Source organism: Quercus robur, chromosome 8, assembly GCF_932294415.1.
Source record: "Quercus robur chromosome 8, dhQueRobu3.1, whole genome shotgun sequence".
Taxonomy (NCBI): Eukaryota; Viridiplantae; Streptophyta; class Magnoliopsida; order Fagales; family Fagaceae; genus Quercus; species Quercus robur.
The window spans coordinates 17426002-17498090 of NC_065541.1; the positions used below are offsets into that span (position 1 = coordinate 17426002).

The 72089-nt window shown below is 35.2% G+C and overlaps 2 protein-coding genes and 2 long non-coding RNA genes across 5 annotated transcripts; 2 read left to right on the forward strand and 2 right to left on the reverse strand.

The window, feature by feature from the left end:
* Positions 1-2731: 2731 nt before the first annotated feature.
* On the forward strand, positions 2732-14207 carry LOC126694832 (uncharacterized). The gene is made up of 2 exons (XR_007645895.1): positions 2732-3109; positions 13951-14207. It is a non-coding gene; the product is annotated as an uncharacterized LOC126694832 (long non-coding RNA).
* A 27696-nt stretch (positions 14208-41903) lies between these two features.
* Positions 41904-46316, forward strand: LOC126694829 (uncharacterized). The gene is made up of 4 exons (XR_007645889.1): positions 41904-42268; positions 44276-44397; positions 44641-44967; positions 46177-46316. It is a non-coding gene; the product is annotated as an uncharacterized LOC126694829 (long non-coding RNA).
* LOC126694815 (G-type lectin S-receptor-like serine/threonine-protein kinase At4g27290) lies at positions 43218-46870 on the reverse strand. Of its 2 annotated transcripts, XM_050391313.1 has the most exons (7): positions 45574-46870; positions 45165-45290; positions 44876-45003; positions 44567-44777; positions 44154-44391; positions 43778-43928; positions 43218-43662 (listed from the first exon to the last, which is right to left on the reverse strand). In XM_050391313.1, exons 1-7 carry the CDS (start codon positions 46868-46870, stop codon positions 43354-43356), a joined length of 2460 nt encoding a protein of 819 aa, XP_050247270.1. In that variant the 3' UTR covers positions 43218-43353. The 2 variants fall into 2 exon arrangements, with proteins under 2 accessions (XP_050247270.1, XP_050247271.1); XM_050391314.1 differs by lacking the exon at positions 43218-43662 and having other exon boundaries at positions 43796-43938.
* A 4864-nt stretch (positions 46871-51734) lies between these two features.
* LOC126695964 (G-type lectin S-receptor-like serine/threonine-protein kinase SRK) lies at positions 51735-53932 on the reverse strand. Its single transcript, XM_050392755.1, has 3 exons — positions 52657-53932; positions 51980-52107; positions 51735-51881 (listed from the first exon to the last, which is right to left on the reverse strand). Exons 1-3 carry the CDS (start codon positions 53930-53932, stop codon positions 51735-51737), a joined length of 1551 nt encoding a protein of 516 aa, XP_050248712.1.
* Positions 53933-72089: the final 18157 nt, after the last annotated feature.

A 72089-nucleotide genomic window follows, 5' to 3' on the forward strand; every position in this document is an offset into this window, starting at 1 on the left:
AATGTAGGACTTGACAAACATCAACATGGCAATGAGCCAATGACTGATGGTAAATTTTAGTTTCTCAAGTTCAATAATATTATTTTTTATTTAAAACTTGCTTAGGTAATAAGATTAACAATTGAGGTATGATCAACAAAGTCTAAATTGTCACCGAGCTTCCAAAATTGAGACTATCATGTCATTTAGAGAACAAATTTCTGGCTTTCTCTTAGATGAACCCAAATCCTCCATACCTCTGCCAAATGAAAATGCAGGTTTTTTTGTGAAGGTAGAAGTGTAGGTTCCTTGTTGAACATCGAGATCACATTTGATATGGTAGGCCTATCAACTGCATTTTCTTGGACGCAAAGGAGTGCTATGTTTATGTAACTCAAAAGGAAATTCGCAGGACTAGGAGGAGTATCTCCAAGGATTGGATCCATAAACTCCAATGACCTATTGCTTTTCCACAAATCCCACGCCTGAAGAAAATGTAGCACCAAAATTATAAGTATGTGCCATTCATGATGCTTTTAGCATAGTATACATCACAAATAAGAAGAATTGCAAATTGAATTAAAGGAGCATTAGAAATGATCTTGGGTAAAATATCGAAAAGTAGCTACATAAGTTTAGAGGATTGTCACTAATTCTGATCTCTCATCTTCCTATAAATCTCTCTCTCTTCTCTCTTTTCTCCATGTTTCTCTTCTCCTTTGTAACACAATTCTCTGATTAGATTTTTTTTTCCCTCATTGATCGGTCAATAGCTCCGAGTTGCAAAGGAGAACAAATTTGTAGCGATAATTATTTCATTCCTCTCTACCAAAATCCCAATTCTTAGTTTTGAATTTCAAGCTTTATTTTCTTTTTTCTCTAAGAAATTTTAGGTTTGATAGATTCCAAGCATAAGTTACTTCTTTTTGTATATAAAGTGCCAAAAAATAATAATAATAATAATAATAATAATAATAATAGAAAAGAAGAAGAAGAAGAATGAATGAATGAAGTAAAAGATGAAAATTTTAAACATAGTACCTATATTGTTCTAAATTTCTTTTACATGGGACAATCTTTACCGTGGACTAATAATATTGAAAACTTGATACATTATGTAAATACATAATATAGAGTAATATTAAAGACTTGTTGTTGACCATAGTAGACAATTAGTATACTAACAAAAAGAGTAGACAATTAAAAGCTATTGTTATTTATACTTATTGAAAATGTATTCCCGTGTCCAATATATATATATATATATATATATATGTACATACATATGTACGTACGTTACTATCCATATATATGAGCAAGATAAGTGATAGATATCATGAAAATTTAGCAACTAATCAATTTTGATTGTATCTATTGTCAAAATTTTAGAGTGAAAACCAAATTCATTCTTGGTTTTTTTTATTTATAATGATTACATTAGTTGGTTTACATAATGCACATGTTTTAAATTATACAAGAAATATTAAAAAAATTGCATACCAAACACTAAAAAATATTCTCAAACTCATTTTGAAGGTCATTACCAAACACTGAAATATGAGACAATTTTATGAAAAATGCCCATTTTTTTTAGAAATCGTTAGTGCTGGAAAATGAACCATTTTTTACAAGCATTTTCTAAAAATGAACCATTTTCAGTTCTATCTTCTCTAAAATAAAACTAAAATAAGTTTTGCTACTGTCACTCTCTGTCTACTTTTATAGTTGCCTGCTTCTTCTTTGAACCCCCTTTCTAGAATTTTTTTTCTAAATAACAATAAATATTAAAAAATTTAGTTAGTTGTGACGTGTGAGAAGAATGTTGAAAACTAGCATCTCGAGTGTCTAAAACTTGAGTTCCAAGATAAAACTCGAGATTTTAAGTCTCGATTTGTAAGTGGATTAGGTTAAATCAAGCTGAAAATTGAGTTTTAAAGACTCGAAATCCATAAATTGAATAAAAACGCCGCTATAGGGCTATAAAATGTCACTATAGGGATTAAAAACGCCACTATAGGACTTCCTATACTTATAAAATTTTTTGCAGGAAAACGCCACTATAGAGCTTTAAAACGTCATTGTAAAGCTTAAAAACGCCACTATAGATGAATTTTTTTTTGCATAAAACTCGACTCTTTTGGACTCGAGTTCTAAGAAACTCATTCCTCACTAACTATATACAATTCTTTCACACAGCTATTTTGCACATTACCTTCCTCTTTCTATCTTTCTTTCTCTTTCTATTTGAAGGTAGCAGCGATGTCAGACAACTTACCTGAAGTTTCGAAATCCATCACCGAAGAAGCAATGCGGGACTCTCTTCCTCATGAAATCCTAACCCACGTTTTCCTACGCCTACCCATCAAATCCATCATCACTTGCACCTCTATCTCCAAAACATGGAAATCCCTCTTTCATTTCCAGTTTTCCACTCATCTTCTCCACTTCTCCAACAACAACAACCTCCTCCTCTTCAGACTCTGCCCTAAGCCTCTCGCCAAAGCAGTCAAACAACTGAAACGAATCGGAGACGAAAAAGAAGCCTATGCTTTACATTGGGACGACAATACTAATTTCCACCAATACACCAGCTTTGACGACTTCCCTTTCCATGGCGAAAGCGCTACTGGAGAACTCAAGAAATCAGATTTCTCTACTTTGTTTGATTTGGAGGATGAGGTCTTCCGTGAGATACCGCTGACTAAGCATTCCGCTATGTTATATTGGAGGTGGGTATCTATTATGGTATTTGGGAATTCCATTGCACCTAGGTATGCTCTTCTTTGATATATGGGTGTTGAAAAACTATGCAGATGCGTCATCATGGACCAAAATTATAAGTTTGGATGCTCAAGCGCCCCCACAGGACATACCAAGGCCATTTCATGGTTTTTACAGAAAGAAAATACCTTGTGCAAAAGCTTTTAGGAAGATTGGCGAGGTTATATTGGAAACATATAAAAAAAGGCTTGTCTCGCGAAACCTTGAGACCCAAGAGGTTAAAGACCTTGGGATTACTGGATCTAAGTTTAGTTTTGTTGATCCTTATGTTGAGAGTCTAGTTTTGCTAGACAAACCCGACCTTGCAGTTACTTACTAAGGGAAAGTAAGAGGAACAACAACAGGCAAGGTGCATTTTATTTCCATGCTTATTTTTAGGCACAATTGCACTTTTAGTTCCTATATTTTGACGTTTTTCCATTTTAGTCCCTACATTTTATTTTTTCCACTTTTAGTCCCTAAAACCAATTTACGCTTTCCGTTTTCGTCCTTTCCGTCAATCAACCGACGGAAATAGCTGAGGTGGCAGCCGGAGACATTAAAATATTATAAAAAATGCCACATCACCTATGACACATCAGCATTTAAATTTAAAAAATTAATTTATTAATTTTAACTAAATAAAAAAAATAAAAACAGAATTAAAAATCAAAATTCAGCTTAATTAAGATTTAAAGAGTACAAACTCAAAATCTTAATTAAGGTGAATTTCGATTTTTAATTCTGTTTTTATTTTTTTTTATTTAGTTAAAATTAATAAATTAATTTTTTAAATTTAAATGCTGATGTGTCATAGGTGATGTGGCATTTTTTATAATATTTTAATGTCTCCGGCTGCCACCTCAGCTATTTCCATCGGTTGACTGACGGAAAGGACGAAAACGGAAAGTGTAAATTGGTTTTAGGGACTAAAAGTGGAAAAAATAAAATGTAGGGACTAAAATGGAAAAACGTCAAAATGTAGGGACTAAAAGTGCAATTGTGCCTTATTTTTATAGTTTTCCGTTTTGTTCTTCATATATACTTGGCATTCATTATGAGTTAGAGATGAATATATTGCTGATTGATTACCTTAATTGAGTGGATTTCTATTTATGATAGATAGCCTACCAAGGTCGTGCTTGCTGTCAATAGCATGTATACTCAACTATGAAAAAACCAAGTTGTTTGTGTTGATTATCAACTTTTAGCACGTTTATTTATTTAGTGGTTGAAAATTGATGAGTCCAGAAAAATCATTAAGGCCGCCCATTAATGTGGACGACCTTGCATCATTAGTAGACCATCAAAGATAATTGCTCAACACATTCAATAACGACCATCAAAGGTCTTAAACTCTCATCAAGACAAAAAATGTTACAATCAAGGTAATAATCACCCTTATTTATGTACAACAACTACCTAAGTCACCTATAAAAGGGATAATCGGTCTCACTAGCGAAGGTATGTCAAAAACTACTACAAAATACTACAAAACACTATCTATATTACTATATACAAAATATATGGACTGATACTAACTTAAGCATCGGAGGCTCCCCCACCGGGCACAACCCGGTGGTCTTTTCAATCTATCTCTCTTTTATCTTGCAGGTCCTACAAGATCGTCTAATGATCCGAATTGAACAAGTGACCCAACTGACGATTTTGGCATCATCAGTTTGGCGCCGTCTGTGGGGAGATTAGTCATCTAGCTCTTCCTGCAACAAAAGGGTCGCTTAGTCGAAAATTTGCAAGATCTCCTCCATGAAACCCCTTTCATCATTGTCTCTTTCAGGGGATTGTCATTCTTCCCTTATGTGGGAAGAAATCAAGAAATACAGACTACAAAGGATCCTAGAAAGGTCTAGGAAAACTACCATTCCAAGCGGCAGTGGCTGAAATCAGAGAAAAGTGGTGACCAATAATGTCTTCGACGCAAGTTAAACCCAAAGCATGACCATAGTTGCAATATTTGGTGAAACTAATTGATGACAATGAGATCACCCGAAAGCATCTCAAGATCGAGTGACTATAGGCCATCTCCTTGGTCATTGTCAAGTAGCAAGTGCGCCGTCAAAAGGAGCACTGAATGACCTTTGGAAGGAAATATAGAATTTTCATCTCCAAATTTCTAGAAGCAACCTGGACGAATCACAACAGCGTGACCCAATTCTTGGGTCTTCAGGTCAGATGAGTTATTTTTATCTCATTATTTGCAAACAGAATTTAAGTTTATTTCATGCTGCACTACCCTCAAAAGACACCTATGCATCAAGGAGTTAAAGAATTAACGAAAGAAATTACTAGACACTTTTCTTTCCTTGAAAGGAAAAGGCTAGACAATAGAATAGCATTAAGTGTTAATAAAAAATTAGCTCGACATTAAGGCTAGACAATAGAATAGCGTTAAGTTTATGTCATGCTACACTTTTCTTTCCTTAAAGAATTTGCTCCACGTTAAGTGTTGATAAAAAAATCTACGGTAGTCAATAGAATAACGTGAATTAGAATTAATCAATTTGAGGAAAAATAAAAATATAAACCTAGAAATATTTCAAGAAAAAATATACTAGCTTTAAAATAGCCTTGATTGATGAATTTAAGATTCCAATTTTGGGTGTTAAAGTCTGATTTGAACAGCTGTACAATTGTGAGGATTTATAGCTACAGCCTATGCACGTTCAAAGAATACAACATGTATATATATATATATATATATATATATATATATATATATATATATATTATATGGCAAGGGAAAAGAGAATGTAAAGAGGTCAGACACCAAAGAATCTCACCGTTTTCTCTTTAATATACCCCACCATTAAAGCCCAAATATAAGTCAAACATTATGACCTTGATATCATTATTGTGGCCTGTAGAAAGCTTTATTTCCTACTATAACTAAAACAAACCGTTTGTGTCCTTTTAATGGTGTCAAATTAATGGTACACTAAAGAAGGAAAATAAATGGTACACAACATGCTGATAATATCTTGGTTAATATTCACGGGTAGCAAAGCTGTATCGTAGGGTCATCCCCCAAATTTATATTTGTATTTATTGATGACAACAGTAAAAGATAAATATAGAAATAGAAAAGTATACGTTATGTACGAGTTATTAGTTTGTCAATTGACCAATGACACATTCTTTTTCAAAGAACAATCTGAAAAGATTTATAATAAAAAGAGCATTAGGAGTAAAATGCAAAAATGGCCTATTCGGCCCTACACACAAAATAGTTTTCAAAGTGAATGCAAGGTGGGACTAGGATTGAAAGACCCAAAGAATTACAAACTTCAGTTCTTATAGAAATACGGCAATTGTTAAGCAAAAATCATTTTAAAAAATATTATGAGATTTTAAATGTTGAAATGTTCCATAATAGAACATACCAAATTTACTGTTCAAACTTTTCCATGTACAAATACATGTTGCTTTGATTTTGCGAATGGAGAACTTAAATGGTTCCTTCCATCTATACATGACCATGCCTTCTAGCAACGTTCAAAGGGAAAAAAATGTGGGACTCTCAACAGTTTCACACTTTCCACATGTATGATTCAATCAAAGTGGCCATATGATGCGTCCACAAATCCACCACATGGTTTCATGGAAACTTTTGTGGTCTCTATATATTTGAGCATCATACTTTCACAAATTAAGCCATTATTTTAGTGCTCGGAATGAATTAAATTACATTTTCTTTATGTTATGCAAACGTGCTACGGTATATTATGCTAAAGACTATGTTATGGATGTATCAACCGCCCATAAGCCACAACAAATTTTATGTACTTGTGGTTAATAACATTTGTGAATTTTATACTTGACAAGGTTGCTCCAAGTCTAACACTTTGCATAGTAAAAGTACTAAACTATTCACTAGTGTAACTAGGCTAGCTTGATTGTACCTATATTCTTAAGAAATTGTCAAGGAGAACCTGCCAAGAAAAATATCAAAAACCCTTAAGTGGAAAAGGGTAATACAACCAAAGGTTATGAAAATTCCTTTGACATCACAAATGGGGAGTCAAGCCCCAATTGCTTTGAAGCCAATGTCAACCCACCAAAGAAGGGCTCGTTGAAAAGAAATCAGCTTAGAAGGGTACCCAAAGTACTACACACACACATCTAAATCACTTGCCATGTGAACAAAGTGGTTCCAAGCCAAGTATGCCTGTTCTAAGATCCTTGCAAAGGTGGGCTCAGATATTCAATTTCTAGAAAAAGTCCCAAGGCAAACAGGTAATTAAACCTTACTCATTCTCTCTCTTGTTAACTTAATCTTCAAAACTTGATTTTGATGTGTGTAATGTATATATCTTAAATTTAAGGAATTGCATAAGTTACCAACTAAATGCAAAATGAAACTAAGGTAGACAGTCAAAAAAAAAAAAAAAAAAAAAAAAAACAAAGGAAATCCTATACTTTCCTTTAGTCTAGCTCTATAATTACTGAGACTGTAAGAAAGGTGAAGTCAAATTATTTTTAAAATATGCCATGTTGAGACACTAAAAAGTGGAATCAAATATCATTATGGTTTTACCATAATAGTATTGTAGGACGTGATGAATTGCATTATTTAACAATTCAACCCTTTCTATCCTTTAAATATCTGCAACAGTTTGTTATTTTGATAGTTAATTACTTATATAATTTAGTAAGGTCAAAATAGAGAAACTTGAGGTCTAGAATAAAAGATTCGCTACACCATTTAAAAAAAAAAAAAAAATTCATGACCGTTTCTCTAGTTCATATCTTACCAACTTATTACACATGCTATCACAACATCAAACACTTCTTTTTATCTTAAAATCATTTTTGATATACTTTGGACACTTGAGTATCCAAAATAATGGACATATTAGCTTTAACTTTGACACTTTAAAGAAGCATATAGTTAGTAGCTTTAGTCTTCATATATCATAGTATACTTTTCTATGATTCACATTTAGTTCACTTCGTCAAAAGATATCTATTATAGTTCAACATGCAATTTGCCTATTTGGATATTGTCATTCGTAACAAAATGCAGCAAGCATTATTGAGGTGACTCATTTTGAGTACACAATTAAAGCTAAGATTAAGCCCCAAGAAAGAAATATACGGGTTCAAACCATGACAGATTATTCATTTGGTTATCATCAAACAAAGGACTGCACCCTTCATGTTTGAACGAGGACAAACCCTTTGGTCGTCTTCAGATACTATGGACAACAACGATAAAAGAACATAGGATGACCTTCGTCCTTTGATAAATGAAATATAGCCTTGGAATGACCTTGAAGAATTACCACAATGTGGCCTAGTTCTCATCTCTTCAAATGAATGAAGCAAGAGAGATCTAGGCCTTCAACATGAAATATCATGTTAAGCTTAACAAAAAAAAAAAAAAAAAAAAAAAAAATCTCAAAGGAGGAGAACTCGGCAAGGAGACTCCAATGGTAAAAAGAACGATGTACGTGTCAAAATAACTCATCAAGAAGACTACAACAATGAAAAGATCGAGATATGTACACAATAGTATCGTGATTTAAGGTCTCTTGCCGAGGTAACTCATTCATTTCTTTCTTTTTAATTAGCCATGCCATATATTAGCTTATTATAACAAAGTGCAAATCAAACTTGCATGATTATCTACAAATATGTATATATAGAACATGTCGAAAATATTGCTACAAAATTATTACAAATATCACAATTAATATGGCTGTATATATTCTTAGTAGCAAATGTTTCATCGTCATGAGTCTGAGAGGTTCTATTAGGTCTCCTAAACTTAAAATGTTAGATGATCATGTTCACAATATGGTCATGATTTTAAGTCTCGATAAATTTCCTCTATCTCCGTCAACTCACCAAAATCTTTTTAAATTGCTTTGAAAATTATATATGGTGCAAGCAATTAACAAAGACAAGCTTAAAGAAGCATGTAGTCAAATAGCTTCAATTCTTTTTATATCATAGAATACTTCTCTATGATTCATATAGAATTCACTTTGTCAAATGACATCCATAATTGTATAGCATGCAATTGCATATTCGTACATCGTCATTCCTAACAAAATGTAGCTAGCACTTTTGAAGTGACTTAACCGTACAATTAAAGAAAAAAGATGAGGATGGCCATAGTTGTCAAAGCACCCCAAAAAAAAAAAAAAAAAAATTGAAGCAAAAGAGATCTAGGCCTTAGACATGAAGTACCATGTTCAGCTTAAAAAACCTTGAAAAGAGAAGAGCTCGTCATCTTAAAAAAGGAAGAGCTAGTTAGGAAGATCCCAACAATAAAAAGATTGGGGTATGTGACAAAATAATATCGTCATTTAAGGTAACACATTTATCTCTGTATCTTTTATATTCGTCTATAAAAATTTACACCTAGTAAGGTTTCATGCAAAAATATATGCATTGCTAGACAAATCACGAAAGAGGTAAAACTCTAGGATGACAAGGAAATAAGAAAAAGGTCCACCTAGGCTATTGGTAAATTATTTTTTATATATGAATTGTTCTAAAATTCTTGTTTAACCAAGTCTTGGCAAGTGCATGTGCTACTTAATGCAGATATCAACATAGCCTCAAGAAGGTCCAAAACGACATAGCGTAAAGGAATCTTTCCAGCAATAAGTGACAAGATTCCTTAAATGGATATAAGTCATCAAAAAATGGCTAAGTGATAAGATTCTGCCAAGACGAATGTAAATCATTGGCAAAGCCTAAGTGACAAGATTCCTTAAATGGATGTAAGTCACCAAAAAATGGCTAAGTGATAAGATTCCGCCAAGACGGATGTAAATCACTGACGAAGCCTTAAATGGATGTAAGTCACCAAAAAATGGTTAAGTGATAAGATTCCGCCAAGAAGGATGTATATCACTGACGAAGCCTAAGTGACAAGATTCCTTAAACGGATGTAAATCACTGGCAAAGTCTAAGTGACAAGATTCCTTAAATGGATATAAGTCATCAAAAAATGGCTAAGTGATAAGATTCTGCCAAGACGAATGTAAATCATTGGCAAAGCCTAAGTGACAAGATTCCTTAAATGGATGTAAGTCACCAAAAAATGGCTAAGTGATAAGATTCCGCCAAGACGGATGTAAATCACTGACGAAGCCTTAAATGGATGTAAGTCACCAAAAAATGGTTAAGTGATAAGATTCCGCCAAGAAGGATGTATATCACTGACGAAGCCTAAGTGACAAGATTCCTTAAACGGATGTAAATCACTGGCAAAGTCTAAGTGACAAGATTCCTTAAATGGATGTAAGTCACCAAAAAATGGCTAAGTGATAAGATTCTGCCAAGACGGATGTAAATCACTGATGAAGCTTAAGTGACAAGATTCCTTAAATGGATGTAAGTCACCAAAAAATGGCTAAGTGATAAGATTCTGCCAAGACGGATGTAAATCACTGACGAAGCCTAAGTGACAAGATTCCTTAAATGGATGTAAGTCATCAAAAAATGGCTAAGTGATAAGATTCTGCCAAGACGGATGTAAATCACTGACGAAACCTTAAATGGATGTAAGTCACCAAAAAATGGCTAAGTGATAAGATTCCGTCAAGAAGGATGTAAATCACTGACGAAGCCTAAGTGACAAAATTCCTTAAACGGATGTAAGTCACCAAAAAATGGCTAAGTGATAAGATTCCGCCAAGACGGATGTAAATCACTAACAAAGCCTAAGTGACAAGATTTCTTAAATAGATGTAAGTCACCCAAAAAGAAAAAAATGGACAAGATTCCGCTAGACCGATGCAAATCACTAACGAAGTCTAAATGGTGAAGCTCCGTAACTGGATGTAAGTCACCTAAAAGTGGCTAAGTGACTAAAATTCCCTTAGACGAGTGTAAGCAGACAAGGATTCTCACACAAACGTGACAACTAGAAAATGAATGAAAGAAGAAGCATTGAAGTGATAAAAAATGGTCGTCCAAAGAAATTAGCTTACTCTTCAGCAGTAATAAAAAATGATCGTCCAAAGAAATTAGCTCACTTTCAAGATCAAGCTATGATCCCTCGAACATCCAAAAAGACCTTCAAAAGGCATATACTAAGAAGTCATCGCAAAAATACTACCATTCTTAAAGAAGAAAGTAGTTGAAGATAAAGAAGCCTGAATCTAAACAAGTCAAGAATATTCCCTAAGCCTAACTAGCATAAAGCAAAATCAGACTTGGGAATGGGGGGCAACTGATGAGTCCAGAAAAATCATTAAGGCCGCCCATTAATGTGGACGACCTTGCATCATTAGTAGACCATCAAAGATAATTGCTCAACACATTCAATAACGACCATCAAAGGTCTTAAACTCTCATCAAGACAAAAAATGTTACAATCAAGGTAATAATCACCCTTATTTATGTACAACAACTACCTAAGTCACCTATAAAAGGGATAATCGGTCTCACTAGCGAAGGTATGTCAAAAACTACTACAAAATACTACAAAACACTATCTATATTACTATATACAAAATATATGGACTGATACTAACTTAAGCATCGGAGGCTCCCCCACCGGGCACAACCCGGTGGTCTTTTCAATCTATCTCTCTTTTATCTTGCAGGTCCTACAAGATCGTCTAATGATCCGAATTGAACAAGTGACCCAACTGACGATTTTGGCATCATCAAAAATTAATGGGACTGTGAATTTCATGTTTCTTGCCACTATAAATTAGATTATATAATAGATAGATGTACTCAACTTTTTCTTTCTTGATAATGTTCTGGCGACCTCTTTTAACGTCATGTTTTCACAATTGCATTAAATGTTCTTCATGATCTCCCTGGATTATTAAAAATGTATTATTAATACATTTTTCTTAATCTGTCAATTGTGATCATAGTATGCTAAAGATATTGCTAGTACATTTTAAATCTTTAATTGCCTTATATGACATTCTTCTTACTGAAAGGATTCCCATACCACCATATTCATGGGAAAAGTAGCTCATCAATAATTATTTCTTGCTTTGGGTGGTTAAGAATTGAAAATAACTTGTTTACAAACCTCTTTTTGAGCTTATTTTGTTATCACTTTTTCCTTAGCATCGTTTGAATATTTTTATCCCAATAAAGTGGTTATGCTTAGATGTATTTTTTTGTTGACTCCATTTTATTCCATTGTTCATCTTTTTCTCTCTTTTAATATTTTGTGAATGAGTTAGTATAATTTTTTACACAATTGTTTAAAGTAGAAGTTAAAATTAACTAGTATAGACCCTTATGCAAGAATTGGGGTCTCACATTGGCTTTAATGGGATGTAGTTCAATGTCTTTGCAAGTATGGTAGTTTTAATGGGATATTTTTTCTTTGTCAGAATGTCGTCTCAAACTTACAAGATTTGGTTACTACTGTTTCTATAAATGTATAAGCACTCGTGTTTGGTAATTGGTTTTGCCCCTATTGTAGCTCACTAATGAATATATTCATTTATTTGGAATGGAAAATCCTAGAAGTCCATAGATAGTTAGCATCTTTTTAGCCTTTTAATTTTATGTAATTGAAAACGTGTTGGTGGACAAATCAATCCTTGATTCATAAGAGTGATTTATTAATGTAGCAGTGAGGTTGGTGTCAAAAATCAAAAGTTACAAACCCCCCAAAATTTAGGTGTTTTGCCTGTTTGGGTGGTTGTTTCTCTGCTATGTAACTTTTGCTGATTGGATGCAGCAACTGGCTGTAGGCTTTAGAAGCCTTTCCCTATAGTCATACCTCTCAACCCATACCAACCTGGTGAAGGTAAATCTCAATCCATAATCGTAACAAAACTTCCCCCCCCCCCCCCCCCCCCCCCACCCCCCCAAAAAAAAAAAAAAAAAAAAAACCTGCCAAGAAGCTAAGTTGGAAACTTTTCTCAATGATTTATAATACTGAAAATTATTTCATCTTATATAGTTGATGACATATTTTGTTTTTGTGTTGTTTCTTTTACAAAGAATTTTGTATATTTCTACTCTTAGTTTCTTTTGGAACACACGTCTTCTATTTATGATTGACCTTTGTTATTTTGCTAAATTTCTTATTACTACTAAAAAGACACAGAAAGAATTGAAAATGACTATTGCTTGCTTGCTTTGTGTGGTTAAGAATTGAAAATGACAGTTCCTCAAAAAAAAAAAAAAAAAAAAAAAAAAGACTTGTTTATAAACCTCTTTTTGAAAACATGCTGATGGACAAATCAATCCTTGATTCATATCAAAAGAATGCAATGAGATCTGTGATAATTGTGATTGTTTCTTGGCAAGAGATGGTGGTACTATTTGTGTTTTTTGGACATATTTTTCTTATTAAGGAGTATGCTAACATTTGCATCTAGTTTTTTTCATTGTTCCCCCATTTAGCTGGTTGTGCCTCTACTTTGTAACTTCTCCTAGTTTGGAGGCAGTCATAGGCTGTAGTCTTGCGAAACCTTTTTTACTTAGACATCCCTCTCATTCATACCAATTAACTTGGTGATGGTGGAATTCAATCCCGAAATTTTTTTACCAAAAAGCTAAGCTAGCACCTTTTCCTCTGTGATATGTATTGCTGAAATTTATTTTCATCTTAAAACAAGTTAATGTAAGTTTTTTTTTTTTTTTTTCTTCCTATAAACAATTTAATGTTCTTAGTTTTTTCTTTAGGTCAAATTTACGTTTTAGAGGAGGGTTAAATATTTCTCTTAAACAATTTAAGAATGAGGGTGTTATGAATGAAAAGAATATATGGGTGATCAATTATTGTTGAGCAAGGGACAGCAGCCTACACATAAGACACATTCAACACTTAGAGATGTTTTTTTTTAATCGAAAAAAACCCTTAACTAACAATCAGGGATGTAATTATGAATTTGTGTCAAGGGATGATACAAACTTGGACTCAAACTTGTGTTTTGTGGTGGTCTAGTTGGCTTTGGCTTTACTTTGAAATGTTTGTTTTAGTTGTGTGATATTTCTATTCTCTGATTTTCTTTGGGAGCATTGTGTCTTCTGTTTACAATTGTCTTGTGTTAAGTAGAAAAATATCTTCTTATTATATAATTTTTGGCATGGTAACCTGCTTAGAACATTTACCTCTGTCCCTCATTCACCTTGGTGGACATGTTCAGGTAAAGGCTTGGAGTATTTCTTAATTTCATTCTGAAAACCCACAAATCTCGGTGTAGGTTTTTTCTACATTGTTACTAAACTGATTTTAAATTCTTGCAGGACGCTGAGGAATCATGGATGCTAATGAGCTGTACATAAGTAACAAACTTTAACTCAGTGAAAGAAAAGAGTCAACAAAGTTTCTTGGTGTTGTGTAATTAGTATTGGCATTAGTTATTATGTCAAAATGGATTGTAGTTATAAATTTAGAGGAGTTTATTTTGTTAAACTAATTTGGGCTACACCACTCTTATGTTAGTTTTTCCGGATGATGTGAAGTTTTGTTTCAACGTGTTTACAAAAATGATTAAGCACTATATTGTCTGCCATGCTTTTATTGTGTGTGTGTGTGTGTTTAATTTCTCCTTTTTCAGTGAATTAGATAGCAGTTACATCTATTCAATGGGTGTAAAGGTATCTATGGAAAAATTCTATAAATCTGTCTTTTAATTTTAGGATATGTACATCTAAGATAATAGTAAGGATTGATTACATGTTACACCCAAAAGCTGAGCAACTGCTGTCTGAGCTGCCCTGGGTGAATCCAAATACCAAATAGTGAGGTTTCTTTCGTTGAGAAAAATTAAGTGTTTGATTGTTGCTGATGGTGAATACTTCAGATGGATATGTGAGTAGGTTGTTCTGGTTGGCTATTCACACACTTGTCCCTGGGGTCTTCTTGTACCATATGCCCAAATGACTGCTCTTGTTTCCTGAAGAGAAGAAGCCTAGTTTAAAACCTTGGCCTGAGGAAACCAAAGTTTGGACACCTCTAATCGATTGCCTGGGACTATGGTGTCAAGTGTATCTGCAATGCAGAATTTCAAGAAAGTTGAGAAAGCAATGAGACAATAAAAGAGAGTGGGAAGAGCAGGTATCTCCATTAACAATCCCCTTCTTTTTTGGTTGAATGACAGAACCTTATTCAGTCCGAATTATAAAAGTAGTTAAATGCTGCTTCCAGCAGAGAACAAAAGTTTTAGCACTTAGCAACTGCAAGGTAATAGAATTGCGTGAACAAGGACTTAAATTTACAGTCTATCAGCTCTTTCATAACAATTTTAGAAACAAAGACTTGTTATTGGAGGACTTAAATGGGTTGTAAATTCAAGTCTTATGTCGTTGTGAATGGTGATGATATTAGAGTAATGCGGAAGATATTCATCAATAACTTTATATTTCTAACAGCACTTTCTATTTTTTTTTCTAACATTTGCAGTCCGAATTCAAATCTGTAAGTTAACTACTGCCTCTTTTGTTTCTCAAGAGAAAAAATAAAGCTACTACCTCCTTATTTCATTGCATTGTACACCCTTCTTAATAATAAACCTCATCAGCAATTGAATAATTAATTTATAGCGTCAACTTGTTGATAATTAATCTTTATTAAAAATAAATTAAAGACTAATGGCGCATAGGATTGTATGTTGCATCGCATATCACACTAATGTGGACTCCTAATCCAGTAGGAATAGGATTTAAAAGCTAAAAGATAAAAATAAAAATTATGATAGCATATACCAAACCAAAATCGCATTATCGAGTATTAATCATCTTCATTTGTTAGCTCGAATCTTTCCATAGGCACAGAGTTACAATCCCACACGTATCAAAAGGACCATAAAATAAAATGTGGATTTTCTTATTAGGTTCTGTGCGCGCTAATCTTTGATCTTGGAGGGGAAAAAATTTGTATTGGGCTAGTACAAATCCCACAAGCCCAAAGCCTATCTCAGGCTGACTGACCCAATACTGCAAATTTCAGGTAACCTCTGCATACGTTATCGAGCCCAAAGTTGTTGAACCAAGCAAACTGTTGTCACCAATTACAATGAGTAATTCAATTACTTAGTTATTATTTTGTAGTTGTTGAAGTGCGATCAAACACATTCTTTTCCTCATTAGTTTGTAAGTTTTTTGTAGTAGTTTTAGCATTTTTCAAAATAAAAATAAATATGTATGTATATTTATATTAATAGTAATTTAACCAAATCATTATTAAGTGAATGAAAAATGCTGAAGTTACAACAATTATTTAAAAAAAAAAAAAAAAAAAAAAAAAAACTTACAAACTAATGTGGCAAGAATATGATTGGCGACACTTACAAATATATGATGTTTGAATCAATTATTTTTTAATTGGTGATATGTCAATTAGTAAAGACTATGCAGTTGAATTTATAGTGTCTTTAGCATCACTCAAAGTGAATTAGTCATATATCTTTTTAGAAGAATTAGTCATATTAAACCGTGAGAATATGACTAATTTTTCTAACCCTACTCAACACACCTATAATTAATACATACTAACTTGTAACCCCAATGCATATACATAGATATACTTAAAAGATACACATTAAGATACATAGTACAATAATCTTACATATATAATTTAAATATTATTGATAATCATTGTTTTTTTTTAATTCTTTAAAAAGTCTTCTAAGAATGTTATTAGGTAGAAAATGTAAATTGTCCATTTTTAAATATTTTTATGTTCATTAATTCTAGACTCTTTGGTTTTTGTACACAATAACTCACTTGAATGGATATTTATGATATGGTCCGACATTTGATTCCAAAATTAAGAAATAAAACTCTCTCTAAAAATAAATAATTAAGACACATGGTGCAAAATTGGACTTCAATTGTAGAATCTAATTGGATTTTTTCTAAACTTTACCTATTAATATATGTTATTTTTGTGCCAATTGAATTGTTTTTAGTTATATAAAAAAAGGCTCATTAATATAAAATCATTCAAACTCTCTCTCTTCCTCTAATTGTATATATAGTGTTAGATATAAGATTATTTTTTTATGATTTATTTATATTGGACTGCTCGTTTTTTACTCTAAATTAACTCATTTGGCACAAAAATTAAAAAACTTTGATTAAATGAAACACGTGCCATAAAATTAAACTCTAATTGAAATCCAATTTTTATACTGAACTAACTAACTTGGTTCAAAATTTTAAAATTTTTGATTAGATGGGACACGTGGTACAATATTAGACTTTAATTGAATTCCAATTTAAAATCTATTTGAATTTTCTCTCAACTTTACTTATTAATATATATATATATATATATATATATATATATAATCTTAAATTGTTTTTAGTTCTACAAAAAAAAAAAAAAAAAAAAAGGCTCATAAATATAAAATCATTCAAAAATTATGTTTTTTATGGTTTACTTATATTGGACTCCTCGTTTTTTACACTAAATTAACTCATTTGGTACATGTGGTGGGCTTTTTTGTGATTTTTGAGCTGGACTGCCTCCTGCTGTACTAAGGACAAAGTATTCTAGATAAGGGAGTTGAGACCGGTCTAGTTGTAACTCACTTTGATCCGGCTTGTGCACAAACTATGCCCCATTTGCCAAAAGTTTTGTTCACATGTCCATGGCAGGCGGAGCTGCTTTGGATGAGTTATGGCAAGCAGATGTGATAATAATAATAAAAGAAAGCACTTTTTCCATTAGATAGAGTAAATAAATGATCCCTCAAATAAAATGATAATCACAACGATAAGAAACACCTTGTAAAGAAAATGATGGAAGTAAATAGGGAAGACATGAGTTATCAAAGAAAGAAAAGATCAATCCATCATGCCAAGTCATGTTGCAAGACCAAGACCAAGGAGGTAACCATTTTTTCTCAATCTGAATAATCTTTTGGGAAGATCCTACCGTAGAAATTAATCACTTTGAGGGATACGGGCCTGAATGGCTTGTGCCCAAAAGAATCATTTGCCTCTGGCAGAGAGTATGTCTTTAGAGGGAGAGAAGGGATTAACCTATTAGTGCATGCCTGTTATTCTACACTCTCTGTTTCCTCTTACTGATTCCCTCTTTTCTCACTTTTTTTATTATTTCTAATTCTTTTCTTTTCGTCTTTCAACGCTTACCCATCTAACAAGTTGTGATTCTCTCTTAGTAGTTGCTCTTATTGTTCTGCCAATCTCCCATTTTTCATGTGCACGGCAAGGGTCTTTTATATACTGCCTGTCGTGACTGGCTTTTTACCATTTTAGCCTTTACCTTTGTCTGGTCTAGGTGTCCTTACCGACCATCACTGGTTTGTGAGCTGACCAGCTACCATCACTTACTTGTGCTAGCTGCACCACTCCCCATTACTAGACAAAGAAGATTATTTTGTTTGCTTACTCATTGTGGCATTCCTACCTGCTATGGTGTGGGTGCTCTCTCTCTCCTTATCCCTCATGGCATGCACCAAGTAGCTCCAGCTCATCCTTGCTTCTTTTGGGTAGTATGTCATCCTAGTAGGACATTTCCCCCCAAAAGAACTTAAGCGGAAACCCCAGAATAGGTTTTCCACTCTCCCTTCCGTCAGACCATACCCTCTTACCTCTGACCCATGACCCACCATTTCTTATATTGGCTAGGTACAAGTTGGTGATATCTAGGTCTTGCACGTGCTCAATTTCTGCATATGTCTAAAACTTGCCCGCTGCTCATGCGTTTGCCGTGATCTGGAGGCTCGTTTGCACATTCTACCGTCCATCCTTAACTTCTTATGGCGTGAGCTTTTTTCTGATTTCCCATTCTTTATGGCCTGCTCCCTTTAGAGGCTGGACTTTACTTGATTGTGGGCTTTTCTTTTTTCAGCCAACTCTTTTTACTCCTTTCGCAATCTTGCTACCATTTCCTGCCATACCATTCTGTCATTCTTGCTGTGATGTTATTTAACCCAAGCTTGCTAGGCCTCTTTGGGTCTGCTTATTCTTCTCTCAATGACTCAATATGGTCATTGGGCTTTTTATTACATTACTTGTGGGCTCTTTTGTCCCATTTATTTTCTCTCGAGAATCCTTAGCCCATTTACTTTCCTTAGACTTCTTTGGTCATTTTTCTAATTCTATGTTCCCATGAGCATTTACTAACTCCGTTCAGCTTCCCTAGTCCAGTTACCTTATCCTTCATCCTTGGGGCTCATGGCCTTTTCATTAGCCCCATACTTTCTTTACTTGCATTACTTCGGGCTTGCTGTGACCTATTCTCGCTTTTCTACATCACATACTGCCCATGGGTTTGTTACTTCTTTCTAGGCTCCTTTAGGCCCGTTTGCTTCTTCAAGGCCCATTTGTTTATTTTATGGGCCTATGATCCATTATTCCTGTCACTTGGGCTTAATGGTTTTTCTATTCACTCCCTAACTCTTCTCTGCCCATATTGTTGGGCTTCTTCCCTCTACCAGGCTTCCTAAAATGAGCATCAATAGTACAAAAATTAAAAGACTTAGATTAGATGGGAGACATGTTGCAAAATTAAACTCTAATTGAAATCTAATTTTTACATGGAATTAATTCACTTGGCGCAAAAATTTAAAAACTTAGATTAGATGGGACATGTGGCACAAAATTCGACTATAATTGAATTCCAATTTGAAATCTAATTGGATTTTCTCTTAGCTTTACCTATCATATATATATATATATAGAGAGAGAGAGAGAGAGAGAGAGAGAGAGAGAGATTATATGATTTTGTTAATTGCTCTTTTGAACCTCTCCTTGTATAAAAAAATAAAAATAAATATCTAACTTATTTTCTCATTTCATTTCAATATCAAATTAAACTTTTGTTTTTTGTTTTTTTGTTTTTGTTTTGGTTTTTGTTTTTTTTGTTTGTTTGAAGCAATAATCAAATAGTTTGTATTGATTTGACACAATGCTTAAGTTTGTGAGGTTATAAATTTTCTTAGGTTTGATTAGTGCATCAAACCAACAAAAATAATATTATAAATATGTTGCTATTTGTATTGATAATCTTATAAATTTAATTTACTATTATAATGTTTTTTTTTGGAAATACTATCCAACCTGTGGGTTTAGCCTCATTCAACTTGATCTACATGGGTAGGGTTAGACCCCTATGATGGGTTGTGATTTTTCCAACTCAACCTTAGTGGGTTGGATTAAAAAAGTCCATCAACCTGACATCACTCGACCCATGCACACCCCTAATTATTAGTTATAGACATGACAAGTTACAAAATTATACAGCTTCCTTTGTTCTGTGTGAATAACTTTTACTGCGGAGTGTTTTCATATGTTTGACTCAGACCTTGAGTCGTCGTCACACTGTTTCTAGCCAAAGACATTAACTCTAGGAATATTTTTCTTTGTTTAGTTTTTAGGTGGCTATCAGAAGTTTAGGTGAGGGACAAGTCCACTTAATGCAGTACACAACTAGAGCCAATCTGGTCTATTACTACGTTTTCTTGATTTCCAACAAATAACCGTTTGAAAATGTATAAATTTAAGGAGGCAAAGTATCGTTATCTTTTTATACACCATTTTCAATAGCGTTGTAGAGAACTCTCCTCAGAAAACATCTCTCTTATTGTCTCTCTACCATCAATTTATATTAGTGCATTTAGATTAATTTTAGATTGTGCAAAGTATACTTTTTAAAAATTCGAAAGCCTTACTAAGTTTTGATTAGGGTCCATTTTGCCTTGCGCGGTAATCAAGGACAGCCCTAGGCCTAAGCCATTATCTAGGATCCCCTAAAAGAGGAAGGCTCTCAGAGGGTTGAACAAGTGATATATATACATATATATATATATATATATATATATATATATATATAAAGGGGGAAGGGGACACGCTGCTGAAGAGAAGGAGATGGAAGCACAGTAATATTGTAAATGGAAATAATGTAAAGTACTTGAAAGTAAATAGCTTGAAAATAAATAACTTGAATGAAAGAACAATAATAAGGCGGTAGAACCAGCCAAGCAGTATAATTCAAAGTAAATAAAAGCAATAGTTCAAAATAAATGAAAGCAATTTAAAACCATCCGGTATGGCGGTAATCCGTCCAAGGTGGTGGTAACAACAAGTAAAGTAATGAACATAGAACTGAAAATACTTGTTATTGAAAGTAGGATAAACACTTACAGTAGTAGTAGTCAATACAAGATCTCAACAATTATAGGTTAACAATTACAAAGCTTGAACTAGTCCTAGTTACAAGGTTTGTAGGATTACAAAGTTTGTAGTGAACAAGGATGAACAAGGTAGTAGTAGTAGAAGTAGGGTGAGTTCTCTCTCTAAGAAGGCTAGTTCTAAGGGAAGAGAAATCAGAAGTAAAACTTGACTTGAAGCCCCCTCAAACTTAAGGGACAACCCCCCTTAAATAGGCAAAATTTCGGAGTGAACAGTGTCATGAACAGTAAAAGTGAACAGTGATCTGTGAACAGTAATCCGTGAACAGTAATCAGTGAACAGTAATTAGTGAACAGTAATCAGTGAACAGTGTTTTTTCCACTTTTTGAAATAAAAACTTCTGAACTTTTGTCTTTCATTTGGTCCAACATGTCAGGAGAAGCATGGCAAAAGGCAAAAGGCAAAAGGAAAGCATGCTAAAGGGAAAGCATGCATGTCTCCACCAAGTACCAAGATGCACTTTCTTTTTCTAAAAAGACTTCAAAGGTGACATTGTTGGTCAAAAGGAAGCATCATATCTTCACAACCATCATGGCTTGTGTCTTTCAATTCTGAATATTGTAATAGATCTGGCCGTTGTGTAGGCTAGACAAATAGTGGCCGTTGTGCAGGCTAGACAAATAGGAGAATCAAAATCTTCCGCAAAATCCGAAATATCATGAGTTAGTTCCGGATTTTCCGCAACATATTTGTGAATGAGAATAAAATATTTTGGCTGTTGTGCAAGCCAGACAAATAAAGTAACACCAGTCTAGAAATAGTAGTGACCTCATCAATCAGTAGAGGGAGCATCGGAGGGATAACCATCAAAAGGATCAAAAGGTCCTTGTGGAGAATCACATACATGCTCATGGTAAATAGCATACTTATTACAGAATCCACAATATAAAATTGGCTCAAACCTTGGAGTTTTTCCTGGGATGAGGAGACTGTTTAGATTAGGATGATCTTTTGTTTGTAGGTGAACAAAGGCATCAGCATAGGGTTTGGGGCCAAAAACAGCAATTCTTCCTGTGCTTCCTATGAAATGATAATTTTTCCATAGATCATGAGCAACTTCTCGAATTTGATTATTAAAATAATTTCTCCAGCATTTTGCAAGAACAAAAGGATCTTTAGAGGACAGTTGAGAATTTCCCTTAAACCATGGCCCTTGGTGAGTATAGCCGTTAATGAGAATGAGATGCTTTGAGGGTTTAACATTCATCCAGTTATCTCTCTCCCATTTTGGTAGAGTGCTCCAGCATCTAATAGTAACAAAAGGTCTTGTGGAAGAGTTTTCAAACCCTTTAATAGCATTCTGAATGATCTGTGGAAGTTGACTGGCCTGTTTGTGACTTGTCAACTTTACAAACCGAACAAAGCCATATTCAAACATTTGAGAAAGCCAGCTAGAATTAGGATCATCATCATCATCATCTGAATCTTCATCAGTGAAATACGAACCATCATCAAAATTAATAAGGAGACCAGGAAATGGGTGTTTCTTTTCATATACTCTGAGACTGCTCCCAAAGTGGTCTTCCCATTCGAGAAGAATAAAAACATTATCACCTTCGTCTATTTCATCAGGGTGAGGAATAGTAGCAGTAACAAGTTTTCGGAAATACTTGGACCATAGGTCAAAAGACCTAGACATAGCCTTGCTATCCAGAATACGAGATTGTAAATCTGAAGGCAAGTTGGCAACAGCACTTCTTATCATGGATTGGGTCTTAAGACTCAATCTAGCATAATCAGTGCCCATTATAGTCTTTTTATCCATCGAATGGATTTCCTCTTTGCCAAAGAGTTGACTAATGTAGGCTTTAAGACGGCTCACAAGAGCCTCATTTTCTGAAACAGGGTTATTTTCTAGAACAAAGTCAATATTTGAAGCAAGGCCATTTTCTGGAATAGGGTTACCAAAATGGCTCATATAAATCTCATTTTGGACAGTAAGGTTAACAAGGTGGATTTCAAGGGCTCTAAGGGTTTTGTGAAAAACATTACTATGGTTTTTGGTAAAAGCAAACAGGAGGTTATCAAGAATGAATTTAATAGAATCTGGTAATTCTGAATAGGTTCCATTGTGGAATTGTAGATTTTTTGATAGAACTTCCTGTAAAGCAATTAGTATATCACCATTAGAGTATGTCACCTCTGCCGGGACATCTCCTTGAAGGGATGTTGATCCACTGGGTTTTACACCAGAAGATGTGCCTTCATGCATTTTAAAAGGTCGTCCCGCTGGGAACCTTTTGTTTTGAGAATAGTCCTGTGCAGGAGCTTTTCCCTTTTTCTTTTCCATAATAATCCACTTACTAGTGGTATAAATATGAGTATTATTATTCCACTTATTATTTATCCACGCATCATCAACCGATTCCTGCAAAGAAGCATTAATATTGTTAGGATAATGGATAGTTTTTAACATTTTGGTGTTATGAAAATTACCATTAACATCATCAGAATTCATTATTAGTTCTTGAACAAGTTCATTCATGGGAGAGTCTTTCTTATAAGACAGATTATCAATATCAACTTCAAACTTTGAAGCAAATTTGAATTTTACTTTCTGTCCAAATGGATCAGTAGTAATTCCATCATGTTCAACAAGAAAGGGATACAAAGCGTTAATAAATAGCAGACCAAGAATCACTTTATCAGTCATATTTTTGACAAGAACAGAAGGAATCTTGAAACAAGCATCATCACGGCACACCTGGGCATTATTCAATTCATACTTAATTTTCATTTGAGAACCATTAGCAGAAACCAATCTTTCAGTAGATTTCTCAAAATATTTTAAGGGAATTAATCCTTCTTGGATACAGTTCATATCTGCACCAGAATCAATCATAGCAATAACAGTGAAATGATAATAAGGAGAAACAACAATTTTAACTTTTGTAAACCATTTTGGAGGAAATAATTTATTAACAAAAGCAAGTTGGGGATTAGTGAAAGTATCAGGAGTACCTTTATCAGAAAGAAGAGCCTGTTGACTGGAATCATTTCCATCACTGTGCTCATTTTGTTCGTTACTGGATTTATTAAGATCTTTACCAAGTTTTAGCATTGTCAATTCTTGTTTAAGATTATGATTATCACTTTTCATGCTTTTAAATTCATGTTTTAGTTCATTTATCTCTTGTTTAACAATATGGATTTCATTTTGGACATCATTAACAGTTAAGTCTTTAGATTTCTTTTTATTAAATCTTTCCAAAGTTTCTTCAAAACTTATGGTTGATTTTGGTTTTTTACCAATTTCATCTCTTATCAAGTTTTTCTTAAACCTATCCAAATAATCTTTCTGGAGTTCAGGGTTTTGAATTTGATTTATTAGCTGAATTATCAGTTTTTCATCTTCTTCACTTTTGGTGAGAGCATTAATAACATTGCAACAGGAATCTCTACAACCAATTTTAATATTAGGAGAATCAGAAGAATCATCAGCAGATTGATAGCAAGAATCAGATGAAGAAGAAAAATCATCTTCCAAAGAATCAGACGGAGTGTTTGATTCAAGGATTCTGAATAATTCTTCTTGCACATTATCATCAATGTTTAACATGTTGAACTTGTTTTTTAACTTACCAGGTTTTTCTTTACAATCTTTACTAAAGTGTCCAGGTTTACCACAGTTAAAGCATTTACCTTTACTTGGTTTTTGTTTAACATGTTTTTTAGAAACATTTTTCCTCTTAGCATAGAAATCATTAGGTTTAATAAAGGTATTTCTGTATTTTTTATGGCTTTTATCATGTTTTTTACTTTTCTGCCTAGAAGGAGCAATAGGAGGCAGACCATATTGTTCACAAAAATTTCCCATTTCATATTTAGCTTTTCTTTTATTCTTTAATTGGTGTTTTAACAATTTTTCATCATTGCACATATTAATACCAAGTTTTTTAATAGTGCTAAACATATCACCATCAGTTAAATTATCATAATCAATAGAATCATTTTTACCCATTAATTCTTGTTTTACCTTATGAGCAAAGATAGGAGGCAGATCGTCAATAAACTTTTCTTTCCAATAAGGCTTATGGCAATCTTTCCGGAGCATCACCCTGGAAGTAAAAACATCTTGATACCATCTGTAATCAGACATAGTTGGACAACTCAAATTATTTAGATAATCAGAAACACGGGATGAAATATTGGATGGAGTACCAACAAAATGTTTGAGAATGGTATAAATCAAGGTATTAACACCATCAGGAATACCACGACCAATACTTTCATCAAAAATAGGCAAACCTTCTTCATTCTTTTTAACAGCATGTTTAATAGACTCTTTGGATTCTTCAGTGATGTATGAATCCCACCATCCACGAAGAGTACCAGAAAAACCAGTAAGAAGCAAGTTAACAATTTCAGGTTGATCAAGATTGTGGTTGTTTTGATAAGCAATGCCAACCATAGACATGTGGCTCATTTTATTAATGATTTCCTGTTCAAACAAACCATCAATATTCCATTCATAGAGTTTATCAGCAGAGACAGAAAACTGTGTTTGAAAAGATCTCTCTTCAAACTGCATATCAGGAGGAGTAGGTTTTGGATACCAATTTTTTGTAAAAGACATGGGTTTGGAGTTCCCAACAAATCTTTTAATTTCTGGGAAATCATTATCAAAGATTCTTTTTGCAGGAACAGAAGAAACAGTATCAGAATCTGTATTTTCATCAGAAATAGTTTCTTTTTGGGAAATAGTGAGAGCAGTTGGAGTTCTTGTAGAAGTACTAGTACCTTCAGATTTAATCTTTAGATTAGAAAGCATTTTGTCAACAATTTCAAGAGTCTTGGACTAAGAGGTTTTAAACATAACTTTTTCTCTTTGACTGGGTAAATCAATCAAAGGCTTCTCAGTTTTAACAGGAATAGGTTTTTCAGAAACAGAAACAGATTTTTCAACAAATTTTTCTTCAATACGGTCAAGCTGTTGACCAATAATATGCAAAGATTGATTAGTAAAATTGTTTTGTTCAATAATGCTAACAATAGGAGTTTGATCATCAGCAATTTTGAAAGGAGAGGCTTTCACTTCCTCTTTCGTCACTTCATCTTTTTTTGTAGTTATCAAAATTGAATCAAGAGGAGGATGACTAGACCTAACAATGGTTTTATCAATCTTAACAAAATTTGATTTCTTTATCACATTCAAATGTTGTTTTGAAACCTCATTATTTGGAACATAATGGTTTTCGAGAAAATCAAAAAACAAAATATGTTTTTTCAATTGATTCATCATTTCCAACCATTTTCTTTTAACACGGTCTTTATCAGACTGAGCAAAATTATCTTGGAAATATTTTCTCTTGGTTTTGTTTGAAGCAAGCATAAACTCATTGTACAAAGAATCCCAATCAATTTCAAAATCATCATTTAAAACAGTCAAAACTCTTAATTGATTTTGGTAAACAGGAGGAGTTTCAATAGGAGATTCAAAATCAGATGGGGTAAGAGAAACAGTATCTTCCTCATCTTCATTAGCAGTTTTACTAAATGGAGTGGAAGTCTCAGGTTTAGTTGAATAGTAAACAGAGCTAAATTGGGATTTATCACTTGAAATACCTTTTAGCTTTAAATCAGAGGACGTTTCCAAATTCTTTTTCAAAAATTCATTGATCTCGCGATCTCTTTTTGAAATACTTTCAAATCCAGCAAAGGAATGTCTTCCTTCGTTGATCCTCAAAGGTGGATTGTTTTGAAAACTTATTTTAACAGTACCATCAAGATATTGTTGAATATGGGTGAGATCAAGCTCATCAAAAATGGGTCTAGTAGGAGGGGTTTCTTGTTCTAGCAACCAATCCTTAGGAAGATTAACATCTTGCCATTGAATCATTTTTGGAACTTGGATTTTAGCATCAGGAGTTGAACATTGAATTAACATGGTTTTACCTGAAGGTTCTCTAGGCATTAAAGCACAAGGATTCATTTGAGTACTCATTAGTTTGTAATAAATGCGATAGATCAAAGCAAAAGGCTTACTACCCTCTTCCATGTAATATCCAGATGAAGCAATATTCAAAGTTAAAGCTTTAACAATATTAGGATCATCCAAAGCAAGAGTAAGATCAGGATAACAGTTAAAATAAACAGGACCATCATACAAAGAAGCAGTAATCATTCCAAGAATGCTATCTTTAAAAATCTTAAATCTAGCATCTCTTAAACACATAAGAACAGAAGCATTAATGCCCTTTCGGGTAAGTGGTTTAATAGCAACTTGAACCATACCAATATGCAAATAACTGAATTTTTTAGCAGCAAGGAAGTCATTAATATTCTTTTTAGTAAACAAACAGCATTTTTCATGAATTCTTGAGATAGAGAAAATTTGTTCAACAGTTCTAGCTTTGTAGGCAGAATGAAAAGTACTTTCAACAAAACTAGTTTTATAAATGGTTTTAGTATCAACTTTAGGAATAGTCCATTTTCGAAAATCAGGGATCACCTCATTATCATCAATAGTGTGATCTTCTTCATTTACAATATCAGGAGGACAACTAGTCCTGGAGCTGATAGAGGAGTTGGATCTCCACAACTTATCCATACTATCCTAGGTTCAACACTCAGTTATCATGTTTTTCTCACAACCGTTGCATTTCGTAACACATACCCTAATCAACCTCATACCTCTCATGCCCTACACGCCCTCTCTTGGCTCAAACGGGCCTTACAGCTAGGTCCTAGGAATTGACTTTACAACTAGGGTGGCGCCAACGACGGTAAGAAGGGAACACAACAACGGAATATCAAGCGTTCGGGTAGACACAGACAAGAAGACAAAGAACACAACCACACTACCACCGGCCAAAAAAGAGTGGCTCTGATACCATAAAGGGGGAAGGGGACACGCTGCTGAAGAGAAGGAGACGGAAGCACAGTAATATTGTAAATGGAAATAATGTAAAGAGCTTGAAAGTAAATAGCTTGAAAATAAATAGCTTGAAAATAAATAACTTGAATGTAAGAACAATAATAAGGCGGTAGAACCAGCCAAGCAGTATATAACAAAATAATTCAAAGTAAATAAGAACAATAGTTCAATGTAAATGAAAGCAATTTAAAACCATCCGGTATGGCGGTAATCCGTCCAAGGTGGTGGTAACAACAAGTAAAGTAATGAACATAGAACTGAAAATACTTGTTATTGAAAGTAGGATAAACACTTACAGTAGTAGTAGTCAATACAAGATCTCAATAGTTATAGGTTAACAATTACAAAGCTTGAACTAGTCCTAGTTACAAGGTTTGTAGGATTACAAATTTTGTAGTGAACAAGGTAGTAGTAGTAGAAGTAGGGTGAGTTCTCTCTCTAAGAAGGCTAGTTCTAAGGGAAGAGAAATCAGAAGTAAAACTTGACTTGAAGCCCAAAACTTAAGGGACAACCCCCCTTAAATAGGCAAAATTTCGGAGTGAACAGTGTCATGAACAGTAAAAGTGAACAGTAAAAGTGAACAGTGATCTGTGAACAGTAATCAGTGAACAGTAATTAGTGAACAGTAATCAGTGAACAGTGTTTTTTCCACTTTTTGAAATAAAAACTTCTGAACTTTTGTCTTTCATTTGGTCCAACATGTCAGGAGAAGCATGGCAAAAGGCAAAAGGAAAGCATGCTAAAGGGAAAGCATGCATGTCTCCACCAAGTACCAAGATGCACTTTCTTTTTCTAAAAGGACTTCAAAGGTGACATTGTTGGTCAAAAGGAAGCATCATATCTTCACAACCATCATGGCTTGTGTCTTTCAATTCTGAATATTGTAATAGATCTGGCCGTTGTGTAGGCTAGACAAATAGTGGCCGTTGTGCAGGCTAGACAAATAGGAGAATCAAAATCTTCCGCAAAATCCGGGATATCATGAGTTAGTTCCGGATTTTCCGCAACATATTTGTGAATGAGAATAAAATATTTTGGCTGTTGTGCAAGCCAGACAAATAAAGTAACACCAGTCTAGGAATAGTAGTGACCTCATCAATCAGTAGAGGGAGCATCGGAGGGATAACCATCAAAAGGATCAAAAGGTCCTTGTGGAGAATCACATACATGCTCATGGTAAATAGCATACTTATTACAGAATCCACAATATAAAATTGGCTCAAACCTTGGAGTTTTTCCTGGGATGAGGAGAATGTTTAGATTAGGATGATCTTTTGTTTGTAGGTGAACAAAGGCATCAGCATAGGGTTTGGGGCCAAAAACAGCAATTCTTCCTGTGCTTCCTATGAAATGATAATTTTTCCATAGATCATGAGCAACTTCTCGAATTTGATTATTAAAATAATTTCTCCAGCATTTTGCAAGAACAAAAGGATCTTTAGAGGACAGTTGAGAATTTCCCTTAAACCATGGCCCTTGGTGAGTATAGCCGTTAATGAGAATGAGATGCTTTGAGGGTTTAACATTCATCCAGTTATCTCTCTCCCATTTTGGTAGAGTGCTCCAGCATCTAATAGTAACAAAAGGTCTTGTGGAAGAGTTTTCAAACCCTTTAATAGCATTCTGAATGATCTGTGGAAGTTGGCTGGCCTGTTTGTGACTTGTCAACTTTACAAACCGAACAAAGCCATATTCAAACATTTGAGAAAGCCAGCTAGAATTAGGATCATCATCATCATCATCTGAATCTTCATCAGTGAAATACGAACCATCATCAAAATTAATAAGGAGACCAGGAAATGGGTGTTTCTTTTCATATACTCTGAGACTGCTCCCAAAGTGGTCTTCCCATTCGAGCTGAATAAAAACATTATCACCTTCGTCTATTTCATCAGGGTGAGGAATAGTAGCAGTAACAAGTTTTCGGAAATACTTGGACCATAGGTCAAAAGACCGAGACATAGCCTTGCTATCCAGAATACGAGATTGTAAATCTGAAGGCAAGTTGGCAACAACACTTCTTAACATGGATTGGGTCTTAAGACTCAATCTAGCATAATCAGTGCCCATTATAGTCTTTTTATCCATCGAATGGATTTCCTCTTTGCCAAAGAGTTGACTAATGTAGGCTTTAAGACGGCTCACAAGAGCCTCATTTTCTGAAACAGGGTTATTTTCTGGAACAAAGTCAATATTTGAAGCAAGGCCATTTTCTGGAATAGGGTTACCAAAATGGCTCATATAAATCTCATTTTGGGCAGTAAGGTTAACAAGGTGGATTTCAAGGGCTCTAAGGGTTTTGTGAAAAACATTACTATGGTTTTTGGTAAAAGCAAACTGGAGGTTATCAAGAATGAATTTAATAGAATCTGGTAGTTCTGAATAGGTTCCATTGTGGAATTGTAGATTTTTTGATAAAAATTCCTGCAAAGCAATTAATATATCACCATTAGAGTATGTCACCTCTGCCGGGACATCTCCTTGAAGGGATGTTGATCCACTGGGTTTTACACCAGAAGATGTGCCTTCATGCATTTTAAAAGGTCGTCCCGTTGGGAACCTTTTGTTTTGAGAATAGTCCTGTGCAGGAGCTTTTCCCTTTTTCTTTTCCATAATAATCCACTTACTAGTGGTATAAATATGAATATTATTATTCCACTTATTATTTATCCAAGCATCATCAACCGATTCCTGCAAAGAAGCATTAATATTGTTAGGATAATGGATAGTTTTTAACATTTTGGTGTTATGAAAATTACCTTTAACATCATCAGAATTCATTATTAGTTCTTGAACAAGTTCATTCATGGGAGAGTCTTTCTTATAAGACAGATTATCAATATCAACTTCAAACTTTGAAGCAAATTTGAATTTTACTTTCTGTCCAAATGGATCAGTAGTAATTCCATCATGTTCAACAAGAAAGGGATACAAAGCGTTAATAAATGGCAGACCAAGAATCACTTTATCAGTCATATTTTTGACAAGAACAGAAGGAATCTTGAAACAAACATTATCATGGCACACCTGAGCATTAGTCAATTTATACTTAATTTTCATTTGAGAACCATTAGCAGAAACCAATCTTTCAGTAGATTTTTCAAAATATTTTGAGGGAATTAATCCTTCTTGAATACAGTTCATATCTGCACCAGAGTCAATCATAGCAATAACAGTGAAATGATAATCAGGAGAAACAACAATTTTAACTTTTGTAAACCATTTTGGAGGAAATAATTTATTAACAAAAGCAAGTTGGGGATTAGTGAAAGTATCAGGAGTACCTTTATCAGAAAGAAGAGCCTGTTGACTGGAATCATTTCCACCACTGTGCTCATTTTGTTCGTTACTGGATTTATTAAGATCTTTATCAAGTTTTAGCATTGTCAATTCTTGTTTAAGATTATGGTTATCACTTTTCATGCTTTTAAATTCATGTTTTAATTCATTTATCTCTTGTTTAACAATATGAATTTCATTTTGGAGATCATTAACAGTTAGATCTTTAGATTTCTTTTTATTAAATCTTTCCAAAGTTTCTTCAAAACTTATGGTTGATTTTGGTTTTTTACCAATTTCATCTCTTATCAAGTTTTTCTTAAACCTATCGAAATAATCTTTCTGGAGTTCAGGGTTTTGAATTTGATTTATTAGCTGAATTATCAATTTTTCATCTTCTTCACTCTTGGTGAGAGTATTAATAACATTGCAACATGAATCTCTACAACCAATTTTAATATTAAGAGAATCAGAAGAATCATCAGCAAATTGATAGCAAGAATCAGATGAAGAAGAAAAATCATCTTCCAAAGAATCAGACGGAGTGTTTGATTCAAGGATTCTGAATAATTCTTCTTGCACATTATCATCAATGTTTAACATGTTGAACTTGTTTTTTAACTTACCAGGTTTTTCTTTACAATCTTTACTAAAGTGTCCAGGTTTACCACAGTTAAAGCATTTACCTTTACTTGGTTTTTGTTTAACATGTTTTTTAGAAACATTTTTCTTCTTAGCATAGAAATCATTAGGTTTAATAAAGTTATTTCTGTATTTTTTATGGCTTTTATCATGTTTTTTACTTTTCTGCCTAGAAGGAGCAATAGGAGGCAGACCATATTGTTCACAGAAATTTCCCATTTCATATTTAGCTTTTCTTTTATTCTTTAATTGGTGTTTTAACAATTTTTCATCATTGCACATATTAATACCAAGTTTTTTAATAGTGCTGAACATATCACCATAAGTTAAATTATCATAATCAATAGAATCATTTTTACCCATTAAATCTTGTTTTACCTTATGAGCAAAGATAGGAGGCAGACCGTCAATAAACTTTTCTTTCCAATAAGGCTTATGGCAATCTTTCCGGAGCATCACCCTGGAAGTAAAAACATCTTGATACCATCTGTAATCAGACATAGTTGGACAACTCAAATTATTTAAATAATCAGAAACACGGGATGAAATATTAGATGGAGTACCAACAAAATGTTTGAGAATGGTATAGATCAAGGTATTAACACCATCAGGAATACCACGACCAATACTTTCATCAAAAATAGGCAGACCTTCTTCATTCTTTTTAACAGCATGTTTAATAGATTCTTTGGATTCTTCAGTGATGTAAGAATCCCACCATCCACGAAGAGTACCAGAAAAACCAGTAAGAAGCAAGTTAACAATTTCAAGTTGATCAAGATCATGGTTTTTTTGATAAGCAATACCAACCATAGACATGTGGCTCATTTTATTAATGATTTCCTGCTCAGACAAACCATCAATATTCCATTCATAGAGCTTATCAGCAGAGACAGAAAATTGTGTTTGAAAAGATCTCTCTTCAAACTGCATATCAGGAGGAGTAGGTTTTGGATACCAATTTTTTGTAAAAGACATGGGTTTGGAGTTCCCAACAAATCTTTTAATTTCTGGGAAATCATTATCAAAGATTCTTTTTGCAGGAACAGAAGAAACAGAAGAAACAGTATCAGAATCTGTATTTTCATCAGAAATAATTTCTTTTTTGGAAATAGTGAGAGCAGTTGGAGTTCTTGTAGAAGTACTAGTACCCTCAGATTTAATCTTTAGGTTAGAAAGCATTTTGTCAACAATTTCAAGAGTCTTGGACTGAGAAGTTTTAAACATAACTTTTTCTCTTTGACTGGGTAAATCAATCAAAGGTTTCTCAGTTTTAACAGGAACAGGTTTTTCGGAAACAGAAACAGATTTTTCAACAAATTTTTCTTTAATACGGTCAAGCTGTTGACCAATAATATGCAAAGATTGATTAGTAAAATTGTTTTGTTCAATAAGGCTAACAATGGGAGTTTGATCATCAGCAATTTTGAAAGGAGTGGCCTTCACTTCCTCTTTTGTCACTTCATCTTTCTTAGTAGTTATCAAAATTGAATCAAGAGGAGGATGACTAGACCTAACAATGGTTTTATCAATCTTAACAAAATTTGATTTCTTTATCACATTCAAATGTTGTTTTGAAACCTCATTATTTGGAACATAATGGTTTTCAAGAAAATCAAAAAACAAAATATGTTTTTTCAATTGATTCATCATTTCCAACCATTTTGATTTAACACGGTCTTTATCAGACTGAGCAAAATTATCTTGTAAATATTTTCTCTTGGTTTTGTTTGAAGCAAGCATAAACTCGTTGTACAAAGAATCCCAATCAATTTCAAAATCATCATTTAAAACAGTCAAAACTCTTAATTGATTTTGGTAAATAGGAGGAGTTTCAATAGGAGATTCAAAATCAGATGGAGTAAGAGAAACAGTATCTTCCTCATCTTCATTAGCAGTTTTACTAAATGGAGTGGAAGTTTCAGGTTTAGTTGAATAGTAAACAGAGCTAAATTGGGATTTATCACTTGAAATACCTTTTAGCTTTAAATCAGAGGACGTTTCCAAATTCTTTTTCAAAATTTCATTGATCTCGCGATCTCTTTTTGAAATACTTTCAGATCCAGCAAAGGAATGTCTTCCTTCGTTGATCCTCAAAGATGGATTGTTTTGAAAACTTATTTTAACAGTGCCATCAAGATATTGTTGAATATGGGTGAGATCAAGCTCATCAAAAATGGGTCTAGTAGGAGGGGTTTCTTGTTCTAGCAACCAATCCTTAGGGAGATTAACATCTTGCCATTGAATCATTTTTGGAACTTGGATTTTAGCATCAGGAGTTGAACATTGAATTAACATGGTTTTACCTGAAGGTTCTCTAGGCATTAAAGCACAAGGATTCATTTGAGTACCCATTAGTTTGTAATAAATGCAATAGATCAAAGCAAAAGGCTTACTACCCTCTTCCATGTAATATCCAGATGAGGCAATATTCAAAGTTAAAGCTTTAACAATATTAGGATCATCCAAAGCAAGAGTAAGATCAGGATAACAGTTAAAATAAACAGGACCATCATACAAAGAAGCAGTAATCATTCCAAGAATGCTATCTTTAAAAATCTTAAATCTAGCATCTCTTAAACACATAAGAACAGAAGCATTAATGCCCTTTCGGGTAAGTGGTTTAATAGCAACTTGAACCATACCAATATGCAAATAACTGAATTTTTTAGCAGCAAGGAAGTCATTAATATTCTTTTTAGTAAACAAACAGCATTTTTCATGAATTCTTGAGATAGAGAAAATTTGTTCAACAGTTCTAGCTTTGTAGGCAGAATGAAAAGTACTTTCAACAAAACTAGTTTTATAAATGGTTTTAGTATCAACTTTAGGAATAGTCCATTTTCGAAAATCAGGGATCACCTCATTATCATCAATAGTGTGATCTTCTTCATTTACAATATCAGGAGGACAACTAGTCCTGGAGCTGATAGAGGAGTTGGATCTCCACAACTTATCCATACTATCCTAGGTTCAACACTCAGTTATCATGTTTTTCTCACAACCGTTGCATTTCGTAACACATACCCTAATCAACCTCATACCTCTCATGCCCTACACGCCCTCTCTTGGCTCAAACGGGCCTTACAGCTAGGTCCTAGGAATTGACTTTACAACTAGGGTGGCGCCAACGACGGTAAGAAGGGAATACAACAACGGAATATCAAGCGTTCGGGTAGACACGGACAAGAAACAAAGAACACAACCACACTACCACCGGCCAGAAAAGAGTGGCTCTGATACCATAAAGGGGGAAGGGGACACGCTGCTGAAGAGAAGGAGACGGAAGCACAGAAGGAGATGGAAGCACAGTAATATTGTAAATGGAAATAATGTAAAGAACTTGAAAGTAAATTGCTTTCATTTATTTTGAACTATTGCTTTTATTTACTTTGAATTATATTGCTTGGCTGGTTCTACCACCTTATTATTTGTTCTTACATTCAAGTTATTTATATTCAAGCTATATATATATATACATATATATATTTATTTATATATATATATATATATATATATTTATGTATGTTAACAGGTGCCTTTGTTGTTAAACAACATCTAAAAAATTGATTGATGCTAAAAATTCTAATTTTGTAGCATAAGTCTAGCAAATTGTTGTCACCAATTAAGATAAGTAATTTAATTACTTAGTTATTATTTTATAGTTGTTGAAGTGCCACCAAACACATTCTTTTCCACATTAGTTTGTAAGCTTCTTGTAGTAGTTTTAGCATCTTCTAAAATAAAAATAAATATGTATGTATATTTATATTCATAGCAATTTAACCAAATCATTATTAAGTAAATGAAAAATGCTAAAGTTACAACAATTTGTTTTTTTTTTTAAAGAAAAAACTTACATACTAATGTGGCAAGAATATGATATGTAACACTTAAACAATATATGATGTTTGAATCAATTTTTTTAATTGGTGATATGTCAATTAGTAAAGCCTATGCAGTTGAATTTGTAATTTCTTTAGCATCACTCAAAGTAAATTAGTCATATATATATATATTTAGAAGAATTAGTCAGATTAAACCATGAGAATTTGACTAATTGTTCTAACCCTACTCGACCCACCTATAATTAATATATTGTAGGGACTGGGTTTGAGCACTTCTTTTATTGGATGAGTGGACTCAAGTCCAATTAGCCCAATACAATAAATTTATAGATGATGAGTTTAAGAACTAGGTTTTAGTGAGGATTACAACAACTAGACACGATTATAGATTGAACAGCAAGGACATGGATCGAAGTATGAAAGTCTGTCCTCGGGCCTTTCATCCGAGGTACTTAGTGTTCTTTTTCTTTCTTCAGTACTGGGTTACAAAGGTTTACAAGATCCTATGGATTGCTCCCGTCCTCTCTCTTTTTTCTCCGCCCCCTTTCCTGGAGGATTTCTCACATTATATATCCCCTTCCAGTTGATTTTGGCCCTCCATCTGTTGACCATATAGGTCACTACTCGAGTACTTGTCCATCAGTCACCTTCCCAAACCTTCAGTGAGTTGTAGCAACCAAGACCGCATTGTTCAGGGGTCATTTCCTCATTAATGCGGCCAGAATGTTAGTTGTGGATATTTAATGCGGAGGTGACAGTTTCTCCTTGAACTGTTCCTATACCATGCCCTCGTGGCTATCCTACAGTACTTGTCCTTTTTCTTGGGACGCTCTAGGAGGCTGCCATTGATGGCGGGCCGTTCTCCCCTACTAGGATCTGGGTTGGCTGAGGACACGATTGTCCTCAACGATGTTTCTAGGCCATTTGGGCCTTCTTTATTCGTCCTCGGCCACTTCTTACTACTCGGTGTGGGCCTTGGGCTTAGTATGAGGTGGGCTGGGATTGTCAAATTCTTTGACCCCACATATATCTTTTGAACCTCTCCTTGTATAATATATATAACCTATTTTCTCATTTCATTTCAATTTCAGAATTTTTTTTTTTTTGAAGCACTAATCAAATAGTTTATATTGATTTGACACAATGCTCAAGTTTGTAAGGTTGTAAATTTTCTTAGGTTTGATTAGTGCATCAAACCAACACAAATAATATCATAAATTTGTTGTTATTTGTGTTGGTAATCTTATAAATTTAATTTGTTGTTATAATGCTTTTTTTCTTTTCTTTTCTTGTGTGGAAATACTATCCAACTTGTGGGTCTAGCCTCATTCAACTTGATCTACGTGAGTTGGGTTGGACCCTTGTGATGGGTTGTAATTTTTCCAACTCGACCTTAGTGGGTTTGATTAAAAAAAGTCCATCAACCCGACCTCACTCGACCTATGCACACCCCTAACTACTAGTTATAGACTTTACAAGTTACAACATTATTTTGCTTCCTTTATTCCGTGTGAATAACTTTTACTGCGGGTCTCACTCTCAAAAAAAAAAAAAAAAAATACAAAGAAAATGAGAAACATCACAAAAAGTTTATTACTACAACAATTTCCACAACTCGCCCACATTGATACATTACTTTTTCTCCATCACTCGCAACTCTCCACGTGGATAAGTTATGACAAAAGTTGTGGTACTAGACTTATTGAAAATCTCTTTGTGATATTTATGGTTTTTGAGCTAAAAATTTCATTTGGGTTATCATTCAAAAACTAATTTTGGAAACCAAGTACACATATGGAGAAAAGAAAAAGAAAAGAAAAAAGACACATCTTTGTAATATTTTGTGGAGATGACATTAGGGCTTTAATAAGAATATACCATGTGCATCTTATAAGAATATTCCATGAGCATTTTTTCTTGTAGGGCTTTCTTTATTTTTATTTGATGTTGCCACATGGCTTAAGTTTGGACATGTGTCATTTCTATGTGAGTCGTAATAATTTAAAGACTTGACGTGTGACTTGATTTTATTTGTTGATGGTCCATTGTTGACATATCATCAATTAAAAATTGATTTGATACAAATATTTGATAATGATCAATCAGATGGTTGTGAATACATCATAAAATTTTAATATCTATAATGTGATTAGAAATTCTTATGAAATCTCTCTCCCATAATATGCGTGGCCTCTTATACCTATTGAACCATCCTTCCACATATCACCCATATACTCATCCCGGAAACTTTTTTTCCATTTAATATGGTTTGTAATAATTTTTTATTGATGTTATTTATTAAAAATAAAGCTTCATAAAATTTAGCTGCTATTATTATTATTTTTTTGGAATTGTTACTAAAATATATTCATAATTTTTTAAATCATTCCCAGAATGCACTACCAAACTACCATAATTTCCAAATGATCAACAATAAAATGTAGAACTTTTTTTTTTTTCATGATAATTAAGCTTTGACTAAAAGGTGAGGATTTGAAATTATCTTTAAAAGTTGTTTTATTTTTTTATTATTAAAAACAGTTGTTTTATTTTAAATTTTGAATTTGACAAAGAGACGTGCATAGGAATGTTATAAATACTGTTGTGGAGCCCGTCGATTTGTCCATTTAGATGAAATGTTTTGGTATTTTAGTGAACCATTTTATGGAGGTACGGCGGAAATGGCAAAGGAGGAGATGAGAGGAGGTCTGACGGTGAGATGAAGGAGAAAAGAAAAGAAGGCCAGGCGAAGGGGAGTGGAGGTGAGGCGCTGCAAAGAGAGAGGAGAGGAGGCTGGGACAGCAGCGGTGGCGGTGGCAATGGCAGAGTAGGAGAGTGATGGAAGAGAAAGTGAGGGGTGGTTGAAAGTGAAAAAAGAGAAAATAAACCTAAGACTAAAAGTTTAGGTGGCTGGCTTTAGTGACAACGCCCTTTTATATATATACTAGTTAAGGCAGCACGTGCAAGGCACGTGCTTGTCGTGAAAAAAAAAATACTGTAGTAATTAAGGTCAATTTTAGATTTATTTGTATTATAAAAAAAAGATATGAATAATTTGATTTTTAAAGTATATAGAGATTTATATTAATCAAAAGATACATTAATTTTAAGAATTTTGATAATTATGTCGAAAAAAGTTAATCTCATTCGTTTAAGAATTTTGATCAACCACAAAATTAGAATAGCTATTTAACATATAAATATTTATTTAACTATAATAGTTTTTTAGTACCTACTTGCTAAAGAAAATATATTTATTCTCTAAAAACTTCTAAGAATGATAACGAATATCATCATCTTCCAACAATAAACAGCTGAGTTTTGCTAAGAAATTAAAAAAAAAAAAAAGATAACAAAAGGCTTGTGTAATTGAATATCATCATTCTAACTTTCTAAGAATTTTTATCATTTAAAACTCAAAATACGTAAAGAAAATTTTTAGGATGTTAAAATTTAGTAGGAGTAATTTAGACATTACACAATAAAATATTTTAAGAATCATAAACTTTTATTAGAGTTTAACTGAAAGTATAACAATATGACATATTTGTTTTTTTTCCAAAATATTAAGGAAAAAATTGCATGATTTTAAAATTTAAGGAAGAATTGTAAACTACCCCAAACATAAAGGATGAAAAATATTTTTTTCCTAAGTTTTTGTTTTTGTTTTTTTGTGCAAAACTATGTGTTTTTACTTAAAATAGTATGTAAAGAAAAAATATATATACAAAATGTCAACCCAAAAATATTGTATGTGAAATAGTGAATTTTGGCTCAACAAAATTGATTAAGCCAACAAAAAATTTCTAAAAATACAACAGAATGACACAATATTTTCATAATACCTTTATAATGTTGTTATATTTTATTTTAACTTGTAAAGAATTGACAGCTCAGCAATTTTGAAAATATTGTGACAATATCAAGATGTCTTAACATTTTTCACAAAAAAAAATGTTATGTCTATGACATTTTCACAACAAATTATGAATAGTAAGTTACTAAAATATATATAAAAGAAAAAAAAAGTACAAACAGAAGATTGAAAAAAAAAAAAAAGGAAAAAGACAAAGTGGCACTATAGATGAACAGTGTAAAAACACTGTACGCACATTCATGCTTTTATATATAAGATATATATATATATATATATATATATATATATATATACAAAACATTATTTTCAGTTGTGGTTAGTTGCAGTTTTATATTTTATTATTTTATTTTGACTTATAAGAAATTGACACCTCAATAATTGTGAAAATATTGTGAAATTTTTTATGTCAGTATAATAATATATATATATATATACACATATACAAAACATTTATTTTCAGTTGTGGTTGGTCGCAGTTTCATATTTTATTATTTTATTTTGACTTATAAGAAATTAACACCTCAATAATTGTGAAAATATTGTGAAATTTGTTGTGTCAGTATAACAATATATATATACATATACAAAATATTTATTTTCAGTTGTGGTTGGTCGTAATTTCATATTTTATTATTTTATTTTGACTTATAAGAAATTGACACCTCAATAATTGTGAAAATATTGTGAAATTTATTGTGTCAGTATAACAATATATAAAAAAGGGAAAAGAAGTACAAACGAAAGACCAAAAAAAAAAAAAATGTACCTACTGTAGCTATAGTGCCGCGTGGTGTTGTAGCAACTGTTCAAAACTTGGGGAAAAAAAAGCCAAATGTACATTGTACGTGTATTTGCGCAGTTGTGGTTGGTCACAGTTTCATATTTTATTATTTTATTTTGACTTATAAAAAATTGACACCTCAATAATTGTGAAAATATTGTGAAATTTGTTTTGTCAATATAATAATATATATAAAAGGAAAAAAAAAAAAAAAAACATACGGAGTACTGAAGAAAAAAGGGGAAAAAATGTAGCTACTGTAGCTATAGTTGCCTCTGGGTACTGTAGCTACAGTTGAAAACATTAAAAAAAGAAAAAGAGTTCCTCACGAAACAACTGTTGCCGCTACAGTGCATGCACAGTGCAAATACACTGGATGCACAGTACAGAAGTACTGTAGCGGCATAGCCGCTTTTTATATATTAAGATATATATATATATATATATATATATATACATATATATATTTATATTTATATATATTTATATATAATAGAAATTTTATACTAGCATAATCTAAGTGTATATGTTTGAAGTTTTTTCTTAGAGACTTGAATCCCAGCACTTACCCCCCACACTCCATAAGTACTTATACTTATAGAGTGATTATTGCATCAAGGGTGTGCAGTGGTAGTGACAACGCTTTTAGTGAGGAATTTTTTGGTCACTAATTGAAGAGAGAGAAAGTTTGTTTTCAGCTTTGGCTGCTCAAGCTACTGCTTTCTCTGGTTTTGGGACTCTATTGAAGTGGCTACAATGTGCATTTTGGTTTAAAAGATAGGTTTTCATAGTCCGTTTGGATTGAGGGAAAGGGAGAGGGAGAGGGAGTAGGGTAGAGTAAATTTAGTACAAAATTAACTTATATTTAGTCAACTCTACTCTATTTACTTCCACTCCTCCTCCTTTCCCCCTTCATCCAAACGGCCATTAGTGTTTGAGATGGAAAGTTGTGATTAGTGAAAAAAAATTTTAAAGTGTGTCACGTTACTTCTTTTACGGTTTTGTGGTGGGGCCAAAAATGGTAAGATGGGCTTTGGTATCAATTCTATGCAAGTATTTTTTATGAGCTTTGGTATGTTACCTTGCTAAGCAAGTGGCTGACAGATGTGTTTAGTTTGTAAGGCCCACCCAATGAGAAATTTACTGCTACAATGACATTGCTTTGCCATGGCAATTTTCATTTTTATTATTTGATGTTTATTATTTTTAATTGATAACTTTATGTTTTAAAATTGTAAAACTTATATATATATATATATATATATATATATATATATATATATATTAGCAGTAATCTCAAAATGTCATGAAACAGTATGTTGAAATAAATTAGTATCGAAACATTTTATTTCAATGGACAGCCCGAAATGGAGTCCAAAACCGTATTTATAACATTGGATGAAATGTTGGACCGATGAAATTGATATATTTTTAAATTTATCTAAAATTTAGGAATTTTAAAATAAGAAGGGATGCTAGGAATTTGAGAATGTGAGTAGTGAAAATATTTTTTTATCCCTAAGTTGACCATTTGACCAAAAAGTTGAAAACTAATTTTTAGGGATAAAGTGGAAAATATGGAAAAGTGGACATCTCTTGTTTGTTCTCTTGATATATAGATATATAGAGATATCAAAATATGATGAATGAAATATAAAATTAAATAAAAAAATAAAAAATTATTATTTTTGGGTACAAGAATAAAAATTCTTTGCATCCTATATTTCATCGATCATAGTTTTCCTTCCACTTAACATTTTCTCTTGAAATGAAATAAAAATAACACCCGTCATATTGCAATTGGAAGAGAACACCCAAGGAACGGCAGCAGAGTATCCCTCTTCTCCGAGCAGCGTCTTGGATTCTCTATGTTACCTCTTCGGGTGGGTCTTTGGTTGTGGTGCATTCAGCGTTTGACAATCATAAAGGTTCAATTTCCGTGGGTCTTGGGTTGGGCGATCTTGGTGAATTTGGTTGAGGTTTCAGCCAAGGTGGTGGTTCTGGTTCTTCGGCCGGTTTGGAGGACTGGGTCATGCTCGTTTTGTCGCGACGAAGAAGCAAGATATTTGAAGTGGCTACATTGAAAAGCTTCATGGGTATTCTCTTTTAGCGCAGTCCTTTGTCTCTTTCAGCTTACATAGATGTTGATTGGGCTGTTGATACCCTCTAAACTCTAAAGACAATCTACATCAGCTTAGATTTTTTGTCTTGTCTTGGCATTAATCGCATTACTTGGTCTGCCAAGAAAAAAACTCACACTATCTTACTCCTCCACTGAAGTTGAATACCAATCATTGCTTCCACTGCTACTTTAGTTATGTTGGCTTTGTACAATTTTATAGGGCTTTGGGTGTTTCATTCATCATATTCCTCAGATTTGGCGTGACAATGTTTCGGCACTTGCCATTGCCACAAATCATGTCCAGGGGTGGAACATGTATGAAAATTCGAACCAATTTGAAAGTGTCATACAAGAAATATGAAAAGTTAATAACATTCTAGTACTGATCATGTCTGATATATTTACCAAGGGCTTATCTTCTCCGCGTTTTATTCAATTAAAGAACAAACTAATGCTTACTTATATGCTCATTAGTTTGAGGGGAGATGTTAATATTACTGATGACACTTGCACCACTCAGCCTGTTGACACTCACAACACAGTCAAGATTGTAGCAGCTGCTGAGTAAAATTAATTGCTTGGAACTAACAATTAGTTATGGCTTGTACTCCCATGTGTTTTATTAAAATGTGTTTATATACCAATAGTGTGCAGATCACATGCTCATGTGAATAGAATCATTCTTCTACAGTTAATCCTCCCTTCATTTTATCTTTGTTTTCTGCTTCCTCTGGTTCTGCACTTACTGCTTTTGTGATTCAAAATCTCTGTGCACTTTAAATAGGATCCATGGTTTATATATCAAGAAAATGCCAGAGAAGCCCATAAGTAAACGTTTTAATTATTTAGATTTTAGATAATAGTCCATCCATTCAATTAAAGAAAATAAAGAAAAGTTCACTAGTTTTACACACCCCAGCAAGTAGCAACTATGAACCCCCAAATGATATAATTTAAATCTGAAAACAAAAAGATGCCAAAGAATCTAGTCCCAAATGCACTCCTAAATACTTCAAAACTTTCACGTATAACATCTCATGCAAGCTATTTATGAATTCCCTATCTAGCTTCTGGCAAAGTTATAGTTACTGCATTTTCTGTGTTGGATTCTTCATTTCTTGATAATGCACCTGCATTGCCGGAACTTCTTTCTATGAAAAAACCAGGCTGTTTAGGCTGAGGCAGAATTGCTTCCGCATTTGTTAACATAGAAAGCACACAAGACATTATCGGCCTGTCTTCAGCGAACTTTTGAACACATAGTAAACCAACATGAATACATCTTAGTACTTGGGATCTTAAATGTGAATCCTCCAAACATGTATACAATAGTTCCAAGGCCCTGTCCTCCTTCCACAGCAACCATGCCTAAAAAAACAATTATATTATAGATGCTTACATAATTTTCCAAAGGGGGGAACATAGAGAGAGAGAGAGAGAGAGAGAGAGAGAGAGAGAGAGAGAGAGAGAATTTTGAACTTACATGTCCTAGTAGGTTATGATGGTGATCGGCATGAAAAAAGTTTCGATTTTTCATGCCACTCACTATCTCTAACATAAGCACACCCAAGCTAAAGACATCAGATTTCACTGAAAATGTTCCGTCCACTGCATACTCTGGAGACATGTAGCCACTACATGAAACTATAAAATATTAGTTTTAATATTCTTATTGTTGTTGTTGTCATTATTGGTAGGTTACATGAACCGGTACATCTCTAACTTTAACCCATGATATCACCCTTCATACCATGTTTATGAGGGAAGGAAGGTCATTTGGGTCAGAGACTTAGAGCACATTGATGAAATGTTGCTACTGTTTGACAAACAAAAATATAGTTCCATTTTATAATACTTACTGTGTTCCAACAACTCTTTCTGTTTTCATTTCAGATTCATCTCCTCCAAAAGTTCTTGCTAAGCCAAAATCTGATATTTTTGGGTTTAAATTGATATCTAATAAAATATTACTCGCTTTCAGATCCCTGTGGATAACTTGAAGTCGAGAATCCTGGTGTAGATAGAGAAGTCCTCGCACAATCCCCAAAACAATGTCAAGACGCTTTGGCCATGTCAGCAGTGCACTCCCATTTTGTTCTGCATGTAACTTTTTCCCTTATTACCATGATCAATGATTATTTTCAGTTCTTTACTTGTTTTGAAAATCATTTGGAGGACTCTATTCAAAGATATGATAGGTAATATACTCAGGTACACAACCTATAAAAGAAGGAAAGCAATAATAACACATAAAAGCTCATTAGAATTGTACCAAAAATGAAATAATTCAAGCTTTTGTTGGGCATGTATTCATAGATTAACATCTTTTCATCTCCTTGGATGCAGTAGCCTAAGAGCCTGACAAGATTCCTATGTTGAAGTTTGGCAATGAGAACAACTTCATTCTTGAACTCTTTGAGACCTTGTCTTGAATCCTTTGACAGCCTCTTCACAGCAATATTTTGTCCGTTAGATAGATGTCCCTGCAAATCATCACATAAAGATGCATGTTTCCTTTTGAATTTGCATAATATCTCCATACAATTTGTAACCTGTATAACATATTCAGAATTCTTTTTACCTTATAAACAGGACCAAATCCACCAGCCCCAATCACATTTTCTTGAGAGAATTTGTTTGTTGCAGTGGCAACCGTTGTAAAATCAAATAAAGGTACCTCTATATCTTCTTTCTTTCTTAGAAGGCCTACTGAAAGCATATATAACCTTATCAGGAACAGCTTTTGATTTTAGTCTAAGTAAGCTTTATCATGATCACTTCAATTGATCTAGCTTTTGCATCATTTATTATTGCCAAGCATGGAAGTTTATACTTTTTTTATTTTTAATACAATGGATAACTGTACTTACATCTTCTACTTGTTATCTTCCAAGTTATACACCAGTAAATAAACCCCAAAGTAAGCATTCCACAAATGACTGATACCATCAGGACGACCACCGGACCTTCCTTCACGTTTGATTCGCGGATTGATCCTAGAACAGACAACAATTAAGATATTTGTTCATTTTGCTTGAATCCTAATTCATTAGGGTAACAGTATTAGATCTTTGCTTCCACCAGTCAGGTTTTATTATAAGTTAGTTGAGAATGCTAATACAAGCATAAATAAAACTATGGCTTGAGAACTTATACTGAACTCTATCCTGCTATAGATTATAAGACCCTCTGCACCATGCTGGCCAAGGTCTTTGTAGATGAAGACTGCATATGCTAATATGTTAGAAGTGAGTGTTAGAGAGCAGAAAGTGCACTTACTTAGTTCTGAAGTAGCCAGTCGTATATAGAGATCTTGCCCGGGATTTTCTTGGTTATACCCTCTAATATCAATCAAATTCCCAAACCAGATCAAACAGCCATTGCCTCCCCCATTAATATCTGAATTTGCATATGCTGTACATGAACAGTTCTTCAAGCACTCTGCCTCGCATTCCTTGGTGCTCATAGTCTTGTTTAACCAAAACTCTAGCAAGTCAGGCAACTTCACCCACTCAAGCTTCATGAAACTATCTTTCCTCAGGCATTCCAGTGGGGTTCTCCTTACACATCCGCTTGAAGAATTGAGCAGTTTCCATTCTTCTGGTGATTTGGGGATGAAACCTTCCAAACATTCGCAAGTTGATTCTTTGTAACTTCTGCAAACACTATTAGGGCCACACTGCCCATAATTGTCACACATGTCATTCGGTACTGCATCCATGGTAGTCCATTCAGTGCTTCCCTCCATCAATACAAAGCGTTGGAGGATGCCTGACTCGCTCAGTGTTATCCTTGTAGAAACCAACTTGTTTTTAGGTTCATACATATATCCCACCATGTCATTTTGGGATGCTAATATGGGAAAGAAAAATTGATTTATAGGCATAGGAAGACCGCTGAATCGAACTCCATTCCAAGGTCCAGTGCGAAATTTTTTCATCGTTCCCCTTTTTATAAATATTTGAGGCAACCCCTTGTAATCAAATTTGTATGTAGAGTCTCCTGGAGATGCAATATCTGAGTCTTTGCAAGATGTCAAAAATCGGTTTAGACCATTGCTCATGTCCTTTCCTATGATCATGCCTGGTAACCACGTGTTTATCGGGTAATCATAGCTCTTCCACAGATAGCTTTCAGAGGTTGAAGTTACTTTGTCTATAAGAACAAGGTTACCAGAACTTAAAAGTTGAGCAACTGGAATCTGTGCTGGCCTGGATGGATTTGAATACCAGATAGTGTGGTTGCTTTGGTTGAGAAGAACAAGTGTTCCACTGTCGCTGATGGTGAAAATTGCAGAAGGATCTGTGACTGGGCTGTTCTGGTTCGCTATCCACACAAGTACACCCGGGGTCTTCTTGTACCATATGCCCAAGTACCAGCTCTTGTTGTTGCCTGAAGAGAAGAAGCCTAGCTCAAAAACTTTGTCTGAGGAAACTAAAGTCTGGATACCGCTAATTGATTGCCCTGGACTTATGGTGTCAGCTGCAATGCAAAATTGCAACAAGGTTGATGAGAAAGCAATGAGACAGTAAAAGAATGAGGGAAGAGCAAGTGTCTCCATTAACAACCCCCTCATTTTTTTTTTCTTTTTTCGGCTGAATGAAAGAACCTTATTCAGTCCGAACTATAAAAGTAGTTAACTGCTGCTAATAGCAGAGAACAACCAAAATACTAGTTGTTAGCAGCTGCAAATCAAAACAAAAGAATTGCGTGATGAAGGGCTTAAATTTAAATAATCTACTAGCCCATTCATCACGATTCTAAAAACAAAGACTGGAGGACCTAATGGGCTTGTAATTCTAGTCATATGTGATTGTGAATTGTGATGATGTTACGATATTCGTGAATGACTTCTAACATTCTATTTTTCCAACACGTGAAGCCCGAATTCAAAACTGATTTATGTTAAACGTGGGGACCTCTTTTAGTATTAGTCTGGTTGGAAAGATTCAACTCGTTCTCTTTCTTTCGGCAATAATGTTTTTTAGAAAATAAATTATTTTTCAAAATTTTTTTTTTTTTAAACTATTTTATTTTCCTACGTTTAGTAGTAACTTTAAATGAGTTTAAAAAAAATCTTTTAACTTTCTTTATTTAGCTTAATGTGAGATAGAGTTGTTTTCCAAAAAAAATTAGTGGAATATAATCTATAAAAATAAGTCATACTTTTTATGTTGACCAAAAATAATTTTCTTTTGACTTATTTTTTCTAATGCTATGAAACACTAGAAAACACGAAAAACTACAAACAGAGCATAAGGGATGACTGAAAAAATGTGAGAGAGCATAATGGATGACTGAAAAAAATATGAGAGAATAACGAAGAAAAAATTATTTTTATAAGTGTTTTGTTGGAGAGAGGAGATGATGGAAAATTGGTGTGACCAAGTATTCTATCCTAGGCCTACCAAAAACCAATATCTTCAATTTGAAGAGAAAATGAAAGAGAAGACAGAGCGTTATTGCGCAGAACAATTTTGCCCCCCTTTCCACGTTAGTAGACTTCAGCCACAACTTTTTTTTTTTTTTTTTTTTTTTTCCCTGCCTGTGCTTCTATCCTATTACAATTAACTTTAAGTCTTTAACTTATTATTATTATTATTATTTTTTTTTTGGTCTTATCCAAAATCTAAATGAGCAAACTACCAACGTTTTAACGTTCTCGACAATTCATTTGAGACTTTTTTTTTCTTTATTTTTTAATATTTTGTTTTAGCCAATTTAATTAATCACATTTTTATATATAAAAATAAAGAGATATAAATAAGTTAAAATAAATTAATAATTATAGTGTCAATTTCATAATGTGTCCAATTATTTCTTATCTTATCTATATAATAATTAATAGACGAAATGTTTTATTTTTTGTTGACCATTCTTCATTGTACCACTTGGCTACATAATTTACTGCTACGTTCTCTTTAAAACACTAAACAATTGTATCTTTTCGGTGGTTTGCTTATTCAGTTTCAAATGCCACGTATATATTTAAAAATACCAAACAATTATACCTTTTTATTTTGTCCACTAAGTTTTAGTATCTATTTACTATTTCACATAAGATTTATATATATCACCTGTTCATAATTTAATTTTATGACGATTGGAAAAAATTTTGCGTGTGTTTTATATCATTTGAATCAATCGCTGGTGCTTGCATCTGATTCTGCGAGAGGATTTGTGAATTTTGCATGGTATTATGATTTCAGTTTGGCTCTTGTGTATGATATCCGTTTGTGACGATGATTTGCTTTGGAAATTTGCATTGCTTCAAAGATTTCCTTGGTTAGTAACCATTAAGAACCTTTAGAACTAATTGGTTTTTTTTTTTTTTAATTATTATTTATTGTTATGAATATACAGGCAGATTGTCTTTTGATTATTGTATATTATATTTATTTTAACATGTTCAGGAATAGATGCATTTCTTGGCCATGGTTATATTATATTTTATATTTTATTCAAGTGCTTAAATACTTGTGTATTACAAATGGCTATTATATACCTGTTGAGTTTATGAATGAATCAATATAGATTATCTTGGTTGGAGATATTGATGACCACTCCTTATTCATAGAAACACACAACAAAGTTTATTAGGTTTTACAAATAGGAATTTTGGAGAAGACACAGGTTTTTTGTGTTTCTATGAAAGATGAAAGAGAAAAATTTGAGAAGAAGTTATCAAATGAGAGGATTATGACCCTTCAATAGACAAGTTTTCATTCAATATGCAATTTTTCGGCCAATAATCATTTTTTCATTCAATAAGTACCTTTCCAGTCAATAGGAATATTTTCATGCAATAAACACAATTTTCAGTTAATAGGAACATTTTCAGTCAATAGGCACATTTTTGGTCAATAAGTATCTGTAATATATATCTAAAATGAAGGGTTATGAGTTATGACATTTCAATAGGTACCTTTTGGTATATCTAATATGAAGAGTTATAACATTTCAATAGGCACCTTTTAATATATATTTAATTTGAAGGATTTTGACTTTTAATAGACACCTTTTAATATATCTAATTTGAATGATTATGACATTTCAACATTTTATCTATTATTATTTGCTACAAAAAACTAATAAATAAAATAACATTGCTTTCTTCTACCTAACGGATAAAAATTTATACTATTTCTTTCAATATCATTTTTTTTTTAATTTCATATATTTTTACTTACTACTTAAAAAAAATGGTTTTTTTTTCCCTAAAACTCATTTAGTAGTTATTATCGTGCATCGCCCGGGTTAGCAACTAGTATACTATATAATTGAGGCATAAAAATAAATTCATACAAACTACATTCTTTTTCACAATTTAAGTATAAACCCATCACTAATTGAATAATTATTACATAGTGTCAGCTTGTGTTGATAATTAATCTTTACTTAAAAGAGAGGGGAAAAAAAAAAAACTCATAGGATTGCATCGAATATTTCACTAATGTGGACTCCTAATCCACTAAGAATACATTTTAAAGAAAACAAACAAAACAAAAAATTATGATACCATGTACCAAACGAAAATCACATTCTCTAATTTTAATCATCTTCATTTGGTACGTCACTGGCTCAGAGTTACAATCCCACACATATAAAAAAAGACCATAAAATCTTATCCCAGAAAAAAAAAATGTGGGTTTTCTTATTGGGTGCAATGCGGTTAATCTATAATCTTTGATCTTGGAGAGGAAAAAACCTTGTGGGCCCAAAATGATTGTGCTGGTACAAATCCCACAAGCCCAAAGTAGTCGAACCGAGCAACCTACATCAAAAGTTGATGGCCGAACCTCAAACATGGCCACAGGCACGGAGCCCAAAGTAGTGACTCTCTTAAGTCTTAGCCTTTTTTTTTTTTTAATTTTTTTTTTACCTATCCTGGCTACCTTGAACCAGCCACTTTCACAATCACATTCCCACACACTCAGAATCAGGTTTTGAACACTAACATGAATTTTTTTTGTGATCAGTTTAAAAATATGAATTATTTATTTATTTATTGCTATGACAGATCTTTTTATTTATTTTTTTTTTTTTTAATTATGGAAAAGTTGGTTTGCCCTTACAAACTATCATCAATCTTATCTGTTTGTCTCTAATAACATCCATTCGGATTTGTTTTTCATAAATCTAAAAGAAGTAACATTTAAATTTGTTTATTTTCTCCAACCTTTTCTGTTAGTGCTCAATAAAAAACTTGATATATCTTTACAGGAGCAAAGCCTTTTGCAGTCTTACTTTAATCAATATATATATATATATATATATATATATATATATAAAAGCAGAGACCTTATGTGAGAAAGTATGAGATTCTGCCAAGTGGCACATTGTATGACATTTTTTTTTTTATTTAGGCTTCCACCTTATCTAAATTTAGCAATTATGTCAAACTATTAAATAATGGCAAATGCATTTATTTCAATGGATTAATAAAAATTATAAAATTCAAAGAATTTGTATACATTTATAACTTTACATGCTTTGAATAGATACAGATGGATCTAAAAAGTCATGGGAAACATAGGAATTAAGAAAAAATTTCAATTTTCTTTTCAATTTTCTAAATAAGACTAACTTCAATGCAGAATTTCAAGAATTGGATTCAATGAATTAGGTAAATATTATTTGTTTCTACATTGGTCTTATATAAATCCCCATTTCCATTGGACTTAAAAATTAAACTTCCTCTATCGTCTTTGCTAAAAAAAAAATTAAACTTCCATAATTTTTCTCACAGTATCTTTGTTTTTCTTTCTGAGAGGTATGTTAATTTTCAAAATATTATGTTTGTCTTAAATATTTTGTTTAGATTTTATGTATACATTTTTACTTATGTAGCATTGTAATGTATTTAGACTTATCTTTTCATATTATGTGTCAATTTATATTTTTGGTTTTTTGTATGATGCATATACTTGGTAAGGATAGTTTTTGGCTACTCTTAGTTCAATTAAAATTTGGAGGTTAAATTGTGATATTATTGCATCCCTATAGCATTTTTTTTTGGTTGTATCATGAAATTTTAGAAGTTTTTATAGCTAATTGATATATAAAGCATAAATCATACAAGAAAGACACCTAGGAACCAAGAAGTTTGCAGGTGACAATGTGGAATGTGATCTAGTGACATTTCTTGATTGCATAAATTAGAGAAATTTCCCCCCAATGTATTTAGTTTGAATTTAGTTTTAGTAAAAAACTTCATAGATTAAGTGTGACTAATAATAATAGTATTCATGAAATAAATGGATCATAAAAAATTTCTTACAAGATTTATCAAAATGCATTGTGCATTGTGCGAAATATCGGCTAGTTATACTAATCGTGTGATAGAAAGTTGTAAGCAATAGCAATTGTAGCCAATCTAATTAAAGTTAATTCTATCTTCTTTCTTGCTTTCAAGGCCTATTTATGGATGATATCCTGTTTCAATTAATTACTTGGATATATTTTTCAGTAACAAGACCACTCAAGGTGGATGGTAACAGCTTAAGTTTGTTCTTCTCTTCCAAGGTGTGGAGTAGAACTAATAGTTTAAATTCCTTCAAAATATTTTGTCCGTTAGATGGATGTCCCTGCAAATCATCACATAAAGATGCATCTTTCCTTTTGAATTTGCATAATATCACCATACTATTTGTAACCTGTATAACAAATTCAGAATCCTTTTTACCTTATAAACAGGACCAAATCCACCAGCCCCAATCACATTTTCTTGAGAGAATTTGTTTGTTGCAGTGGCAACCGTTGTAAAATCCAATAAAGGTACCTCTACATCTTCTTTCTTTCTTAGAAGACCTACTGAAAGCATATATTACCTTATCAGGAACAGCTTTTGATTTTAGTCTAACTAAGCTTGATCATGATCACTTCAATTGATATAGCTTTTGCATCATTTATTATTGCCAAGCATGGAAGTTATACTTTTTTTTTTTTTTTAATACAATTGATAACTGTACTTAAATCTTCTACTTGTTATCTTCCCAGTTATACACCAGAAAACAAACCCCAAAGTAAGCATTCCACAAATGACTGATACCATCAGGACGACCACCAGACTTTCCTTCACGTTTGATTTGCGGATTGATCCTAGAATAGACAACAATTAAGATATTTGTTCATTTTGCTTGAATCCTAGTTCATTTTGCTTCCACTGGTCAGGTTTTATTATAAGTTAGTTGAGAATGCTAATACAAGCATAAATAAAACTATGGCTTGAGAGCTTATACTGAACTCTATCCTGCTATAGATTATAATACCCTCTGCACCACGCTGGCCAAGGTCTTTGTAGATGAAGACTGCATATGCTAATATGTTAGAAGTGTGTTAGAGAGCAGAAAGTGCACTTACTTAGTTCTGAAGCAGCCAGTCGCATATAGAGATCTTGCCCGGGATTTTCTTGGTTATACCCTCTAATATCAAACAAATTCCCAAACCAGACCAAACAGCCATTGCCTCCCCCATTAATATCTGAATTTGAATATGCTGTACATGAACAGTTCTTCAAGCACTCTGCCTCGCATTCCTTGGTGCTTATACTCTTGTTTAACCAAAACTCTAGCAAGTCAGGCAACTTCACCCACTCAAGCTTCATGAAACTATCTTTCCTCAGGCATCCCAGTGGGGTTCTCCTTATACATCCACCTGAAGAATTGAGCAGTTTCCATTCTTCTGGTGATTTGGGGTTGAATCCTTCCAACCACTCGCAAGTTGATTCTTTGTAACTTCTGCAAACACTATTAGGGCCACACTGCCCATAATTGTCATACATGTCATTCGGTACTGCATCCATGGTAGTCCATTCAGTGCTTCCCTCCATCAATAAAAAGCGTTGGAGGATGCCCGACTCGCTCACTGTTATCCTTGTAGAAACCAACTTGTTTTTAGGTTCATACATATATCCCACCATGTCTTGGGATGCTAATATGGGAATAAAAAATTGATTTATAGGCATAGGAAGACCGCCGAATCGAACTCCATTCCAAGGTCCAGTGCGAAATTTTTTCATCGTTCCCTTTTTTATAAATATTTGAGGCAACCCCTTGTAATCAAATTTGTATGTAGAGTCTCCTGGAGATGCAATATCTGAGTCTTTGCAAGATGTCAAAAATCGGTTTAGACCATTGCTCATGTCCTTTCCTATGATCATGCCTGGTAACCACGTGTTTATTGGGTAATCATAGCTCTTCCACAGATAGCTTTCAGAGGTTGAAGTTACATCGTCTATAAGAACAAGGTTACCAGAACTTAAAAGTTGAGCAACTGGAATCTGTGCTGGCCTGGATGGATTTGAATACCAGATAGTGTGGTTGCTTTGGTTGAGAAGAACAAGTGTTCCATTGTTGCTGATGGTGAAAACTCCAGAAGGATCTGTGACTGGGCTGTTCTGGTTCGCTATCCACACAACTACGCCTGGGGTCTTCTTGTACCATATGCCCAAGTACCAGCTCTTGTTGCCTGAAGAGAAGAAGCCTAGCTCAAAAACTTGGTCTGAGGAAACTAGAGTCTGGATACCGCTAATTGATTGCCCTGGACTTATGGTGTCAGCTGCAATGCAAAATCGCAACAAGGTTGATGCGAAAGCAATGAGATAAAAAAAGAATGAGGGAAGAGCAAGTTTCTTCATTAACAACCCCCTTATTTTTTATTTTTTTACTTTTTTGGGTTGAATGAAAGAACCTTATTCAGTCCGAACTATAAAAGTAGTTAACTGCTGCTAATAGCAGAGAACAACAAAAATACTAGCAGTTAGCAGCTGCAAATCAAAACAAAAGAATTGCGTGATGAAGGGCTTAAATTTAAATAATCTGTTAGCCCATTCATCACGATTCTAGAAACAAAGACTTGGAGGACTTAATGGGTTTGTAAATTCTAGTCATATGTGATTGTGAATTGTGATGATGTTATTTCTAATTCAAACAGAACTTTCTATTTTTCCAACACTTGCAGCCCGAATTCAAAACTGATTTATGTTAAAACGTGGGGACCTCTTTTAGTATTGGTTTGGTTGGAAAGATTTAAGGCTTCTATTTGTTTCGGTAATAATGTTTTCTAGAAAATAAGGGATTTTAAAAAAAATATTTTCTATAAAACTATCTCATTTTTCTATATTTGGTATAACCTTAAATTAGTTTAAAAGAAATCATTTAACTTTCCTTATTTAATTTACTATGAGATAGAGTTGTTTTTCAAAATAAATTAATGGAAAACAATTTATAAAAAGAAGTTATACTTTTTATATTGACCAAAAATAGTTTTCTTTGACTCATTTTTTCTAATGCTACCAAACACTAGAAAACACGGAAAACTACAAATGGAGCGTAAGAGAGGACTGAAAAAATATGAGAGAATAACAAAGAAAAAATTATTTTTTAAGTGTTTTGTTGGAAAGAGGAGATGATGGAAAATTGGCACAACCAGGTGTTTTATCCTGGGCCTACTAAAAACTAATATCTCTAATTTGAAGAGAAAATGAGTGAGAATATTCTCAAAAAATAAAAAATAAAAAATGAGAGAGAAAGCAGAGCTTTATTGTGCTGGACAATTTTGCCCCCATTTCACGTTAGTAGACTTCAGCCACAACTCTTTTTTTTTTTGGGTCTACCTGTTGCTTCTATCCTATTACAATTAACTTCTAGGCGAAAATGCACTTTTGGTCCCTACATTTTGGGCGTATTCATAATTTGGTCCCTAAATTGATTTAGGTCTTAGGTCAGTCCCTGATTTTCAAAAATCATTTTTAAAATAGTCCCTACCGTCAACCCAGTGACAGAAAATGCTGAGGTGGCAAACGGAATACACTGTTTGTTGACGTGACTAATAAAAAAAATATATTTAACATTTTTTAAATGCCATGTCAGAATTTAAATTAATAAAAAAAAGCTAGTCCTAAGAAAATTTTTTTAAAAAATGTAAATTAAAATTTAAAAAAAAAACCTTAAATCTAATTTAAACTAAAATCATTTCTTAAAAAATAAAAATCCATAATTGTTTAATTCTTTTTTTTTTTTTTTTTTTGGTTAACCTCATCAGCTTAAAAAAAATGTTCACACTCTCTACCACTAATCTCAAACTCCCTTTCTCTCTCTTCACCCTACACTCGGTCTCCCTAAGTAACACCCCAAAATCATAAGCAATAAAAGTCTATTTAATCTGATTAATCCATATAAAAAAATATTAAATAAAAGAAACTCGCAACCTTGAATCTCATCACAAAAGTCAGAGCTCTAATTCACCAAATACAAAACATCCTCAAAATAATTCTCCAATACAATGTTTAATGCCATAAAATAATAATAAAATCCTAAGTTCTACAAAAATAGTTCGTAACTTCTGTCTCCCAAGAAACTCTACTCCAGTAATCCCTTTAATGTATTTGTAATGGGAAATAAAGGGGGGGAGGGGGATGAGATAACTCAATAAGTGGAATTCACTGACATTGGGGTGTGGGAACAAACCTTCAATAAATAATTCTTACAGCAATTTCATAACTTGTAACTCATCAATATTTATCATTAAATATTTCATGTAAAAGAAAAATATCTTTATGTTGTGAGCCATTATAATATATATATATAAATATATATATATATATATATATATATATTTATATTAATACCATCACATAAACAATTTCCTAGACTTTTCTCGTGGTCAACGTTTACGCTCCGTTGATAGGGTTGTGTTGTCCCCTTATTGGGACTGGAACCTCCTTTTCATCCCATTTCTTAAGGGTGGCTCCTTTGAAACCTAAAGGTGCACTCCCTTGCTAAGGAGCTTCCTTTTTGGATCCTCAATAGTATACTCCCTTGCTAAAGAGCTATCAAATGTGCACTGTCCCCTTTTGGGACCGTCCCTTGCTAAGGACTAACTGCAGTATGATTGTCTCTTGCTAAGGACTAAATACCATACTGAGCTTCTAGTCACAACTTGCCATAGGTTTTCAAAACGTATACAAGATGCTCATATAAATAATCCATTCAAGATGCTCACAAAAATAATTCAATCATAATTCTCGAAAATATAAGGATATATCGCACATACAAATTTAAATAAATTTAGGTTGTCCCCCAAGTTTTTCATAAGACGAATAATTAATGTGCACATCAAGAAAATTATAAAATATCCATTTATATGTATAGAATAACAATATATTTCTTATATATATATATAATAGTTTAATAACTAACACTGTTTGGGAAAACCCCCAAAATTAGTAAACACCACTTACCTCTTAGTTGCAAAAATAAAGAAAATCAATCTCCCTTAAATCACAACAATTCAGTAGAATTAGAACCTAGTAACACCAAAAATAGGTTCATCAATACACAAATTCCCACTTAAAAATCTATTTTCACACTTAAAATGGTTTTATCCTAGACAATATTGATTTATCCAAAATCCTCTATTTATTCACCTAACTATCCAATTTACTTTCAGCTTTGATCAAATTTTTGGACTTATAAATATTGCTGCCTAATCAGAATATTCATGAAACTTCAATATAGCTAAAAGATAGCAAGTGCAATAATATAGTTCTACCAAATCAATCTTAGAGCCAATAGAGGTCCATATGACTATACATACTATTCATACATAATCAAATTTCAAAGCAATAATCAAATTTCAAAGCCTGGACCATACGGCTATATAAACAATTCTTATTATAATATTGTAATTATCAACCTAAAGACCCAAAATCTAGTACACGACTGAACTAGTGTGAATGCATATAAACGGTCAACAATTAAGGCTTGGTGTGAATGCATATTAACTGGTCAACAATTGAGGCTATGTGTGAAAGCAAATTAACCACAAACTCTATTGGTTCAATTCAAAGTCTTCCTGACATACGGCCATAATACCATTCTCAATCAAATATAATAACAATTTTAGGAGCCCTTTCTCTATTAGTATAATCATAGAAACCGTACCTGTAATCTATACTCATAGCTACAGTGAAGAGAAGCAAAGTTCAGTAGTGTGATGCAGCTGAAGCAAAAAGGAAGCCTTATAAGAATATGCACGTGTAGCTTAAGGGGTAAAAGACTAGGGTTTTCAATGCCCATATATTTACTTATACCATCTCACTTGGGCTTCATATCCCATAGTATTTTTTTTTTTAATATCTTAGGCTCAAATCAATTAAATCCATTTAATTGTAGGCCTCTTTTATAATTTACGTATAATAATTAAATCTGTATCAAAATTATGGGGTGTTACATCCATTGTAGTGACCAAAAAGGGGGGGGGGGGGTCTTGTATTCCATGGAATCCCACATCACCTAGGGAAGCACCTGGGAATGTGTTTATAAGGAATGACCTCCCTTCAATGTGTAGAGGCCTTTTTCCCCACTACTGTGTGCTTTGGGGAAGAACAAAACCATGAGGGGTATGAGGCCCCAAAGCAGACAATATCTACATAGGTGGGGTGGGGTCGTTACAGATGGTATCAGAGCCATACCCTAGCCGGAAGTGTGGGCCCAACATGGAAGGACGCGTGTGCCTGTAAGGGGTTTGGATTGTAGTGACCAAAAAGGGGAGTCTTGTATTCCATAAAATCCCACATCGTCTAGGAAAGCACATGAGAATGTGTTTATAAGGAATGACCTCCCTTCAATGTGTAGAGACCTTTTTCCCCACTACTATGTACTTTGGGGAAGAACAAAACCGTGAGGGGTATGAGGCCCTAAAGCGGACAATATTTACACAAGTGGGGTAGGGTCGTTACACCCTAAATCAGAAATCACCGATTTAGCCTTCTTCTCCCTCTCTATTTCTCTATTCTTTTTTCCTCATCTCGGTCTCCCTCTCTCCAAATCGGTGATTTCTGGTTGAGTGGTGGCGTTTCGGTGGTCGTGGCTTGCCATGGGTGGGTTCAGATCGGCACAAGTGGGATTCAGATTGCCGTGGGCTGGCGTGGGGCCGTTGGTGCTCGTGGGTGGCCGTGGTTTTGCTCGCCATCATCTCGGTCTCCTTCTCTCCGAATCGGTGATTTCTGGTTAAGTAGTGGCGTTTCAGTGGTCCTGGCTCACTGTGGGTGGGTTCAAATTGGCACAAGTGGGATTCAGATCGCCGTGGGGCCGTTGGTGCTCGTGGGTGGTTATGGTTTTGCTCGCCATGGGCCGCCACAAGTCTTGGGTTTGGTGGTTGTCGTAGAAAATGGATTTGTTTTGGTTTTTTTAATTTAATTTAATTTAATTTATTTTATTTATTTTAATTATTATTTGGGTTTGTGGGTATGGATTTGGCAGTGGTGGATGTTAATGGTGGTAGTGGTGGTGGCAGTGGTAGCGGATGGTTTGGATTTTGGATTTGGAATTTGGATTTTGTTTGGGTGTTTTGAGTTTTAGTATGGGTCTTGGGTTTTGTTTGAGTTTGGGTTTGACTCTCAGCAGTGGGTGGTGCTAGGTTGATTGGCGATGGGTTTTTGGTGGTGATTTGTGGTTGTTGTGATTGGTGGTGTGGGTGATTGTGGTGGTTGTTTTGGTTGTTGGTGGTGGTTTCAGTTTGTGGGTATGGATTTTTTTGTGTTGAAATTGATTTTGAGTGGGTTAGTCAATTGGGTTTGTCTTGATTTGGAGAAAAACATGAAGAATGAAGTTCATGTTCTGGATTGGAGGTTTCTGGTTTTGATGATTTTTCTGGGTTGGGGGTTTGATGATTTTTCTGGGCCGGTTTTCTCATGTAGGTTTGGGTTTGATGATTTTTTCATGTTCTAGAGGTTTCGGTAGAGGATAGGGATTTTGTATGAAATTTTGCATTGTTCTGGGTTTGATTGTTCTTGGGTTCGGGAAGAACATGAAGAAGTTCTTGTGATCTTACCTCCTAACCTAAAAAATAATGAAAGCAATAATAATAATAATAATAATAGATTTAAAAGTTTTTTTTTTAATTTAGTTTGAATTAAATTGAAATTGAAAAATATAAATTATTTTTATTTTTTTAATTAAATTGACATGGCTTTTTTTTTTTTTTAATTCAGAAAATGCTAACATGGCATTTAAATATATATATATATATATTTTATTATTTTATTAGCCACGTCAGTAAACGGTGTATTCCGTTTGCCACCTCAACATTTTATGTCATTGGGTTGACGGTCAAGACTATTTTAAAAATGATTTTTCAAAATCAAGGACTGACCTAGGACCTAAATCAATTTAGGGACCAAATTATGAATAGGCCCAAAATGTAGGGACCAAAAGTGCATTTTCATCTAACTTTTAAGTCTTTAACTTCTTTATCCAAAATCTAAATGAGCAAATTGCCAACGTTTTAACATTCTCGACAATTCATTTGAGATATTTTTTCTTTATTTTTTAATATTTTGTTTTAGCCAATTTAATTAATCACATTTTTTATTATATAAATATAAAGAGAGATAAATAAGTTAAAATAAATTAATAATTATATTGTGTCAATTTCATAATGTGTCCAATTATTTCTTATATACTATATAATTGAGGCATAAGAATAAATTCATACAAACTACATTATTTTCACAGTTTAACTGTAAACCCATCACTAATTGAATAATTATTATATAGTGTTAGCTTGTGTTGATATTTAATCTTTATTTAAAAGAGAGGGGGAAAAAAAAAGGTTCATAGGCTTGCATCATATATTTCACTAATGTGAACTCCTAATCCAGAAAGAATACAATTTAAAGAAAAAACAAAAACAAAAAACAAAAAATTATGCTATCATGTACCAAATGAAAATCACAATATCTAATTTTAATCATCTTCATTTGGTACCTCACTGGCTCAGAGTTACTATCCCACACATATAAAAAAAGACCATAAAATCTTATCCCAGAAAAAGAGAGAAAAAGACCATCAAAATAAAATGTGGGTTTTATTATTAGGTGCAATGCGATTAATCTCAAATCTTTGATTTGAGAGAGGAAAAAACCTTGTGGGCCCAAAATGATTGTGCTGGTACGAAACCCACAAGCCCAAAGTAGTCGAACCGAGCAACCCACATCAAAAGTTGATGGCTGAACCTCAAACATGGCCACAGGCACAGAACCCAAAGTAGTGACTTTCTTAAGTCACTTGAATTTGGAGAATCAAATGTCTAAAATTATGAATGAGTCAATATTGGTTTTCTTTAGAGTTTCTCTCTCAAAATTCTCTCCAGAAACTCTCTACATTTCGTGGGTATAAGGGTATTTATAGTAGTGTACGTGAGAAATGTGAAAAGTTATTTTTCTGTATAACAAGGCATTTTGGTGACTCAGTCTTGCAAGTGGGATGAGTCCCAAGTTTGAGTTGCAAGATAATTGTTAGGCCAGACTGTATTTTTTGTCTTGTAGTGCTCTAGTTGTCGTGACCCTTCAGCTTCCTGCATACTTCACACGTGTGACACTTTAGCGACTTGCCAGTCGCGAGACTCCTCTTGAATGCACACAACTTGAGTTTCTTCAAACTCTCACACACACAACCCTTACATTATTCTTACCTAAATACAGGGTTTCTATATGCTGAATTACAAGCAAATTTGGCACGGTATAAAGCCAACACATGGTTGATTAAATTCAACCTTACATACCTTGTCTATATAACTACTAGACCAATTGATAAGTTCTATTGTTTTTTAAGAGTATCATTGGACTATAACTTAAATATATGCATTTTCGCTAGATAATATTTTTTAGAGAATTTATCTTTTTTTCAACTCCAATGAGTATACAAAAATTGTCTAATTTGATATTAAACATATATAAAAAATGAATTTGAGAAAATAAAAACTACCTTGTCCATATTAAATATATATATATATATATATATATATTTTTTTTTTTTTTAAATAATTTTAGAGGGGCCATGCCCCCAAGCTTAGATGTAGCTCTGCCCTTGCATACAACACCTCTCTTACAATTTGCATGTGGGTGTCATACACTTATAAGGGTCATGTATTTTAAAAATAATGATGCATTTGGAAGAAGTATATAAGATATTCTTTTCAAAATTCGTGGTTCAACCAGCAAAAGCTAGGAATTGCACATTTTTTTGGTTCTTTGACGGTTCTAGTTTTTAAAACCATATAATTTTTTTTTTTTAATAATTGTTGATGTGTCATATTATAACTTATGAATAATAAAAATAGTATTAGTGGTGGCACCTTGTATAAATGATGTTACACTAATCACAAATCAAACACCAGAACAAATTGTGAAAATAAATTGTGTGAAGTTTTTTGTGCCTTTATCATAGCTCTCTGCAAATTTGTTACCTATTTTAGTTCTCTGCTAGTTTGAATAAATTCCCAATTTGCTACGAAAAGGTTAAAAAAAAATTCCGCCCCGGGGAGGAGGGGGGGGGTGGGGGTGGTGAAGGTGAGAAATGTAGAGTAGAAATACTAGTTTTATGTAACTTTGAAGAGCTTATCTCCTCCAAATGATAATGGATGGGCTTCCACCAATCCTCTGACCACAAAAACCACATCCATGACTAATTTGGGTTGGCGCCTATTCCACTAGGCATACTGGCTTAACTTTCAATCCACCCTGGCACTACTAGTTTGAGTTAGGCCTTCTTTAGTTCTATACCCGTGTTACAACATTACACTCGTTTTTTTTACTTCCAATAAATTTTTTTTTTTTTTTTTAAGAAAGTACTTCCAATAATTGATGTTTTATCTCATGCGAAAAAAAAAATTAAAGAAAAAAAAAGCCAACAATGGACTATAAACAGTGTTGTTGTTGTTTCTTTTTTTATTTTTTTTTAAACGGTGTTGTTGAAAGAACCAAATATGCATATGAGTTTGGGAGAAAATAATTTCCACAAATTAACATAGGTGTTTGTGCATTTACTATAGGCGAAAAGTCCATTTTCGTCCCTACATTTTCACACGATTCCCACTTTGGTCTCTATCTTTTTTTTTTTTTTTTTTTTTTTTTTTTTTTTTTTTTTTTTTTCACCACTTTTAGTCCCTATTTTGAAAAACATCTTTCATTTTAGTCATTTTCGTCAATGCCCTAACGGCAAAGTCCTACGTGGCAGATGAAACTATTAAAATAATAATAAAATTTTTTTATTTTGACATTAAAAAATGCCATGTCAACATCTAAATTAAAAAAAATTAATTTATTAATTTTAACTAAATAAAAAAAATTAAAAACAAAAAATTACATTAATTGAGATCTAAATGTGTCTTGAACAAGAACAATAAGAACACAAACCCAGATCTAAGAACACAAAATTAAAATTCAAAAATCACAAACCTAAAAAATAAGAACTAAAAATTAAACTATAGATCCACATAAGAACACATGCCTAGATTTTCTAGCATCTTCTTGCCCTTTCTTGTCAACCAAACACAAACTGATTTCCAGCAAGAACAAAAACACAAACCCAGCAACAGATCTTCCTTGTCAACCAAACACAAAAGCAACAAACACAAACCTAGTTAGAAGCAAACAATTAAAAACAGTCTCTGACTCTCTCTCTCTCTCACTCACTGGCCACTGCTCTCCCTCTCTCACACTCTCTGCTATCTCTCTCTCTTTCTCTCACGACTTGAACCTCTATGGACAAACTCAAGCTATGCTACTCCTTCCTCAGACCACCATTCACCATCTCTCAAGTTCACTGTTGTGTATCACTAGCTTTATCTTTCTCTCCATTTTTTTTTTTTTTTTTTTAACCGTGAGGCATCCAAGGCCAAAGCCACAGTCTTAGTCCATCGCCGTTGACCACCACCACTACGAACGACATCAAATCTTGGTTTCTCCACTAATGATTTCGAGTTTGAGAAAGAAACTGAGCTTTGTTGTGGGTTTGTTTTATGGTGGGTTTGCTGTGAAATTTCTTTGTATTTTTGGGTCTTGACTTTGTGGATTTGGCCGGTGATTGGTGAGTTCGGTGTTGCAAGTGGGTTTGGCTGATGATTGGTTGGTTCAGTGGTGTGAGTGGGTTTCCTCGGTGGGTTTGGTGGTGCAAATGGGTTTGGTGGTTGAAGGGTTAGGCTTTGGCGATGCCAATAGGTTTCGCCTATGATTGGTAGTGATATTTGGTGGTGGCCGGTGGGATTGGTTGTTTGCTTCTAACTGGGTTTGTGTTTGTTGCTTTTGTGTTTGGTTGACAAGGAAGATCTGTTGCTGGGTTTGATCTGTTGCTGGGTTTGTGTTTTTGTTCTTGCTGGAAATCAGTTTGTGTTTGTGTTTTTGTGTTTGGTTGACAAGAAAGGGCAAAAAAAATGCTAGAAAATCTGGGCATGTGTTCTTATGTGGATCTATAGTTTAATTTTCTATTTTTATTTTCTGGGTTTGTGATTTTTTAATTTTAATTTTGTGTTCTTAGATCTAGGTTTTTGCTCTTGTTGTTCTTGTTCAAGACACACTTAGATCTCAATTAATGTGATTTTTGGTTTTTATTTTTGTAGGGGCAGTTTTTGGGGCCCAGGCCCAACAAGTAAGTGGTTCTGGCCCAAAAGTCCCTAGACAATGAATTTGTAGAGAGCGGGTTACAGAACTAGGGCTGGACGAAGTGAATGTTAGCTAGTTGAATGCCATACAATCGTCTGAACGTGAGAATACTCCATTTAAGTTTACAGGATACCGGTTCGAGGAGACGTATAAGGGCACCTCTTGCTCTGGTTACAGACTACATAATTCTTTAACCTCTCTCTCTCTCTTTTCTCTAAATTCTCCGATCCCTTCTGTATGGGGATCTCCTTCTCTTATATAGCCTCCTTAAATTGATAAGGACCTTACACTTCTTAACCATCTGGACCTTCACTTGAGTGCCTGTCCCATCGGATATCCACCTTATCTTTCTGTGAGTTGCACTGGCCAATGTAACACTGTTCGCCAGTCTTCTCCACATTAATGCGGCTGAAAAAGTAGTTTCCTTGCATTTAATGCGGCAGTTGTGGCTTCTCCTTGGACGTCTTACATTTTCCTCTTTCCTACTGTGTGAGGCTCATCCTACTACCCACGTTTGTCTGGGATGGTTCTTCACTGTGGAGGGGGCGCACATTGGGCCCATATTTGTGTGTTGTGGTTGGGCTTCGTGTGGGGCCCAAGGCCCATTGTTGACTTTGGGAATTTTACCCCTATAATAGCCCCTCAAAATTCCGACTCCTTCTTTCTTGTCCGAGGAGGAAAGGCGGGATTTTGACATTCATAGGATTATTTATTGTGGATTCCTGTTTCACCCGTGCGGAGGTATGCTTCTCACGTGCCTTATTAATGACGGAGGTGTTTAATGACCCATAAGGCGCTAATTATTGCTTTTAGCGGTTTTATATATTTTTAATCCGACAGTTGGATGCTAGATCAACGGTTGGGATCATTTCCGTTTCTCTAGGCGGGAGTATGTCTGTCCAGCTTCTCCTGGATACATAAGATTTTCAAAGGCATTTCCTTCTCAATTTTGGACAAGCACTCAAGCACTCAGAGCACTCCAGTGCTTTCCCTTTCAAAGCGTTCAAGCCTTCGCAGTCGTCCCCTTGAAGATTTCCTGCAAGTTCCTCACCCGTAAGTGCACATTCCTTTTCCATTGCCTTTTCCAGCGTTATTCCTTAAGTAAATCGTCTTCGCGTCACCTAGGATTAGGGGGATGGGTAAGCTTGAGAAAATGGTAGATTCCTCAGCCGGTATGGAAGGCTTCAGGGCTAAATACCGTATTCCGCCGGAGGTAGGTCTAGAGTATTGTTCTCTGGAGAAGGCCTTAATCAAGAGAAGAACGGGGCAGGTTGCCATTCTAGTGATAGCCTTTATGGAAGGAGGAATGACCATCCCTATGGGGAGGATAACTAGGGATTATTTGCGTGGTCATAGGTTGGCCCCTCACCAATGCGTCGCAAATATGTTCCGGATTCTGGGGTGCGTAGAGGTCTTGAACAATCAGATGAACCTCGGCCTTACATGGCATGACGTGGTTCATCTATATGAATTGCACAGCCTCGGCGACTCATATTACTTGAAGTCCAGGTCCGATGAGGTGAGGTTGATATCCTGCCTTCCCAAGTCCAACAAAGGCTTGAAGGACGACCTTTTGATCATCTCCGAACAATGGCACGACGGTATTCACTGCCCAGTCAGGGCAGGAAAACCAAGTGGGACACCATAGAGTTAGATCCCTTGGAAGGGATCTTAGTTTTGATCTTTCTTTTTCTTCGTTTCAATTTTGACTTTGCTTGTTTGCCTCCTCGGACTAACATAACCCTCTCTTTGGGCTTTGCAGACAAGGCGCATACGACTCTTCAGCTAAGTTTGGTCAACATCCAAGCACTCAATTTCCTTCTAAGGTCTAAGATTTACGTGAGTGCAGACGGGCAATTGCGGGCTGCTCCTCTGATTTTGGACTACGAGCCCCTTACTCGTGCTCTAGTGGAGGCCGGCCAAGCAATCAGGGCTGGCAGTCCGCGATTAGCACGAATCGATGTCTCCGTACCAGGTTTTCTCGCTTCGAGAGATTTACCTCCCGTCCAGCTGCCTGCTCAGCGTGCTTTTCCCGCAGTAGTTGTCCCAGCGGAAGAAGCCGGTTCCTCAAACTCGTCTTTGGAAGATCAGATAGACCAGTTCCATTTCGCCGAGGAGGGAGAGGTGTCGGCCAGGCCAGTAGAGCTCTCGGACTCTGATTCAGATTTAGACCGCGCCTCGGCAGCCCCTGGTCTTGGTTTAGCAATCGCACAAGTTGATACCAGCCAAGAGCTTGAAGAAGAAGGAATGGACCTGAAACAAAGGTCTGGTCTCAGGGGCCTCCTTTCTAATAGGAACAAAGGGCAGTTCTCCAAGGATGTCCCGAAGGAACAGCCGACCTCCAAGGCTCCTCCTCCTCTTCCTCCCACATCGGATGCGGCATTGCAACCTATGCCCAATTTGAGGTGAAAAAGGCCTGTGGAGGAATTGGAGGAGGGCGAGGTTGGCCAAGAAAAAGCCAAGCCTCAGAAGAAAGGCAAAGAGACCAAAGAGCCCAAGGAGAAGAGGACCAGGTCCATTGATAGCCAAGACGAGGCGGCTATTCGGAGGGAACAACGAATATGGTCGCCACGGCTCGAACTGGACGGCGCTCCAATTTCCTGGGATGCGACCCTGTGGGAATCCCAGCGAGGGCAGGCGTCATTCTTGGCTGAGGCCCTGCAGCAGCCTCTTCTTTTGCCTCGCGATATGAAGGGATCCGGGACACTCGGCAACCAGACCTTTTCATGTCGCTGAAGAGGGACATGGCTATGGTAAGTGAAAACTTCTACTATCTCGTTCTCTTGTTACCTATCTATTTATTCATCATTCTCTTTTAATTAGGCCTTTACTTTTCTGGCGCAGGACACTCAGCAAATCTTGTTGCTGAGGAATGGGCCAAAAAGGCACGTGAGGACCTTTACAGTGAGGTTCAGTCCCGCTGTGCTGCTGAGAAGACTGCTGGCGACCTCAGGCAGGAAAATGATAGCCTCAGCAATGAAGTAAAAGAGGCAAAGAGGGGCCGCGCGAGCGTGGAAGCCGGCCTTAAAAACGCCACTAAGCAGGCTGAGGATCTGCGCCTACAGCTCCGCCAGTTCGAGGAAAATCTCGTGACAGAGAAGCAGGCGGTTTCAAATCTCAAGGCCGAGCTTGCAAAGGTCATGGGGGAGGCCCGTTTGGCCAGGGAGGCGGCCAAGAAAGTAGTGGCAACCTCTTATGATCGTGGAGTCAGGGACACTGAGGTCAGGCTGGCCGAGGAGGTGGCCGCTGTATGCAGGGAATACATCACCCTGTCTTGGGGTGTAGCCTTGGATCGGGCGACAGTCCTAGTGGATTCCGATCTTAGGAAAGCTGAGAATATCTTTTTCCCAGAGGACATTCGTGAGATCCCTGATGTGGTTGCCCCTGAAGAGCCTCTCCCAACGAAGGCTTTAGCCTCGGACTCCTTTATGCCTGAAGCTGAGGATACACAGCCGGCTGTGAAGGACAAGTTGCCCGAGGACAGTCTTTCAATCAGGGAGGTTGTTGCACAGGCTAAGGAGACTGTTCCGGGGCCCCAGGCAGTAGACGACCAACCCAGGCCTACTCAGGGTTCAGATTTAGGAAAGTAGTGTAGGATTTTACTTGTTAAACCCTTTATGTTTTGTTCTGTTAATGGTTGTAAAAGGATCGCTTTTAGATTTTAATGAAAGGTGTCGTTTCCTTTTATTCTTGTTGTTTTACTTTCTCTTCTGTTTTCATCATGAATGGATGTCTATTCTGCCATTAACTGTTGAAAACCAAGCATGAGTGAATGAATGTGTAAAAAAAATGATAGTCGATAATTAGACAAAATGGCAGCGAGGCTAATTTCTCCCAAGTCTGTGGTCTGAGGAGACATGCAGGACTTGGGTTCTGTTTAACACTTAGTGAAAATCGCTGCGAGGTTAATTTCCCCTAAGTCTGTGATCCGAGGAGCCAGGCAAGACTTGGGTTCTGTTTAATACTTAGTGAGAATGGTTTCGAGGTTAATTTCCCCCAAGTCTGTGGTCCGAGGAGCCAGGCAGGACTTGGGTTCTGTTTAACACTTAGTGAAAATCGTTGCGAGGTTAATTTCCCCCAAGTCTGTGGTCCGAGGAGCCAGGCAAGACTTGGGTTCTGTTTAACACTTAGTGAGAATCGTTGCGAGGCTAATTTCCCAAGTCTGTGGTCCGAGGAGTCAGGCAGGACTTGGGTTTTGTTTAACACTTAGTGAGAATCGCTGCGAGGTTAATTTCCCCCAAATCTGTGGTCTGAGGAGCCAGGCAGGACTTGGGTTCTGTTTAACACTTAGTGAAAATCGCTGCGATGCTAATTTCCCCCAAATCTGTGGTCCGAGGAGCCAGGCAGGACTTGGGTTCTGTTTAACACTTAGTAAAAATGGCTGCGAGGTTAATTTCCCTCAAGTCTGTGGTCCGAGGAGCCAGGCAGGACTTAGGTTCTGTTTAACACTTAGTGAAAATCACTGCGAGGTTAATTTCCCCCAAGTCTATGGTCCGAGGAGCCAGGCAGGACTTGGGTTCTGTTTAACACTTAGTGAAAATCGCTGCGATGTTAATTTCCCCCAAGTCTGTGGTCCAAGGAGCCAGGCAGGACTTGGGTTCTGTTTAACACTTAGTGAGAATCGCTGCGAGGTTAATTTCCCCCAAGTTTGTGGTCCGAGGAGCCAGGCAGGACTTGGGTTCTGTTTAACACTTAGTGAAAATCGCTGCAATGTTAATTTTCCCCAAGTTTGTGGTCCGAGGAGTCAGGCAGGACTTAGGTTCTGTTTAACACTTAGTAAAAATGGTTGCGAGGTTAATTTCCCCCAAGTCTGTGGTCCGAGGAGCTAGGCAGGACTTGGGTTCTGTTTAACATTTAGCCCAAGTAGCTGTTCAGTAATACGGCGTCAAGAATGATGTCTTTCATTAATAACAGTACCTTTTCAGGTTATTTATATTCCAAGGGCGTGGCACTACATTTTCATCCAAATCTTCCAAAAAGTAGGCTCCTATGCCGGCTACGGAAGTGATACGGTATAGGCCTTCCCAGTTTGGTCTAAACTTTCCCTATACAGGGTTCCTCGCGGTGCCCAAGACCTTTCTCAGTACTAGATCCCCGGGCGCCAATGGCCTTGACTTCACCTTGGCGTCGTAACCCTGTTTGAGCTTTTGTTGATAGTATGCTAGATGGACCATTGCACTTTCCCTTTTTTCTTCGAGGAGGTCTAAGCTTTTTTCCAGAAGTTTGTTATTAGCAATGGGGCTGAAGGTAGTAGTCCTCTGTGTTGGGAAGTTTATCTCCAGTGGGATGATAGCCTCGGCTCCGTAGGTCATTGAAAAGGGGGTTTCTCTCGTGGACCTGTGAGGCGTGGTGCGGTATGTCCACAAGACATGGGCTAACTCTTCAACCCACCTCCCTTTCGCATCATCCAACCTCTTTTTCAGCCCATTCACTATGGTTTTATTGATGGCTTCCGCCTGTCCATTGCCCTGTGGGTAGGCCGGTGTGGAGTATCGATTGATAATTCTCAGCTCATTACAGTATTTTCTGAAGGCTTTACTGTCAAACTGGAGGCCGTTGTTCGAGATCAGGGTGTGCGGGGCCCCGAATCTAGTGATAATATTTTTCCAAACAAGCTTCTTGACATCGACGTCCCTAATGTTTGCCAGCGCCTCAGCTTTGACCCACTTTGTGAAGTAATCAGTGCCGACGAGAAGAAATTTCTTGTTCCCTGCCGCTTTGGGGAATGGTCCTAGTATGTCTAGGCCCCATTATGCGAATGGCCAAGGGCTGTACAGTGGGTTAAGTTCTCCGTCTGGCTGGTGTATGTTTGGGGCGAACCTTTGGCGCTGGTCGCACTTCTTCACATATTCCAGAGCCTCTTTATGCATGCTCGGCCACCAGTAACCCAGCGTCATGGCCCTATGGGACAGGGACCTACCCCCCGTATGGCTTCCATAAATCCCTTCATGTAACTCCTCCAGGATGAGTTCAGTAGCCTCTGGGTGCACACACAGCAGGTATGGCCCCGAGAACGAGCGTCGGTAAAGTTTGGAGTCCTCGGACAGCTAGAATCGAGAAGCTTTCCTCCTGATTTTGTCGGCTTCAACCTTATCGTCTGGCAAGGTGTCGTGCTTTAAGAGCAACACCAGAGGGTCCATCCAGCTAGGTCCTGCCCCGACGTTGTGTACCCGAATTCCGTTGGCCTTCTCTGTTGTTGGGCGGCAAAGATCTTCAACTAAAATAACCCGCGGAAGGGGCTGAGCCGAGGAGATGGCCAGCGTTGCGAGAGAATCAGCATGGGTGTTTCCACTCCTGGGTACATGCGTTAAACGGAAGTGATAGAAATGGGTCTACAGGTGCTTAGCCCGGGCCAGGTACTCTTGCATTCTTTCATCCTTCGCCTCCAACTCCCCGTTTACTTGTCCCACGATGAGTCTCGAATTCGAGAACATATTTACGAATTTTCCACCCAATTTCCGGATCATTGACATCCCCTCCAATAACGCCTCATACTCGGTTTCGTTATTTGTGGCTGAGAATCCGAGCTTCAACGACTTTTCTATGGTTATCCCTTCGGGAGAGACTAGAACGAGCCCCACCCCTGAGCCCCTTTGGTTCGCTGCACCGTCGATGTGTGCTTTCCACCAATTGTGTTCATGCTGAGAGACTGTGCTGATCAGTTTCTCACCAGAACTTGGTGATCCCGACACTTCCATTCCTTCTAGGGTGGGCTCTGCAAATTCAGCTACTAGATCGGCGAGGACCTGACCTTTTATGGCGGTGCGAAGCATGTATCTGATGTCGAAGGCACCCAGGATCGTTCCCCACTTTGCAATTCTACCTGTGTAGTCGGCACTACGGAGGACGGATTTCAACGGAAGTTGAGTTAGCACAACTACTGTATGTGCCTGGAAATAGTGGGGGAGCTTCCGTGTGGCTTGTACGACGGCCAAGATAGCTTTTTCGAGGGGGAGATACCAGGTCTCTGCCTCCTGCAGCGATTTGCTCACGTAATACACGGGTCGCTGCGTGCCGTTGTCTTCTCAGATTAGCACCAAGCTCACCACATGAGAGGCTACTGTGATGTAGGCGAACAACACCTCGTCGGCATCGGGACTGGACATAATCGGTGGTCGGGCGAGGTATTCCTTGAGCTGTTGGAAAGCTAAAGCACACTCCACAGTCCACTCGAAACCCTTCCACTTGTGTAATAGGAGGAAGAAAGGCCTGCATCTGTCCGCTGAGCGGGAGATGAAACGGTTTAAAGCAGCTATCATGCCGGTAAGCTTTTGGACCTCTTTGGGATTTCGCGGAGGCTGCAGGCTATGAATGGCTCTTATTTGGTCAGGGTTAACTTCTATTCCTCTGTGGGTCACCATATAGCCTAAGAATTTTCCTGATCCCACCCCAAATGAACATTTGGATGCATTCAGTCGTAGCTTGTACTTTCTCAGAATTTGAAAGACTTCGCCGAGGTCTCTGATGTGGGCGGCCACCAATTTGCTCTTTACCACCATGTCATCTATATACACTTCAAAGCTCTTACCCATCTGCTGTTCAAACATCCTAGTCATCATCCTTTGATAAGTCGACCCGGCATTCTTCAAGCCGAAGGGCATCACCTTATAATGATAGTTTCCAACTGGGGTGACAAAAGCAGTTTTTTCTTGGTCTTCGGCAGCCAGGGATATCTGATGGTAGCCCTGGAAGGCGTCCAAAAAACTCATTCGGGGGTGTCCGACAGTCGCATCTACCAATCGGTCTATCTGTGGCATTGGGAAAGGATCCTTCGGGCAGGCCTTGTTTAAGTCCGTGAAGTCTACGCAGACCTGCCATTTCCCGCTCTTCTTTTTTACCACGACTGTGTTGGCTAACCATTCGAGGTAGAATACTTCCTTGATAGCCCCAGCTTTCTTCAATTTTGCGACCTCTTCTCTCACAGCGTCTGCATGTTCTTTTGACGGCCGCCGAGGAGGTTGCTTCTTAGGCGTTATAGGCGGGTTAACATTAAGGTGATGGCATATGAGATCTGAGTCAACCCCGGGGGCCTCATAGGAATCCCAGGCGAATACGTCCGCATTCCGTCGAAGAAAATCAATTAGTGTTGACTTCTCTTGTGGTGGTAATTCTGAGCCGATTTGAAAAACTTCTCAGGGTCTGATCCGACGAGTACTTTCTCCAGCTCCTTACAGCTCACCTCCGTGGCTGGTCCTCCACCACCCGCAGTTGGGACCGGGGTCATTGATTGCTATAAGCCATTCTCGGCTGAAGTGGAAGGTTCACTATTTGGTCATCGTGAGATTGCCGACACCATGCATTGCCTAGCCATTTCTAGATTCCCTATTATTTCTTTGACTTGACCTCCTGA

Bases quoted from the DNA above. Each gene is read 5' to 3' on its own strand.
- LOC126694815 (XM_050391313.1), bottom strand. From the start codon at position 46,870: ATGAGGGGGTTGTTAATGGAGACACTTGCTCTTCCCTCATTCTTTTAC. The intron at 45,291-45,573 runs GTAAGTGCACTT...TGTCTGTTCTAG, and splicing joins ACTGGCTACTTCAGAACTAA to GATCAATCCGCGAATCAAAC. The intron at 44,392-44,566 runs GTACAATTCTAA...AGTTACATGCAG, and splicing joins CTTGAATTATTTCATTTTTG to AACAAAATGGGAGTGCACTG.
- LOC126695964 (XM_050392755.1), bottom strand. From the start codon at position 53,932: ATGAAGAAACTTGCTCTTCCCTCATTCTTTTTTTATCTCATTGCTTTC. The intron at 52,108-52,656 runs GTAAGTGCACTT...ATATGCTTTCAG, and splicing joins ACTGGCTGCTTCAGAACTAA to TAGGTCTTCTAAGAAAGAAA. The intron at 51,882-51,979 runs GTAAAAAGGATT...GATGATTTGCAG, and splicing joins GATTTGGTCCTGTTTATAAG to GGACATCCATCTAACGGACA.